Genomic DNA, 72,089 nt, shown 5'->3' with positions numbered 1-72,089 from the left:
CGTACGTCACTAAGTGTTCTGACAACTCCATCAAACATCTTAACTTTAATTGTTCCAACACCTGCGATTTTACACGAAGCATTATTTCCCATCAAAACAACACCTTCAAACACTATTTTGTAAGTTATAAACCAATCCCGATTGGGACTCATGTGGAAGGTGCAGCCTGAATCAAGTATCCACTCCTCGCTTACTTTAGAATCATTGATAGAAGTGACTAGAAGTTCACCATCGCTGTAGTCTTCTAAAACATCGCCTTCACCGAATTTTCGGTTGTTTTCCTTTGATTCATGACCTCCCTTTTAATCTTATTTTGTAGCTTGTAGCACTCAGATTTAATGTTCCCTTTTTTCTTGCAGAAGTTGCAAGTTTTACCTCTGTTTGAAGACCTTGATCTACCCTTAGATTTACCGCGAGGATTTCGTTCCTGTGTCCTTCTACGATCATCATCAGCATTCCGATCTTGTCTCCCAAGAACAATAAGACCCTCTTCTTGAGAGTCGGGTTTAACCACAAGATGCTTCATCTTATCATACGAGGTCAAAGAATCATAAACCTCATCAACTGTGAGAGACTCGCGGCTATATAAAATCATGTCTCTAAAGGTTGAATAAGACGGGGACAACGAACAAAATAGAATCAACCCTAGATCTTCCTTATCATACTGAACCTCCATGGCCTCCAAGTTTGAGAGAATTTCTTTAAACACTGTTAAGTGTTAGTGTACAGACGCACATTCCTCCAAACGATGAGCATAAAGACGTTGCTTCATATGCAACTTGCTTGTTAGAGTTTTCGACATACATAATTGTTCTAGCCTCTTCCATAATGCAGTGGCGGTCTTCTCTTTCATCACATCCTGCAAAATTTCGTTAGATAAATACAGATGTAATTGTGTTAACGCCTTTCGATCCTTACGCTTCTTCTCTTCATCTATTAATGTCGAAGGCATCTTATCTATCCCTAGCAGGGCATCTTCCAGATCCATCTGCGCAAGAACTGCTTGCATCTTAATCTGCTACAACACAAATCTGGTGTTGCGATCCAACAGCGAAATTTTATACTTTAAAGACGCCATTACCGTGATCGAGATAAACAACTCGAAAGCTCTGATACCAATTTGTGAAAATAATAAAAATAAAATAAAAATAAAATAAAGAACACACAAAGATTTTTACGTGGAAACCCTTTCGGGAAAAAAAACCACGGGCAGAGGAGAAGAAAATTCACTATGTCGAATTCAAATTATGTACAAGAGAATAGACTATGTCTATTTATGGGCTTGTAAAGCTATATTCTAGTAAGACTGAAACACCTTATTCTAATCAATTTCAAATAGATGGTATTTAATAAGATTTAAAAAACCTTATTCTAAAAATAAAATAAAAGAAGTGTAATTCTATATGGATTCTTCTTTTATTTTATTTTATCACTGTATTTTATTTAAATAAGGATTCGAGTCACTTAACTCTAATAGTTTGTAAATGTAAAACCGCTCAACTTAATTCAGTAACAAAACAAGTAAGAAATCAAAATAATAAATTCATCTCATATTCAAAGTATTTCGAAATAAAGACTTTCGCTTTTTATTTTAAATATTTGAAGTTGGTACGTTAAATACAGATAGATCATTTATTGCAAATTTTCTCTACTCTTATTTTCTCAATCGGCCCCCTCCTCTTTTATTCTTTCTTTTGTGCTCCTTAAGAACTAAAGAACTAAACAAGTGAATTTCTTTCTTATAATGTAATGATAACTTTTTTTGTCTTTTTTTGTCACTCATTTTTTATCAGCATAGATTTTTTCAGTTATTTATGGACTCTAGACTATCTATAGTTTCGATAACCCATGAAAAATTTCGACATATTTAATTATGATCTTAATATAAATAAGGTATTCTTTCGTCTCAAAATCTAAATAGAAATTTTTTTATTATTTGAAGTGGCAATGTACTTAAAAGTATAACCTAAATTTTAATAATAGAACTGCATTAGATTTTGGAAATTTATATCATTAATAAAATTAAGATTAGATAGAGATTTAAAATTTAAATACCAAATATTTAAATTAAAATAATATTTAAATATTATTAGCTTAAAACTTATTTAATTAAGAGAATAAAAAACTTAAATTCAACGTCATGATTTAATTATTAAATTAATTTATTTTCAATCTTTGCTTTAATAGTAAAAATGAGGTGTCGGGATGTCGAGTTTTTAGGTTTTAATCTTCTCTTGTGTAAATTATATTTGGGTTTTTCTCTAAATTATTTTAATTTTAATTTAGACAATTTAATTGTACTTAAAATTGTAAATAATTGTTTATTATCTTTTCAAAGTTTAATCTTTTTATTATTTCATTTACTAACATTTTATTAAATTATTATTTTTTATTATAATGGAAACTAATCCTATGTTTAGATAATTAAAAATAAAGGACAGGAGGGAAGAGAAGGAAGGGAAGTTTAAAGAAAAGCAAGAAATGTTTTTGTTTTTTTTATCACAAATATTTATTTATCGTTTAAATAGCTAAAATTAATAAAAGAAAGAAAAGGAAAGTAATTTTAACATTTTTATTTGGTTAAGATGTGAAAAGTAAAGTAAATAATTTGTTTAAATAAAACTTTCAATTAAAACCTATTCAAATAACATATAATAATTAAATTAAATTATAAATTATAAAATTAATGTTCTTCATAAAATAATAATTATAAGCGTTAAAAATATAAATCAACTTTTACAAACTTAAAAATAAAGAGTCCAAATAATTCAAAAATACAAAAATAATTTTGACAGTTTATTAATTTGATAAAAGATAATAAAATAAATTATTAAAATAAATCAAGGATAAAATGATATTTTAGAAATAAAAAAATTATCTTTTATTTCCTCTCACTTTTTCCCAACTCCTTTTTACAATTGTAATAATAAAGTTGGCACGTGTGAGATGAGCGTTGTCAACACGATCTATGTGGAGAACGGTACAGTGACGTGCCTGAGTGTTCCATGTGCGCCAAGGAAAAAGTCATGTCAATGACACACACGTGGCGGATTGGCAGAGGGAGGTTACCTTTTTTTCCTTGTCCGGATGACTGGCCCTGTAACTCTATCTTTTAACACTGTATATGGAAACTGGAAAATTGGTTGACTGGGTCATCATTGGCTGTCGGTTGTTTCAGAAATTTTCTGCGTAATCATTATTATATTTATATTTGGTATATTTATGAAAATAATTTATATTAAAATAATACTAAAATATATAATTTTAGAAACTTTAAAATAATAAACCATTCTTATTATTCAATATACTCTAAAAAATGTATAATATCAAAATAGAAAACAATTTTAATTGAAAAACTATACTAAGGATAAGTGTATAATAATATTTTAATATTAAAATTATACTTTATGATATGATTCTAATATAAATTATTTCCGAAATTTAAAATATATAAATACCTAAAGATTTTAAAATTGAAAAGATGGCTCTCACCAATTACAATTAAGAAGAGTAGAAAAAGTTCATACTGGGTTTTATTTTTAGGGTTTCATTTTATCTCTTTCACTGCCGCCAGCCGTTCTTCACTGCTATTAATCATTCTAGTTTTCGTTTGCCTTCCTCTTCAATTGTAGAGAACGCCTTCATAAAGAAAACTTGAATGATCCATCCACGGGAGAGACGATGCAAGGATTTATTAAGCTTTTCAGTGCCCACAGAAAATCTATAGATCGCTTTTTCTGGTAAAAAAAAACTCAGATTTAAGTTGTGCTTTACCGATTTTTAAATCACTGTGTGGGGTTTTGAGAGATTATGACGGTTTATGATTTTGATTATGCTTTTGCTGTACTTATTTTGACCTTCACAGAGAAAACCACTATTAAATGTTGTATTGTAAGAGTTGAAACTCATTCCATAAGTGGTGGTTGACCAAGCCCAATAAGCGACTGATAAAAAGGAAGATTGTTATTTGAAGGAAAGGTCCAACACTGTAATTAGAAGAACCCATACAACCCAATAATTGCTAATTGCTGTAATTGAGGGGATCATGTCAGACCGAAAATTAAGTCTAACCTATATTTAACAAGTCTAGTTGCATGATCACACTCCACTACACACTTTAACATTAATGGAGCAACAATAATATGTCCCATTTGGTAAGGTAAATTGCATTGCATGATCACGCTCCCTAACGTGCGCTGCATCAAGCAGGATCTGTTCATGCACTCACTATCAAGACTACAAGATGTGCTATCCCCACACTGATCATAGAGAGGCCACTAAAAGAGGGTGGGCGAAACTTAATTCTAAGACAGATGTTGGGGTGATCATTCATGATGAGAATGAAAGATGGATTATAAATTCCTAACTATCGTGGTATACCATATACTAGTGGCAGAGTTAGCATTTGTGTCATCTTGAAATTGATGATACGCAAGGCTTCCTTTGCTAATTTTTTTACTTTCAACTTTTGTTTCTGATTGTAAGGCTCTCCCATCAAGGTTGGAAAAGAATGTCACTTAAGTGCATGTTTAATGTAAAGAATAGATGTATGGATGTTCTTACTTTGTCTATCTCAGATACTATTGTTCAACACCATCTTTTGTTTGTGATGTGTCCCCTCCGAGTCTTTCCCCTCTTTTGACAACTGATGCTAACGGGAATATTTTATATCGTACGTGTTATCTATCTAATTTGTTCCTTTTGTACAAAAAGAAAAAACCATAACAATGAACAATTAGGTTAGATAACTCACGTATGATAGTATTTGAACCAGAATATATTTGAAGAGAACTCACATTATCAATATATACACATTATACAAGGGTTTTATTATTATTTCCTGCTATTTGTGGGTGGCCAAGTCCAATAAGCGACTATTCGTGGAAGCTGGTTATTTCAAGGAAATGTCCAGCAGTGTAGTTAAGAGGAACCCGTGCAACCCTTCAAGTTGAAGGGTTTTGCCTCCTTATAAGGGCCCCAACACTTGGGCTATACATGATATATCCGACCGAAAAGTAACCCGATCCCTGTCAAACAAGTCTGGTTGGATGTTAAGTTGATTGAGCAAAGTTAGAAAGTGGAGTAACAATAATTTCTCCCAGCAGTTGCTAACATAAATTTATTTACACCAGCATAGTCTTGCAGTAGACACCCGCGAACAGCCACTGGAGGGGCCTAAAATATGGTCAATTCCGCTGGATACGGGCCATACAGTCTGCGCAACTATTCCGATCACGACTTATATGTGAAACTTTAACTTGCCATGACTCGTTGCAAAGAGCATGAAGGTGTCTAATTTTAGGAAGCCTCAACTCAATCCAACCCATAATGTAAGAGCATTCAGATTATGGTTCCCTTTCAATAACCCTACATAGATATAGTGAAAAGGTTATTCGGAAGAAATAATAATGGATATAACGTACAAGAGAGCTACCTTATATCTTTAATTTTGTTTTCTCTAAAAATGAGCTGAGATATCAGATTCACTAACTTATATCTTTAATTTTGTTTTCTCTGAAAATGAGCTGAGATATCAGATTCACTACCTTGTATCTTTAATTTGCCTTGCTCCCCCATCCTCTGGACGCCGAATCCAATCCTTTTAAACCCTACAGTTTCCTGTTACCTTTTTTTGTCATAAATCATTTTTAAAATGTTATATAAATTTTTATAAAATTTTTGACGTGTTATCTCACTGTCATATTTGTATTACTACTGGTTTTTTCGTTATGACTTTTTAATGGAAATTTGATTTTAAGCCGAGGATAGTAAGAAAAGGGAATGAAGATGGATCTTTAAAAGGAATAGGGTACGGCAGGGAAATATCCAGATTCTTGGCATAGAAGCAATGCACTGAAAGCTTGAATAATCTTTGAGCACTTCTGCTGCTTCATAAACTCTCAAAATTTCCTGTCAGCTTTGCCATCATTCTTGCTTAAAGTTTTGCTTCAAAATGCAGACAATTATACCTTTTGTGTGTGTTCGTGTTTCAAATTAAAAATTAAATTTCCCATGACATATTAACAACCAGTTGGTAAGACATTTTCCAAGCTTCATTCATTGCCAATATTATTAGACTTTTCCCTTACCTTTATTTAACACAATGCAGTAATACAAACACAACTTACAAACCACTCTCTCCTTTGAGTTCTTTGCTCTGAATTTTTGGAGACTTCAATGGAAGAAATGAGATTCAATCAATCTACCCAAACGTGTTATTATGGGTGTCGGAAATGCTGCTTATTTCCAGGAATGAAGTCCACATGTATTCCGGTTGTTTTGTTTCTTCTAATGCTTCCTAATGCTGGTAAAGTTCCTGCTACAAAAAACAAAATTTCATGTTTGATCTATTTTTGCTACCACTGATTTCTAATTTTTAGTTGATGTTTTTAGATGCATATGATCCATTGGATCCAACTGGAAATATAACAATAAAATGGGATATTGTCTCTTGGACAGCAGATGGCTATGTGGTGGGTTTCTTTAACGTGTCAGCTTGTGATTTTCTTTATATTGACTTTTAGTAACAAATTGTGGAAGAAGACTTGCTTCTCGCCTATGTAACTTGGTTTTGAGTGATTATGCTGCTAGTTTCAAATAGGAGTATTGATCTTTGTGTTTATGCTACTGGGCTAAGGGGAGAGGCCTTGATCATGGTCTATATTGATCTTTGTGTTCTAATAGGCTGCAGTGACGATGAGCAACTTCCAAATGTATCGTAGCATCATGAACCCTGGATGGACCCTAGGGTGGCAATGGGCTAAGAAAGAAGTGATATGGTCCATGGTAGGGGCTCAAACTACTGAGCAAGGAGACTGTTCCAAGTTCAAAGGAAATGTACCTCACTGTAGTAAGAAAAATCCTATAGTGGTTGATTTGCTCCCTGGAGTTCCTTACAACCAGCAGTTCTCCAATTGTTTTAAGGCCGGCGTCATGTCTGCTTGGGGCCAAGATCCTACAGGTTCCGTCACAGCCTTTCAAGTGAGTGTCGGACTTGCAGGAACTTCGAATAAGACGGTTAAACTTCCCAAAAATTTCAATTTGCTCGGTCCAGGACTAGGCTACACTTGCGGACCTGCTAAAGTCGTGCCTTCTACAGTCTACCTCACACCTGATCGTAGGAGAAAAACTCAGGCATTGAGTAAGCATTCTTTCACCTGCAAATGCAACTCTCTACTGAATTCTCCACAGTCGTCTAAACTTTTTCCATTAACGCAGTGACATGGAATGTGACATGCACTTATTCACAATATCTCGCCTCAAGGAACCCGAGTTGTTGTGTTTCGTTCTCGTATTTCTATAACGAGACTATCACACCTTGCCCTGCTTGTGCTTGCGGATGCCAGAACAAAAACAACTGTGTTATGTAAGCCTCTCGCTGAATCTCTATATTCAAGTGTTTACATTATAAATTTGGACGATAATTTCATTCCTGGTGCTCAAAGCTCATTATGGCTCGATTTTGCAGGAGTGATTCAAAGCAGGCACATAGGAAAGGGATAAACACTCCAAGGAAAGACAATGCACCATTGCTGCAATGCACACATCATATGTGCCCTATTAGGGTGCATTGGCATGTTAAATTAAACTACAAGGACTACTGGCGTGTGAAGATCGCCATCACGAATTTTAATTACCGCATGAACTACACACAGTAAACACTTGTTGCACAGCATCCGAATCTCAACTCCGTCACCCAAGTCTTTAGTTTCGATTACAAGCCTCTGGTGCCCTATGAATCCATAAGTGAGTGCCTGAAACTCATTTCTATTTAATGAAACTCTTGCAGAACTAACCTGACAAAGCATTATCGGAACCCAGACTCATTAACACCTTGATCGATGCAGACGATACAGGCATGTTTTATGGCATGAAATTCTACAATGACCTATTAATGGAAGCAGGGCCTCAAGGAAATGTTCAGTCAGAGGTGCTCCTAGGGAAAAACAAGGATACATTTACCTTCAAGCAGGGGTGGGCATTTCCTCGGAAAGTCTACTTTAACGGCGATGAATGCTTGCTGCCACCTCCAGATACCTACCCTTTTCTACCAAACTCTGCCAAAATTAATTCGATTGCAGTATCGGCAATGATGTTATCACTCCTTATGTTATTTTGACCCTTTAGAGATCGCATGCAGAGAAGAAGATTCTAAGAAACTATTGCAACACATAAGAAGAGTGGTTTGTTTACCGTAGAGCTTTGTTGGGACGATTTCTAGAAGCTTACAGATCAAGTCCGGATGGGACAATTTGTTATAGTAGTTGGGAAAAAAATGTGAACTAAATGCAATTGCTTTTGAGCTGCATCAATGCATCACGGTGCATGTCTCAATTGGAACAAAACAAACAATATATCACTATAATTTCTCAGAGATGTTCCTGAATACAATGCTATAAACTTGTTCAAGGATATTCTACAAATAAATCGATCATGTGTATGATGTGAATGAAACATACAACAAAGCAGTTAACTCCAAAAAGAAATGGTGTAAATTACAAACCCCAACATATAAATAATACACCACATGCTATACGGACCAGAGATTGTGCACCTTGATCCACTCTTTAGCATGTTACATTGCCGCACCAAACTATTCCAACACCATTGAATCGATCATCAAAAGCTTCAGTGTGATAATATGAAATCAGATGCAAATTGCAGGATGTCGAACAAATAGCTTTAGCGGTTTCCGCAGACAGCATTCATCACATATTAGCCCATAAGAAAACACATGACGCCAAGATCATCATGACTGGCTGAAACATAGAGATAATTGGCTTCAAACCAGTATTCGGCAACCAAGGGTAGGCATCAGGAGGTGGCATGACACAGTTATCACCATTGAAATATATTCTCCGTGGAAAAGCCCATCCCTTTTCAAAAGTAAAAGTTGATGCATCTTTTCTGAATAATAGTTCTGACTGCACATTCCCAAGAGGACCAGCTTCGTTGAGGAAATCATTATAAAACTTAAGTCCCCATAACATGGCAGTATCATCTGCAAAAGAAAAGTTTATTATAGCTTCAGTTCATGGTCGAAAAGCATATATTAGCATATAACCGAAACAATGCACAGATTCTGGAAAACAAAATGCTGCTACAGCAAAGAAATAATTAATGGCAAACATAGACTTACTTAAGCCAGCATAAGGAGTTAATGGTTTGTAATTGAAGCTGAAAAGTTGTGTAAGATTGTCAAAGTTGGGGTGTTGCACAACTAGATTCCACTCACTGTAGTTCAATGCGTAATTGAAATTGGTGATCGTGATCTTCACACGCCAGTATTCCTTGTAGTTGAGCTTAACATGCCAGTGAATTCGAACTGGACACATATGGCTCGTACACTGAAGCAAAGGTGGTGCATTGGTAGATTTGCCCGGAACAGCTGAAGCTAAATGTGAAGACCTTTCGCTGGAAAGTGTCATCAACAAGAAATAAATACGACTGCAAAATGTAAAAGGACAACTAGAGGGAAGGACAGAAAATTGAGAAACTTACCTTACACAACTCCCAGATTCAGTTGAGTTATTCTGACAGCCACAAGCACATGTCGGGCAATTCACGATAGTGTTATTATAGAAGGAAGAGAGCGAGACGCAACATGTAGGAGTCTTTTGAGCCAGGAATTGGGAATATGTGCATGTAACATTCCATGTCACTGCAATTATTCGCAGATAAGATGAGACTTAAATTCTCATTCCTTCATGCTGACTTATTACTAACAAAAAATATCTTATCTCACTTATGTATCAAGCTTTAGTACTTTAGTTCGATACTTTTTTATGTACATTCATATCGAGAACATAACATCATATAAGTTTTAAAATTATCTCACAGCAGATATACAAGTGAAGCATGTATGTAAGCTTGTAGATATTACTAAAATGAGAGTCAGTAACGTGTTGCTCAATGAAAAATCTATAAAATATGCCAAAAAGGGGACATATCTGACTTAATTACTACAAGAGCAGAACATGAGCTTAGCAAGTAACTTACTCATAGCTTGAGTTATTCTCCTTTTATCAGCCGTTATGAATTTAGTGGGTTTCACAATCTTGGCAGGCCCACAAGTATATCCTGGACCTGGTGCTTTCAGGGTAAAGTTTCTAGGCACTCTCACAGTTTTGTTCGTCGTTCCTGCAGCGCCCACACTAACCTGAAATGAGCTTGCTGCATTGGCCGGGTCTTGAACCCATGAATTTAATACCCCCCCTTTGCAGCAATTTGCAATCTGCTGGTTATAAGGAGTTCCAGGCAATAAATCCACAACTGTGGGATCCTTTTTACAGCAATGAGGGACGTTTCCTTTGTATTTTGAACAATCCCCTTGTTCCGTGGTTTGGCCTCCCATCATGCTCCAGATTACTTCCTTTTTGGCCCATGTCCACCCCAATGTCCAACCAGGTGCCTGAATATGGCGATACTGTTGGAAATTGTACATTGTAACAACAGCCTGCCAAATTCACCAGGAGGATAAATAATATTATAAATCATAAGAAGTAAAAAACACCTTTTTAACTTCAAAATGAAAAATAATGGAACTGCAATGCTGAATTGGTAAAATTTCAGCCTAAGTTTTATAAGTTCTATATGTGTTGAATAAGAGTATATACTTTTAGTGTGCTTCCAAAAGAAAAGGGAAAACAAGAAACAGCGACATCGCCTCAATTGTTCCATACTTTAAAAGGCAGTTGTATACAAGACGCAAGTAAATATGTATGTATAAGTGATGTCTTTTGAAGAACTTTAAATTAGAGCAAACAGAGAAAAAGTAAAAAGAATGCTTTGATCTTTAAACTTCTGGTAGAAAGTAGATGCTCCTTTGAGTGTTGAAGTCATTAGTCTTTTGTATGTAAAAGAAAATGGACCCTCGGTAAAACTTACAACATAGCCATCTGGGGTCCAACTTATTACGTCCCATTTGATAGTGATATTTCCAGTTGGATCAAGCGCATCATAAGCTTCTGCAGAAACAACCAAGAAAAGATCTCAAAACTTTAAATTACAAGACACTTAAGGCATTGAATTTCAAACAAAAAACCATTGATAATTTAGGTCTGGAACTGGATCACAAATCCAAAATGAACATGAGAAAGATGAAGTTTGCAAATCAATAGCAGTTTGCCCTTTCAGCCTTGGCCTCGGTATAGACCTTTGGCCTGTCTAGCACTACTTAGTACTTAGTACTTGTCGCAATTTCTGGACACATATAGGATCCAAATGAGAAGTTAGATTCTGAAATGCTAATACAGCCTAATGGCATAGATGTTAAGCAGTTCCATGATTCCATTGGTACACCATAAAAGTGGGCACCCTTCTTTTTTTTGTGTGTGTATTAGAGTTATGATTTTAATGATGGAGACTTCAAATTTAAGCTTCAATAATTATCTCTTGTATTATGACACTAAATCTTAAAATCTTTGTTGGGTCAACTTTGCTCATCTCTATGTTCAGAAAAAAAAAACCAGCGTACAATTTTATCACACCTCACAGATCTCCATTCCTAAGTAGATTTTTTTCTCTTTTTCAGTTGGTAGAACCACATAAATCTTGTGTTCACATCTGTTTTAGTCCTTTCTTTCCTCTCTTCGTTACTAAAAAAAAAACCCAAATCGAGCAAGCTATTTTAGCAAGAATGAGGACAGTAAATGTTTAAAAAAAAAACGATCTTTCAGTCAGTATGCCTAGATTTTCCTCTTTGGGAAATTAAACAAATACCAAACTGATTAAAAGGAAAGAAAAAAAAAGTAGCTTATCCATTCACTGAGGAAGAAGGTTTTAAATTTAGACCAGAAGCCAAAATGAGATATAATTGAATTAAGGTTTCCAAATCCAATAAACACATTCTATAAAGAAACAAGAAAATCAAGTTTTGAAACTAATCTCAGCAACCCAATTTGCCTTTTTATATCAACAAAAGTCAGATTCCAAAACTAAAACAATGAAAAGACATTCAAGCTCCAACTATCTTGAAGTAAATAAAGAACCAGATTGAAGTAGAAGTGGAAACTTACCAGTAGAAGTGAAAGTAGAGCAGGAAAACAAGAAAAGAAGCAAAGCGGTGAAGCTAATGAGCTTGGAAATGGATCTACTTGCTGCAGAAAAGACAGTCTCCATAACTCGATCGTTTAAGAGATCTCTATCTTATGATGTGGTTAAGGTTAAGATGTGCAGAATAAAGAAAGAAAGATCCTTCTCACATCAAATGGAGAAGATAGAGGTCAGCTGTGGAGTTGCAAGTGAAGCTTATAAAAGCATTTTAGTACAGAGTCTGAGACAGAGAGGTACATGCTCCATCCATATGGGTGCAAGCTGTCGGTTATTACTCGTTCGTTAACCACATGCACACACTCAAATCACCATCCTGCCCCTTTCTTCACTTCAATTATTTCCCATATATTATTAAATTAAAAATTACATTTAAATAATGTAATTTACTCTCTTAACCTCCATTGTGTAATTGTCACGAAACAAAATGGGGGGCAGGGCAACACTGGAATGGAACGGCTGAACATTTAAATATGGAAATCGGAATAAAAGCAAGTTGGACATAAACTCATAAAAGATAACAAAAAATTAGATTATTAATTGCATTTAAAAATATTTAATATAATTATTATATATTATCATGGGGTTGGGGTTAATGGTAAATGCAGGTACTGTCGGTGCACAGAATTCAAATGACTTGTTAAGTAGTAAAAGCCAAAAGGACTAAAGGAGACGTTTCTGGGTGTTCTTTGTTTCGTTTTTCTCCAATTAGAATTTGTAATGTTGAATTGCCCCAGCACTCAACCACCAAACCTTAGCTATTTATTCCTAATTTTCTTATTATTTATTTAATAACAATTTTTGTGCCAATTATTTCTAATAATTTTACACCAAAATGTGGACCACTTTGGTATATAATTTTGCAATTAGGTAGAAATTATGTCATGGACAATGTGTCTCATTTCAATACAAGATATTTTGGCTTTGCCGACACTAGTTTTTAATTTTCTATTAGAATCTGGACTCACCAATAACTATTATTTTTAGGGTTTTTTTTCTCATATTAAATTATACTTTAAATCATTTGCTATTGATAACTATTAATGTTAAAAATTTTAGCTTTGGTCGCTAATTGTGGCGATTTAGTAAAAACTCGAAAATTGAAGTTTGATTTTTTAAAAAAAATGAGAGTCGCCACCGATCTTTTCTCCTAGGTATGATCGGACACCTAATAAATCATCTTTTTTTGGAAAGACATTTATTTTTTTAAAAAATGAGGGCCAAATTTAGGTCTACGTGAAAATCCAGAGAAAAATTAGGGTTCGAGAGTCGATTGCGCGCGAGGAAGGTATTAGCACCCTCGCGACGCCCAAAATTGGTATATTATAAACACGTGTTGTCTTGATTTTCAAAAACACAAGTTCAATATAAGATTTAATCGCGATCCGATTGAAAAGACAAGAATTTTCAATTTTTTTGATTTTTTGAGAAGGATATACCGTTTTAACACGAGTCGATTGATGTTCACCCAACATAGCGATGAAATCGACGACTTGGTGTTAAACCGATATGTTGCCTCATGCATTGAAATTAATTGGAAAACAAGAATAAGATTTTCGAAATAATGCAAAGCAAGTTGATATGAAATAAAAATAAACAAAAGATGTAAATGCATTGAAGCAAGTAACTGAATATGACAATAATATTATAAACGATAAAGATATAATGTAATACTAGAATTGAACATGAAATGAAAACAATGAATGTATATACATAATAATAATATTAAGAACACATACGTAAAATAATATATATATATACACGAATAAAATAGTGTAGAAGTGTATACTATAATTAAAGCATAACTTGCAATGTTAAAATATATACATAATATATACGTGAATAAAATGAACATTAAAAATGTACATACGTGACATATAGGAGACATGATAATAGTGAAAATCATGGGTATAATAATAAATATAAAGATATTCAAAAATAATACTATATGTGAAATGTGTATACAAGAATAATGAAATATATGTACATAAGGTCGTATAAAAATATATAACAATAATACTAAAGTGTATACATAATATGTATGAAAACATAATATAGTATTAGAAATATATACATGGGATAATATGGAAATATGTACATAGAGTAATATATACAAAAATATAACTAATAATATTTAAAATAATAATAGGATATTAAAATACTTAGTATATAATATTTAAAATATATACATAATACAAAAACATATATAACGTAATATTAAAATATAAATACAATACGTACAACTAAATAATAATAATAATAACTATTGATGGTACTTCACAAATATATACATATTAAAAATATACATAATGATATATAAAGTATAATATTAAAAATACATGTACATAATATATGAAAAAATATACACGTATAATACTAAAATATTTATGTAATGTATACATATGAGAATAAAAACACTAGTAATAATATTACATAAATATATACAAAATATATTAAGTACATATACACATGCATACATAATAAAATATACATTACTACATATAATAAATACAAAAAAAGTATGTAAAGATTATAATTAATAATAATAAATAACAGGAAATGAAACAAAATAAATTTGAAAATAAGGCAGTAAATTGACAAAAAAGATTAAATCGAACTTAAAACAATATTTTGGGGCGAAATTAGAAATAAAATAGCAGGAAAGGACTATCTTGAACACGCGTGGAAACACTAGGGGCCAAAAGCGCAATATTCCCTGTTGACAAAACACTGCGTAGCAAGGGGGGACTAAATTGAAATGCGCTAAAAATTATGGGGCCAAATTGCAACCATAGGAACTTAATTGCGAAATCTCAGAAAAGCGGAAGGGCCAAATGCGCAATTTGCCCTTCCGCTCAAAAACACGCGGATCTTGACCTAGAGCGGGTCGGGTCGGGTCGGGTCGACCCGACCCGGGGCCAAAACGACGTCGTTTTACTTAAAAAAGGGGACCAAAACGGTGCGTTTTCGTCCCCTATAAAAGATAAAAAAACTTAAAAAAAATCATTTGGAAAGGTAAAAAAAAAAAAAAAAAAAAAGAAGAGAGAAAAGGGGAGAAGGGTAGAGAATCCGGTGGGGAAGCCGGTCACCGGACCCTCACCGGCCGTCGTCCGTCGTCGGCGCCGACCACCGCGCACGGTGGCCGGATTTTCAAAAAAAGGTAAAATTTTTCCTTTTTTTTGTTGTTATTTATTTTATTATTTTATTATTTTATTATATTTTTAGTATATATATGTATAAAATAGGTCTAAGACCGAAACTAAAATGAAAAAAAGAAAAAAATAAGTTTTCTAGTTTTTTATTTTTGATATATTTGATTTTCTGACCTTGGTTGTGCGTCAAATGCTATTTTTGTATTATTATCTTTTGTATATTTTTTGAACTGCCGAGAGAGAGAGTTTACAAGTTTTTTATTTGGGTTCTTATAACCCTTTTGCACCTATTTTCTATTATATCTGTCTTGTCTTCTTTCTTGCTTGCAAGGTGGTTGAACGGTGCTGCAGAGTTGGTGGCCGGTGGGCTGACGTCGGTGGCGTGGTGTTAGAAGGTGGTTGCGGCGCAAGTGGGAAGGGGATATGTGGCTAAGGTTTCTGTTTTTGTTTTGATTTTGGGTTGATTGGGCTTAGGGTTAGGTATTAGGTTTGTTTTGTATTGGGCTAGTGGGTAAGGGTTGGTTTAGGTGGGCTAAGGTTTGAGTCTGGTTGTAAAGGTTTAATTGTAATGGGTTTGAGGGTTTAAATTATTAGGTTATGGGTTTGAAAATGTAAGTGGGCCAAATTGGCCTATAACAGCTGCCCCTCTTTGCTCATGGTCGTGCAACGGGAATAGAGCAAAGACAAAATGAAAGGCCAATTTTGCCCCGTCTTGCTGAGTCTTGACTTCTTTGGTGCTCTTCTTGTTTAGATAGTCTCCTTTCAGTCCACCGTATCTTGTAGCTTTGGTTCAATCCACTGCATCTTCTGATATACGCCTTGTAGCTTTGATATTCTCTAATGTAACTTCAATTGTATGAGATTTTGTGGCTTCGATCTGCTTCCATACAGCTTTATAAAGATAAGATCTACAGCTTCAATCTGCTCTTCTATCGTTTCAGTGAGATGAGATTTGTGATCTTCTCTTCTGCAACTCTAGAAAGGCAAGATTTGATATCTTCGATCAGCTCCACTGCAACTTCAGGGATGCAAAATCTGGTGTCTTCAATCAGCTCCAATCTTTATTCTTTACTCGGCATGTGATCTTGAGCTCAACTCATTTCTTGCAATATGAGTTGATTCTTTAAAAATAGATATTAAAAACAGAAACTGAAAATAACTCAGCATGTGAGCCGAGACTCAACTCACTTCTCGCAATATGAGTTGAGTTTTTGAAAAGTAAAAATTAAAAACAGAGTTTGAAAGACAGAATTTGAAAATACCTCGGCATGTGACCCGAGGCTCAACTCACCTCTCGCAATATGAGTTGATTTTTGAAAAATATAGATTGGAAAAAACAGAAATTGAAAATACCTCAGCGTGTCCTGAGGCTCAACTCACCTCTCGCAATATGAGTTGATTTTTGAAAACATGAATTAAAAAACAGAAATTGGAAATACCTCAGCATGTGAGCCGAGGCTCAACTCACTTCTCGCAATATGAGTTGATTTTTGAAAACAAAATTGAAAAATAGAAATTGAAGTTACCTCAGCGTGCCCTGAGGCTCAACTCACTTCTCGCAATATGAGTTGACTTTTTTCTTCTCCTTTTTTTTTTGGAAAAAAAATAAGTTGAAAGAACAGAAATTGAAAATACCTCAGCATGCGAGCCAAGGCTCAACTCACCTCTCTCAATATGAGTTGATTTTGGAAAAGTAAAAAATAAAAACATCAAAATACCAAAACCTGTCATTTGGTAGAATTCAGGTGTCTTTTTCTTTAATCCAGTATAACTATGATTCAAAATTTCTTGTTCTGCTGGAGTACTTGTGTATGCCATGCATGATGTTATCATGATATGCATGTGTTTATCTTAAATGCCTTTATGCCTACATGATTATGCTATGCGCCTTAGGCATGTTTGTCGTATGTCCTTTTTCGTCACGATTTTTTTATGATCTGTGTTCATTGCTTCGAATCTTGACTTTCTCTTCAGGCCCTGTACCCGTCCTCATGCTTCACAATAATCTGCGTTTCTCAGATATCACTCTTTTGCCTCTGGTTGAACTTTGTTCTTACTTTGAGACTCTTGTATTTGTCAAATTTTCATCCAGGTAATGCTTAACATTTTTTTTGGTTAGAGTATGTCATTTCACTATTTATCATGTAAATAAACACATAATGAGATGCATGAAAATGGTTAGGTAGGGGCAAAAGGCTACTTCACATTTTTTTATTTCAAATGTAGCAAACAAAGAAAGTTAATAGTAAAAAGTGTCATAAAGAGAAGAGGGGTTGTATTCAATGAATACAAATGCTCTAGATATTCAACGCATGAACTCTTTCACGTTCCTCAATCAGGAATCTTTTAGAGTATGGCTTCTTGCGTAGAAGATTTCAAGCTTTCAAAAAATGCTTCAAATACTATAGTCTTGCTGTTTGACCCACTATTCGACCGCCTTATTCTTTAAGCCCAGGTTTGCCTCATTAGAATGCCCTTTTGGGTTTTCATCCTAATCTTTTGTGTTAATCAAGACGCCCTTTTCGGGTTTTCACCTTGATCATCTTTTTTTTTTAAGATGCCCTTTCGGGTTTTCATCTTGATTTTCTTTTTTCAAGCATAATATTTCTTTACAGCATCTGAATTCATTGGATTAGGTAACTCCTTCCCATCCATCTCAGTGAGAATTAAAGTTCCGCCCGAGAATGCCTTTTTTACGACGTATGAACCTTACCAATTTGGTGCCCATTTTCTTCGAAAGTTTTTTTGTATTGGGAGAATCTTTCTCAGCACGAGTTCTCCTTTGTGGAATTCTCTTGGCCGTACTTTCTTGTCATGGGCTGCGATCATTCTCTTTTGGTACATCTGTCCGTGACAAATTGCCTTTAAACGTTTTTCCTCGATGAGGTTTAACTGGTCATATCGAGCTCGAACCCATTCTGCTTCCTCTAGTTTCGACTCTATTAAGACTCAAAGAGAGGGGATCTTGAATTCGATAGGTAACATAGCTTCCATTCCATAAACCAGAGAGAAAGGAGTTGCTCCCGTAGATGTTCGCACAGATGTGCGATATGCATACAAAGCAAATGGTAGCTTTTCGTGCCAGTCTTTATATGTATCGGTCATTTTCCCAATAATTTTCTTAATATTCTTGTTGGCCGCTTCAATAGCTCCGTTCATTTTCGGGCGATAGGGTGATGAATTATGATGCTTTATTTGAAATTGCCACACACTTCCTTCATCATCTTGTTGTTCAGATTCATGGCGTTATCTAAAATGATTCTTTCAGGCAAGCCATATCGACAAATGATTTCTTTTTTCAAAAACCTGCAAACTGCAGTCTTCGTCACATTGGCAAATGAAGCGGCTTCTATCCATTTTGTGAAGTAATCAATGACCACAAAAATGAATCGGTGTCCATTAGAAGCTTTTGGGGAAATTGGCCCTATAACATCCATGCCCCACATAGAAAAAGGCCACGGAGAGGTCATGACATGAAGATGCGAAGGGGCTACATGAATCTTATCGCCATAAATTTGACATTTGTGGCATTTTCTTGCAAAACTAATGCAGTCGCTTTCCATCGTCAACTAGTAATAACCGAGTCTCATAATCTTCTTGGCCATAGTGAAACCATTGGTATGTGTCCCGTAAACTCCTTCATGGGCATTTTCAAGTATTTTTCTAGCTTCAACAGCATCCACGCATCTCAAGAGCACTTGATCTTTTCCTCTTTTATATAGGATGTCCCCGTCAAGAACAAATCCCGTTGCCATTATTCTAATTGTTCTTTTATCGTTCTCATTTGCTTGCTCGGGATACCTTTGATTCTTGATGTATTCTAAGATATCATGGAACCATGGCTGCCCATCTGGCTCTTTCTCAATGCTAAAACAATATGCAGAGACTTCATATATGCTCATTTAGAGAGGTATTATTTTTGTTTCTCTGTTTGCTTTGAATATTGAAGACAAAGTGGCCAGGGCATCAGCCAATTGGTTTTCTTCTCGTGGGAAGTAATTAAAAGTTATTTCTTTGAATTCTTTGATCAGTCCTGCCACTAGATCGTTGTATTTAACTAATTTCAAATCCCTCACTTCCCAATCTCCACGGATTTGGTAAATCACCAATGCTGAGTCTTCGTATACCTCTAAAGTTTGTATGTTTCGTTCAATTGCTGCACGAAGTCCCATTATACAGGCCTCATATTCCGCTATGTTATTGGTACAGAAGAAATTCAGCCTGGCAGTGAACGGATAATGGTTCGCTTCTGGTGATACTAAGACTGCTCCAATCCCGTGCCCCAATGCATTCGACGCACCATCAAAGCTCATCTTCCATGATTTCTCTTTTGGTGACTCGCATTCTTTTCCTGTGATGCACATCAAGTCTTCATCCGGAAAATCAAATCTCAATAGCTCGTATTCCTCCGTTGTTCGAGCTGCTAAGAAATCTGCTACTGCACTTCCTTTTATCGACTTTTGACTCACATAGATGATGTCGTACTCCGATAGTAAGATCTGCCATCGTGCCATTTTTCCTGAGAGTGCAGGTGATTCCATCATGTACTTTATTGGATCTAGCTTTGAAATCAACCATGTCGTATGATACAACATATATTGCCAAAGTCTCCGAGCTACCCAAACTAGAGTGCAACAGTATTTTTCAATGGACGAATACTTTGCCTTGTGCTCATTGAACTTTTTGCTGAGGTAGTAGATCGCTTTTTATTTCTTTCCTGACTCGTCGTGTTGCCCCAATACGCAACCCATTGAATTTTCGGACACTGTCAGATACAAAATTAATGGTCTGCTTGGAATTGGCGGTACTAGTACCAAGGGATTAGACAAATACTGTTTTATCTTGTCAAAAGCCTCTTGGCATTCCTCGTTCCATTCTCTGGGGTTATATTTTCGGATGAGTTGAAAAATTGGGTCGCACTGGTTAATGAGTTGAGCAATGAACCGAGCGATGTAATTCACCTTCCTAAAAATCCTCTGACTTCCTTTTGCGTGCGCGGGGGTGGTAACTCTTGAATGGCTTTTATTTTATTTGGATCAACCTCGATACCTCTTTCACTAACAATAAAGCCTAGCAACTTTCCCGAGGTAACCCCAAACGTACATTTGGCCGGATTAAGCTTTAGCTGGAACTTTCTCAGTCTGTCGAACAACTTCTTCAGGTTCGCTACATGCTCTTCTTCCCCTCGGGACTTAGCAATCATATCGTCGACATAGACCTCTATTTCTTTATGCATCATGTCATGGAATAATGTTACCATAGCCCTCTGATATGTTGCCCTATCATTCTTTAATCCGAACAGCATTACCTTGTAGCAGAATGTTCCCCACATTGTTATGAAAGTAGTTTTCTCCATATCCTCAGGGGCCATCTTGATCTGATTATAACCCGAGAATCCATCCATGATAGAAAACAATGAATGCTTTGCTGTGTTATCCACCAACGTATCAATATGTGGCAAAGGAAAATTATCTTTAGGACTTACTCGATTCAGGTCACGATAATCCATGCACATTCGTACTTTGCCGTCTTTCTTTGGTACCGATACTATGTTAGCCACCCATTATGGATATTTGGATGCTTGTAGGAAACCAGCGTCAAATTGCTTCTTGACTTCCTCTTTTATTTTCAACAACATCTTGGGTCTCATCCGTCTTAACTTTTGTTGATTAGGTTTGCATTCTGGCTTTAATGGGAGCTTATGGACTACTACATTTTCATCCAATCCTGGCATGTCTTGATATGACCATATGAATACATCTTTGTACTCGTGAAGCAAAGCAATCAAATTATGCCTGGTGTCCTCTGAAATAGAGGTCCCAATTTTTAATTCTTGCTTCCTTCCTTCAGTTCCCAAATTTATTATTTCAACAGATTCTTGATGAGGCAAAATCTGTTTATCCTCTTGTTCCACCATTCTTAGCAAGTCAGGAGACGAGACATAGTCTTTAGCATTTTCTTCAACTTCAAATTCTCCTAAACAAACAGCCTTCTCAAAATCGATTTCAGGTCTCGTAACGGGTTTGTTCATGCTGTTGATATCTAAGCACCTGAAAGTTGAATGGAAAAGGAAACTATAGAGGGGCATCCAAGTATTGGAACCAACAAACGAAATGTTATGGAATGATATGAGGCAAATGTACAGATCAGCTATGAAATGAGAAAATGATTATGAAATTAGTGATAATGCGAAAGGTCGTGACAAAATACATCTTCATTGATGTTCATTTAAATGATAAAGAGCAAATCATAAGCTCTTACAAAAGAATCCCTACTATTACGTAGGGGCACACAAAAAGAACATTGTTAATATTGAGCATTACTTTGGAGAATATTTAGAAACTACAAGGAGCTCCACAGCAGTCCAATTGTTCAGAACAAATTTAGGAGGACAAGGGCGTATCATTGAAACATCCTTAATTGCATCACTTTATTTGTCAATAACATTTATACTGACATTCTGAAGACCCCTTTTAATAATTAGCAGTGTGCTTCGCAGATCGTCATGCTCGGGGTATATCATCCCTGCAGATGTAAATGTTTTTGATAAAGGAGGGTACGTTATGGGCTCCCATTCTATTTCTCGGCCCAAAGTTCTCGCAATCCTTCTCTCTTGATCCTTCTTCCACTGTTTTCTTCTTTGACGCACATCTGGTTGAAACCCAAACCGTATCGGGCCTTGTGGTGTACTGGCCTCAAAGCTCTAACTATTCCTTACTGAAATTTTCCAAAACCTTTCCTCGCTCGGGTTCCTCTCCCCACAGTCAGCTTGATACCCATCCTAGTATTTCTTGACAATTTTGGCATGAGAATTCTATTTCCTTCAGGGACGAATGTGGCATTGACAAATTCAAAGGATCGGAAGGAACATTCTATAGCATCTTTACTCGCTTCAATGTATGGTGCGTCGGTAGAAATAGATGCTACAATATCTTCTTCTCCCTCTACGGTGACCAAACAGCCATCCATGATAAATTTCACCTTTTGATGGAGGGATGATGGGATTGCTCTAGCAGAATGGATCCAAAGCCTTCCCAAGAGACAATTGTATGATGGTGTAATGTCCATGACTTGAAATTCAACATCGTATATGTAAGGACCCACTTTTAGAAGGATCTCAATCTTCTCCATGACTTTACGTATTGTTCCATCAAATGCCCCTACTGTGGAATGCAAGTCCTTAGATAGGGCAAATCCATCGGAATTCTGGAAAGTGTGGCCAAAGGCATGACGTTGAGTGCCGATCCATTGTCGATGAGCACGTTCGGTATTATATAGCCCTGACAACGGGTTGTGATATGCAATGCTTTCACTGAGCCTCTACCATTGGGCTATATTTCATCATCACTAAAAGAAATGAAATTATCCGCATTCAAGTTGTTCACCCACCTATCCAGTTTTTCAATGGATATATTGTTTGCCACATAAGCTTGATTTAACACTTTCAGCAGAGCGTTCTGGTGTGGTTCTGAATTCAACAGTAGATATAACACCGAGATTCGCGCTAGCTGCTTACTCAATTGTTCTACCACTTTGTACTCACTGTGCTTGATAAATTTTAAGAATTCCTGTGCTTCCTCCTCGTCCACAAGCTTTTTAGCTTCTTGTTCAGGCACAGTTTCATATTCATATTCGGTCACGTACATCGGTGCTTTTCCTTTCTGTTTCAAGTCACTGTTCTTCTTCACTAGTTCGACCTCTTTCAAATAACATCTTCCACTACGAGTAAAATGACCTACTTCCTTAGCGCTTCCAGTCATGGCTTTGGGTTTTTCATCTTCAGGTGTGACGATACTGACGTCATATTTCCATGGTATTGCTTTCTTGTCCTTGTAGGGGAAATGAGATGGTACCTCGATTATCACTTTTGGTTTCACCGGCTCCTTCTTCGCGTCATAATAAATTATTAACGGTCGGTCGGCGCTATACGGGAAACCTGAAGATTGATGGTCAGAGGCGCATATTTCTCCTCTATCGGCCTCTTCGCCTTTATAAAAAATCCCAATCTCCTTATTGTCCATCATATTTTGCAGTAATCTCTTGAATTCTTCGCAGGATTGAATGTCGTGCCCCTCAATACCATGGAATTTGCAAAAACTTTAATCTTTTGTATTCCTTCCCTCGAATACTCTGTTAAGATGACAGAGCGACCCCTTTTCAACTAGCACCTTCTAGATTTTCTGCAGAGGTGTTCTTATTTCAGAAACCCATCTTCTACTTTATCTTTTATCCTCCTCTCCCACTGTGCTCACATTTCTTTCAGCGTGGTTTGGGAATGGGTTCCCGGATGTACCACCAGTGCCATCAAATCGCAGAATACCCGCATCGATGAGTCCTTGAACTCTCCTCTTGAAGGCCAGACAGTTTTTCGTAGAGTGCCCCTGGTTCCCGGCATGGTATGCACAACTAGCATTTGGATCGTACCATTTCGGGTATGGAGGTTTAAGGGGTGCCATGTAATGGGGAGATATTAATTACTTCTCTAGGAGTTTTGGGTGCAGTTCCCCATACGACACAGGAATAAGGGTGAATTGCGGTCTCTCGGGATTGGGCCTTGTTGGTCTTGGTTCATTTCTAGGTTGGCTTTGAGAGGGTAGAGTGTTTTGTGGGAATGTAGTGACAGGCCTTTGGTTGTTCATGGCATATACAGGGTAGGAAGGAGGTGATGCTTGGTAGTAAAGGGTCTGAGGAGGATAATAGAAATTCGGAGGAGGATAATTTTGAGGTCGGGGTGGGTTTGTATATGGATTAGGGGTATAACGGCTTCCCACTCCCACCATATGGGCTTCTGGTTCTTTCTTCTTCATGGGTGCTACCCTTCTTGAACTTTATTGACCTTCCATTCTACCGCTCTTGACGGCATTCTCTATAAGCTTACCGGATATTACAATATCCACAAAATCCTTCGTGGCACTTCCCACTAGTTTGTCATAAAACGGCGGCTTTAAAGTGTTGATAAAGAGAACAGTTATCTCCGTTTTTGTTAGTGGGGGTTCCACTTAGACTGAGACGTCCCTCCATCTCTGCGCATACTGTCTGAAAGTTTCCGATGGCTTTTTCTCCATCATTTCCAAAGTCATCCGATCTGGCACCATATCCGATACATGCTTGTACTGCTGACAGAATGCTGATGCCAAGTCCTTCCAATATCGGATCTTTTCCCTACTAAGCTGGTTATACCACCGAAGAGCCGATCCTACTAGACTATCTTGAAAGCAATGTATGAGTAGCTTATCTTTGTTCACATAGCTGGTCATCTTCCGGCAGAACATGATGAGATGCGCTTTTGGGCATCTTGTCCCATTATACTTTTCAAAATCAGGCACATTGAACTTCGGAGGCAACACCAGATCGGGCATTAAATTGAGCTCTTTGGCACTCAACGCAGAGAAGGCTTCAGTATCTTCTATCGCTTTGAGCCTTTTTTTCAAACTCCTATACTTATCCTGAACATCATGGTCATCCATTTTCAACCTGGCTATTTCTGCTGGATCGTCCAAATCTGGAACGAGTGGATCAACAGGACTAGACCCGGGTTTGATACGAATACTCCCTGCCCCAAATTAGCAGGTGGTACAGGTCGCTGCTCCAAGCCTGTAGGTTCTCCTTGAGGGCGTTCTCTTTGCATTACATGTGCGTAAGGTGGAGTGAATCTTGGGGGATAGAGCGGATCTTGATCGTGATTAGCCCTTGACTGTGGTTCCATAACGTCAGGGTTCATAGGTCCCTTCCCTTTTACTAGAGCTGACATTATTTCCATCATCTTAGCCATTTTGTCCCTTTGTTCGAACGATTCTTCTTTAGATCTTACCATTAAGCCTCTCGTCTCTTGCTGCGACTTGGCCAACTGCTCTTGTAATTCCCTCTGAACTCTTTTCATTCTTTCAATTCTTTTATTGAATTCAGCCTCCATTGCCCTAGCTTGTCGACGCGTTCTATACGAATGATGTGGTTCCAGTCTCGTGGTATTACAACTGCGAATTGTATGTTTTAACCTCAGCGAACGATTATGGGATATGCAATGAATGAATGAATGAATGAATGCATAAATGTCAAATGAATGTTAGTCATGAAAGAAATGCAAGAAGTTGGTGTTGATTTCAAGATAACCCCTATTTAGGTATTTCATTCATCAAAAGAGTTCATTACAAAACATTTTGCCATTTTCGATTCAGCTATTACACAAACTTCCTAGCTATATCACCATATTTCTTAACTCGTGCTAAGAATTCTGATATGTTCGATCTTCAACTTGGAAGGAATTGGCAAATAAGAATTTCAGCTTCTTCTGATAGTTGTACCACGTGCATGGCTACCCCACGAATTTCATTTATCAAAAAGCTAAGTTGCATTTCTTTTTCTTGGAGGCCCTCTTCGTAAGCATGAATGTCTCTATCATATTGACTATTATTTTCTTCCAAAGCCTTCAAGTGAGTATCTACCTGCTGTTGACAATCTTGCAGCATATCTTCTAACTCTCGTATCATCTCTTTTAGTTCTTGACGTTTAGATCGACTAGTCATTACCTCAGCAGACACAGCTTCATATTCGGCGTTCTTCTTCCTTAGTTCTATCATAGCCCGCGCAGCTTTTTCCTCCTCTTTCTTCGCTTTTCCTTTCCAAAATTCCATCCCACCTTTAATGTTGCTTATTTCTTCTTTCCATTCTGCCGACGACTTGCCCAGCCCACTATTTTTTATTGTGCCTCTTAAATTTTTATTTTCCAGATGGAGGTCTCTTAAGTCATTTCTTACGACTTTAGCCTCTTTTTGCACTTTCTCAGTTCTGGATCTTTCAATCTGAACATCGATCTTCAATTGGTAGTTTTCTTCCTGAAGAGCACTAAGGTCCCGAGACATCTTGGCCTTTTCTCGTTCAAATTCTTGTCTTGCCATTTTTGGCTCAGACGACATTTCCTCTGAGAAAGGATTCTGGACGGTATAGTTCGTTGACGAGATTTGCTGACTATTCACCCGTTGCTTTCTCCATATGTCGTAATCTTGGGTGAGGGTATCAGCATATAGGGCTAATTCCATGAGATGAATTTTCTTCCAAGACTTTGCAATGTCTCGGATCCTCTTCATATACCCTTCACCCGCGAAAACGAACTCGGACTGTACTAATCCTCCAGTTGTGGGTATGAATTATCGCGAAGAAAATTACCTTTGGACTAATAGCGGAGCATATCCAACTCCTCCCCATAACCCGAGTAGTGGTACCCAATCTTGATTTCCAACCTTGTATAACAGAACCGAAAGGCGAATCCATGGTGCTCTTCAGGTTACATCTTCAGCTCGAAGGTTCTGAAAAACTGAAACCCAATGCTCTTCGGTGACATCCTTTGGCCATTCTCTCTCAAGATAGGCTTCCAACGGGGCGAAAGTTTTTGAAAACATGTGGTATGGTGTGCGCTCTACTTTCCAGAAATGGCTTAAAATCCAGACATTGAGTAATTGAGCGCATCCGAATAAACATCCCTTCCCCACTTTCCTACAATTATTTAAGGATCTGAAGGTCTCGGCTAAGGTAGTTGGGACAGGGTTGATTCCTTGCTTTAATCTTTCAAAGAAATCCACCACCGCAACTTCTATGTACCCAAAAACTTTCAGGAAGATGATCAAACCGTAAATGGCCAAAGCGAATAGATTTACCCTTTTTAACATGTCAGGATGGTTCAGAAACAATTCTCGTAGGGAAGACCATGGAATGCAAATGGTTTCATTTTTCTTCTTTATCTGTTTTTCAGCCCATGCGTCAGTCATGTCTGTCAATCTCACTAACTTTTTCTTGAAGGTCATCGGCTTAGGCTCCTTCACGTATACTTTATAGAATTGCACATTTTTAACACGAAGCAAAGCAACATACTCCTCTATAGTCGGAGTCATATCCTCTAGATTGAAGGTAAAATATTGGTAAGCCGAATCCTAAAATTTTACCATGGCTTGGATCAATCGTTCGCCTACGTTGACAGCAATCAAATTGGCTATGTCTCCATATCTCTTGGTGAAGATACCCCTAGTGTCTGAGTCCCACTGATTCCAAACCCGAACCAAATCTTCAAGGTTATTCTGGCGTACATTCACAGTTACGTACTCGGGCAGATTAGCAATACATCCCTCCACTAGACTATCCCCTTTTTCCTTCTGAGTTTTTAGAGACCAGTCCCGAACCACGGCATTCTTCTCGGTTGTTTGTATAATTAACTCTTCCATTAGAAACCCGTTTTTTGGCAACCAAATCTCTAGTCAACACCTTCCTAATATGATGCCTAAAATGCATGATGTAAAATAAGAATGAAAACAAACAAACTTGGTTAGTAACCACAACAATTATAAATTGAGAAACAAATTAAGTTACCCGATTCAGTTTTTTTGCATAAACAGTGTAAATGTAAAGAAAATGAGAGACAAGAGGCGTTTCTCCCGTGTACTTACTTTGGTGACCATTAACGGACAGAGGTTCGGCATGGCTCTAGTTAGGTGGCTCGTACAGTTCACTATATGCGGTTTCGGTTTTAGATAGGTACTCGAATTGTCCGTACTGTTATCTACTAAGATTAGTACAAAGCCTTGGTTGTAGCCCATCACAGGCTCACGAGTTCAATTCGAGGGATTACATTTACTCATGCCTATGCGGAGGGACAAGTTAACTCACGAAAGCATAAGTCATATGTAACCCGAAAGTATTCACTAGCCTGTGTGGAGGGACGAGTTAACTCACGAAGGCGTAGCGTTTACTTTCACTTAGACGGATGGAGCCCGGACATAGAGCTCATGTTATACAAGAATGCACGTGCACGGTGTATGGGGAGAAACTCACAAACCTTTACGTTTTATTTAAAAACTAAACCAAAACTAAAACCATAAAAATTTAAAGCTTTAAAACAACCAAACAAAACAAGTTAGAAGAATATATACAACACGATGCAAATGCATGATTTTTAAAAAACACAATTTTAGGATCACGACTAAATATTAATTTGAACAAGGAATTTTGAAAATTTTGACAACACGCGTCTAATTCGACTCGACTCTCAAAAATGCGTCCCCAGTGGAGTCGCCAGCTATAGCAACGTAAAAATTTTAGCTTTGGTAGCTAATTGTGGCAATTTAGTGAAAACTCGAAAACTGAAGTTTGATTTTTTTAAAAAAAAGGGGAGTGACCACCGATCTTTTCTCCTAGGTATGATCGGACACCTAATAAATCATCTTTTTTTGGAAATACATTTATTTTTTTTTAAATGAGGGCCAATTTTAGGTCTACGTGAAAATCCAGAGAAAAATTAGGGTTCGGGAGTCGGTTACGCGCGAGGAAGGTATTAGCACCCTCGCGACGCCCAAAATTGGTATCTTATAAACACGTGTTGTCTTGATTTTCAAAAACACAAGTTCAATATAAGATTTAATCGCGATCCGATTGAAAAGACAAGAATTTTCAATTTTTTTGATTTTTTGAGAAGGATATACCGTTTTAACACGAGTCGATTGATGTTCACCCAACATAGCGATGAAATCGACGACTTGGTGTTAAACCGATATGTTGTCTCATGCATTGAAATTAATTGGAAAACAAGAATAAGATTTTCGAAATAATGCAAAGCAAGTTGATATGAAATAAAAATAAACAAAAGACAGAAATGCATTGAAGCAAATAACGAATATGACAATAATATTATAAACGATAAAGATATAATGTAGTACTAGAATTGAACATGAAATGAAAACAATGAATGTATATACATAATAATAATATTAAGAACACATACGTAAAATAATATGGAAATATGTACATAGGGTAATATATACAAAATATAACTAATAATATTTAAAATAATAATAGGATATTAAAAATACTTAGTATATAATATTTAAAATATATACATAATACAAAAACATATATAACGTAATATTAAAATATAAATACAATACGTACATTTTAAAACTAAATAATAATAATAATAACTATTGATGATACTTCACAAATATATACATATTAAAAATATACATAATGATATATAAAGTATAATATTAAAACACATGTACATAATATATGAAAAAATATACACGTATAATACTAAAATATTTATGAAATGTATACATATGAGAATTAAAAACACTAGTAATAATATTACATAAATATATACAAAATATATTAAGTACATATACACATGCATACATAATAAAATATACATTACTACATATAATAAATACAAAAAAAAGTATGTAAAGATTATAATTAATAATAATAAATAACAGGAAATGAAACAAAATAAATTTGAAAATAAGGCAGTAAATTGACAAAAAAGGCTAAATCGAACTTAAAACAACATTTTGGGGTGAAATTAGAAATAAAATAGTAGGAAAGGACTATTTTGAACACGCGTGGAAAAAATGGGGGCCAAAAGCGCAATATTCCCTGTTGACAAAACGCTGCGTAGCACGGGGGGACTAAATTGAAAAGCGCTAAAAACTATGGGGCCAAATTGCAAAACCATAGGAACTTAATTGCGAAATCTCAGAAAAGTGGAAGGGCCAAATGAGTAATTTGCCCTTCCGTTCAAAAACATGCGGATCCTGACCTGGAGCGGGTCGGGTCGACCCGACCCGGGGCCAAAACGACGTCGTTTTAATTAAAAAGGGGGACCAAAACGGTGCGTTTTGGTCCCGTATAAAAGATAAAAAAACTTAAAAAAATCATTTGGAAAGGTAAAAAAGAAAAAAAAAAGAAGAGAGAAAAGAGGAGAAGGGGAGAGAATCCGGTGGGGAAGCCGGTCACCGGACCCTCACCGGCCGTCGTCCGTCTTCGGCTCCGGCCATTGCGCACGGTGGCTGGATTTTCAAAAAAAGGTAAAATTTTTCCTTTTTTTTTGTTGTTATTTATTTTATTATTTTATTATATTTTTAGAATATATATGTATAAAATAGGCCTAAGATCGAAACTAAAATGAAAAAAAGAAAAAAAAATCACCTTAAGTTTTCTAGTTTTTGATTTTTGATATCTTTGATTTTCTGACCTTGGTTGTGCATCAAATGCTATTTTTGTATTATTATCTTTTGTGTATTTTTTGAACTGCCGAGAGAGAGAGTTTACAAGTTTTTTATTTGGGTTTTTATAACCCTTTTGCACCTATTTTCTATTATATCTGTCTTGTCTTCTTTCTTGTTTGCAGGGTGGTTGAACGGTGCTGCAGAGTTGGTGGCTGGTGGGCTGACGTCGGTGGCGTGGTGTCAGAAGGTGGTTGCGGCGCAAGTGGGAAGGGGATAGGTGGCTAGGGTTTCTGTTTTTGTTTTGATTTTGGGTTGATTGGGCTTAGGGTTAGGTATTGGGTTTGTTTTGTATTGGGCTAGTGGGTAAGGGTTGGTTTAGGTGGGCTAAGGTTTGAGTCTGGTTGTAAAGGTTTAATTGTAATGGGTTTGAGGGTTTAAATTATTGGGTTATGGGTTTGAAAATGTAAGTGGGCCAAATTGGCCTATAACATAATGAACGTAGATAGTGATAGTAAAACGGTCACAAAGCAATAAAAAAATATATACATATTTTTAGTGAAAATCCTTTTAAAAAATAAATACGGGCAAAGGAAGAGAAATTTACTAATGTAAAAAAATAAATTATACAAGAGGAGTTTCGACTACATTTATTTAAGGGTTGAAAAACTTTATTCTAATCAAAGCTAAATAAAATAAGAATAGTTCTATACGGATTCAACTTATGATGTATGGTCCATATCGCAGAGGTGTAGTTTTGTGCTTAATGGCTATCTATGGCGGGCTACGACCCCACAGATCCACTTATTTTGTCGCTGTATATATTTCTTCAACAAGTGACAAGATTCAGGTCATATAATCTCTAACAATTTTCTTCTTTTAGTTTAATCACAAAATATGTCTAAATTATACTTTTTAAGCTGGTATCTAAATATTTTTTTGTCACCCAAATTATACTCCATTATCCAAAGTAATACTTAAATTATATATTTTTCCAAGTTGGCACATAAACTTTTTTTTTTGTCACAAATGGTGTCTCTTAGCCAAATTACTCCTGTCATTAAAAAAATTTAGCTAATCATTTTATGACATGTGATAATTTTTTACCTAAAAAATCCAAAAAAAGTTAAATATTATTTCCTTATAGAAAAAAGTATAAACATATTCAACTCTTTTGTTCACACTCAAGAACTCTGGTAACAAAAAATTCAAAACTCTTTGAAAAATTCATTCGAATCCTATTTTGACGAACCTAAATTCCAACAACTTTTTTTCCGTTTTAAGTCTCAATTTAGATTTATTTCTCATCCCAATTTAAAACTTAAGAATTTTCTTTTCTTAAAAGTAACTCTCTTTGTTCTTTTTATATAATTTGTATAAAATAGTTAATGTTAGATGAACTTTTGTAATAAGAAACTCAAATAAAATATTAAATACAAATATTTGGAAGAAGTTGAGAAGAAAAAAATGGTTGCAAAGAAAATTTGTCAAATGCTTAAAAATGCATTAAGAAAAGAAGAAAGAATCATTAGGAGGAGAATAAAATATGAAAATTTTTAATTTAATTAAAATTAGTTTTATATAATTTAATTTAATTCTATTTTAAAAAATAATTTTAATTAAAAAATATAATGTATCACAAAATAATTTGTTAAAATTTTTTCTAATCAATAAATAACTTGGATGACATAATATAATTTAGATGCGACTTTGAATAATGGAATATAATTATATTATTCATAATTTTTGTGTTTAATCATAATTTTGATGTCACTAGTATTTTTAGTACTAATAAATTTTTATATATTAATAAAAATTAAAATATTAAAAAATAAAACAAATATTTTAAAATTAATCAATAATATTTTCTTATAATTTTGGTACTTCGATATACTTTCAAATTTATGTTTTGATATTTGTTATAAAAATATTATTGTCGCATACTATGAAATTTTGTTAGGAGGACAAACCAATATTTGATATTTTAAAAATATTATTGTTGCATGCTAGAAAACTTTTTATATGTAAGGATAAATTTATAAATATTTAATTTAATCGCTTAGAATTTTCCCTGAAGGGTATTTATTATATTATGTGTTTTTTTTGTTATTTTAGGATTATTATATTAGGATTTTCCTTTAATTTGAGGGAGTATGAAATAGTGGTTTGTTTTATTTATGTAATTTTCAATATTTATTTATTTATCCTTATATATAATTAAATTTATTTAGTATGTAAAAATAGTATTTTATATCAAAATTGATTTTTCATATCAAAATTTAATTTTGAAAGCATATAAAAAATATAAGGTGTATCAAACAAAAAAAGAATAATTTTGAAACTCATGGTTAGCATATGGAGTAGCTTTAAAATTTATTGTCCAGCATCTGCCTTCTTAATAAGCCTACAAACGCAGAGGATTTGTCACTGGACTTACTCGAACGAATACCTTCAAATAAATAAAAAAAACATTTATTAGGCCAAAACTTAATTTTGAAAGCATACCAAAACCTATCAAGGTATACCAAAAATTATAAAAAATTACTAATAATTATAAGGGAGTACAAAAAATTATAAAAAAAAAACCTTTCTTTTATTTTTTTACCAAATTACTCAATACTCTATTTATTATTAAAGGGAGCTTATGGGAAGCTCACTGTAGCGAGCTTTCCTTATCATTTCTCTAAAATATGAGTAGGCTGTAAGAATAGTGGCTTAATTATATATTTGACTTTATTTTTATCATTTAATTATTAATTTTTTAGATATAATCATTTAATTTTGAAAAATTAAATATTTCAATTACTTCTTTGTCATTGAGTGGCGAAAAGTTTACATGAACTTTTTTCATTAGTATAATAATAAATTTAACCCTTTAATTATTATGTATTTTATAGATTTGATCATAAATCTAAAAATTGAACAAATTTTATAAATAAACAACTAGAACCTCTCTTAGTGATTGGGTGAGACATGTAAGAGGTGGCAGAGGGCAATGTTAGGGAAGTAGATGGTGCATTGCACTAAGGGGATAGACCAAAATATATATTGATGATGCCTGTGATAATAATTTGAATGCTACAATAGCAGGTGGAGTCATACAGAACAGTCGAGAAAACTGGGTAGTTGGCTTTGGGTGAAATATCTCAATGCCCCAAGCAAAGCTTCAGGCAATACTTGATGGATTGGAAGTTACTTGGCAAAGGGATTTAGGAAGATGATTTTAGAAAGTGATAGTGTGCAAGCAATTATGGGGTATCTTAATTAGGAGCATACATTACGTGTTATTATGAGAAGGCAGGCATACACCAATGGAGCATAATTAGGTTGTTGATTTTATAGCTAAATTTTCAAAGAAAACATTCAGGCTTTATGAGAAGCTCGGTTATTGGGAGCTGGTCGTTTCTCTTGAATCGTGTCTTTGGGTTTGTGGGTTACTCTGTTTGGTTTGCTTGGTTTTTTGATGTAGGAAAAAGCTTAATTTAGATAATTGATTATAAAGCAGCCTTTAAAATAGCTCAATACATGAAAATATATTACTAAATTTTTTTAAGCTTGAGTTTTGATGGTTTTGTATTGGATCTGTATTTTAGGACAAAATAACAATATTGTAATCGAAATTAGTTAAATTCAAACAAGTTTATTTAATTTTATTAACGCCTTTTTCATCAGATTTTGTGTCCACCGTATTCATTTGGAATGCCAGTGGAATAAATCTGCATAATAGACTCATTACAAAAGAACCAATTTCAACATTAAAACAGATGCAAAATCATATCCAGGTTTGCCACAAATAATTAATAGAAGTAGATTGCGGTGATAAATCAAATAACACTTATTACATAAAAACTTTTATATATCTTTTATATTTTTATGAAATTTTGGATTTATTATAGTTTTTTAAAAAAATTATGTATTTTTTTATTTTTAGAGTAAACTTTAAAAGTTGATTTTACTATATATAATCTTGCGATGGACAACCAAAAACACAATTTTAAGAGAGTAAGTAACCATTTCATATTTAAGTTTACCCAACTAAAACTAGATAGAACTTCCAAGCTGCAAATTGACAAAAACCAATGTGATCCAAATGGTGATGGGACGCATACGGTGGGTGACAAAAGGGTTGAGGGGTGTGTTGCTAGAGTGAGAAAGAGTACAACTGATAAAATTTATTGAGTTTATTATATTAAACATTTAAGATGGAATGTGTAATTATTGGAAAAATAAATTTATTATTAGGCAAATAATATCATCCTTTTTATTACTGTGACTAAAATATTTAACTGATTAAATAAAATAATAATAATTAAAACAAATATTTTACCCTTAAAATATTAATTCAAGATTACGCAAAGCATCTTTTTTTCTCTTTTGTTAACCACAAGCCTTTCCCTTTTTGTATGGTTTTGATGAAGTATTGGGTCTAAAATTCACGTACTACGTCTATTTGAAACAAAATTATTAATACCGTGGGGAGCCCTCCAAAATAATACAAGAAAATCTAAAATTTGATACTCCCAAACTGGAGTAACATTCATTCAATGAATCAAAAGGTAAAATTTAAGAAAAGCCCTCCCATCACATGCTTGAAAGCTACCACATGTTAGCACCTTTGCATGTGATTTTTATCTGTATAAAAATACACACTAAACAAAAGCGATCCAATTGTTATTTGTCCTTTAATTATGGAATCTCAAACACTTTTATCTGGATTTGTTTATTAACAATAAACACTAGAAGAATGGCAAAGCGGTTGGATTAGACCTCCCATCTCTCTTCCCACCCTTACCACTTTGGGTCAAAGTGCAAATTCCAAACACCCTCTAACCTTTTTTTCCTCCAAAGGAACTCCGACCAACAAGACCTCTCCCCCCATTTCACTCAGCCTGCATCCTGATTCATTGTGATTGACAGCTCTGTTCGATTCTGGAAGGGAAATCCTGAGCACATGGGAAGATCTGTACAACTTAATTCATCTGACTTGGCAAAGCCTACCTATGAATCAGTTCATACCAGCATGTATACATACCAATATCAGAACAAGAACACACTATACACCCAAAGGTGCTGACGTCTCTGGTTTGGCACTTACCTGCTTCAAAATGGTCAAGCCACATAACCTCATACACCCTGAAACATGGATGCCACTGCAGCTTTTAGTGCCGTAGCGAGTTTTCATTTCTTGAATTCAAACATTTCCATCAAATTACAGCATTGAAATCTCATGGTTAGCGGAAACTAGGGTACTCTGTAGATATCACAGTACTTGAAACCTAAACGAGTTCAGAGACCAAATTCAACCGGCCTTTACTTAAGATGAGTTTTCAGGCCTCGAGGAAACAGACCAACCAGTATACCCGTTAGCTAAATGGACCATATGCTCGAGTCAAGCTGAGTTACCAGACACACGAGCCAAAAGAGAGGTTGGATTATTGCCAACTATACAGAATATCAAATATAAATGAAAGATACTGCATTCTGAGTCATATTTTAAAAACTATATTTGTCTAAATTTCCCTATCTTGCCCCTCCAACATTTATTGACTTAAGCATCATTGGTGCACCTCAGAATATCAACTCCGGTTCCCCGCTAGTAGCTAGTTTTCTACCTTTTACAGGCTCGGCCACCAAAAGACCCCCAAAAAGGGGTATAAAGTCAGTAGTTTACTGAGAAGCTGGTAAGCTACTGCCTTGGCAAGAAATAGGAGGCTGAAAGACCTAAAACGGTAAGGAAGCTTAGCCGTCCACATTATGATATTGCCCATTTCGTTTCTTTCACTTAATATCTATATAACTCTTTATCTCCAAACATAGGCAAATTCCTACATTTTTAATGCAAACACGGAACTAGAATATGCTATCTTTATTATATGATAAATCAACACTTCCAACATTGTGTACCAGTTTATCAACAGAATAGCAAAAGCAGGCACAGATTTTGCTTATAAATTCTGCAATCTAAGCACTCAGAATAACCATAACACTAACATGGAACCTCTAAGAAAGGCCAAACTCAAACCTATTTCAAATATAAACCAGAAGAAGACAAATAAAATAGATCCTAGGTATCGACACTTGCAATTGACCATTATGACTTAGCTGGCAATACATCATAACCAAGGGGTGACACAGCCTATAGGAAGGCAATTTTTTGGTTTAATTTTCATTGCCTGGTACACTGACGAGGGACAGGGTTGCACGGTCACCTTGCAGTAAATTTAGAAAATAGCAATGTCCTAAGATCAAAGTCACATATATTTTGCATCTGCAATGTTTGACCAACTATTCTATTTGAAGGATTCTTGAAAACTAAAAATGCATGTCACAACTCAAGACCTAAACCATCAATCCTCCTGTTGTAAGGTCTTAGATTGAGTAAGATGAATTACTCGGAACAATTTTTATTTCTAATGTTGCCAATATTAGAGTAAAAACAAGAACTGAAATTTTACAACATAAATCATAAAAAGACAAATGACCAAAGATCAGAAAAGAACCTCAAATTCCAATTGACATTGTCATTTCACTTAAATTTTCAGTAAGGAAAAAAATAAGTTTAGGCACTGCGCATCCTTCCTTTACTCTTCTTTACAAAACTCAGTCGAATTTGCTTGAGCCGTCTCCTCTTCCTAGCCATTTTCTCAGAAAAAGTCTCCCTCTTCTTCTTCTTCTTCACAGCTTTAGTTTTCTTCATATATCTTGGATCAACACGATACGGCCTAGGTTCCACTGGCACCCCATTTTTCAGAGCTTCATTGTAGAGTGCATTGGCTCGATCTAGCCGATTATGAGCACACCATTTCCCCATTAACAAATTATAAGTCTTAATGCCAGGTTTACACCCATCAGCCTTCATTTTCTTAAAAACACTCATTGCATGCTCAACCCTTTCAATCCCACACAAAATCTTCAGAAATCCATAATATTCTTTCTTGCCAAGCTGATCACCAAATCCAGCAGATTTCATCCCGTCCATCATCTCATCTCCTTCTCCTATTCTAGCAGCCTGATACAAACTACGAATCATAATCAAATAACTCTCTGCATTCGGATAACACCCCCATTCCCCCATCCTAAAAAACAACTTCACTGCATCCTCAGTTTTCCTAATCTTACAAAGATTATTCAACAACAAGTTAAAAGTCTCCACATTTCTTGGAACCCCATTAAAATCCATATCAAGCAGAACTTTCTCAGCTTCCGAATGAAGTCGAAATGGATCTTTTTCCCTACAAAGCTTACAAATACAATCAAGCATTGCATTATACGCCATTGTACCGATCTCAAAACCTCCCCTATACATTTCCCCAGCTAATCTTCTGGCTTCTTCAAGCTTCCCATTAACACACCAACCTTTGATCAACAAGTCACATATCATCTCATCCGGAAATATCTCGTTGGCTGAGTCTTTCACCAATTTCTCAGCATAACTCGCGTAGCCATTTTCACACAATTTCTCCACTACTAACTTCAGTGATTCTTTATTTCTTTTGAAACCATAATCCTTCTCCATTCTCTCGAAGAACCCCAGAACTTGAGTTGGCCTGCCAGCATGAGCCAGCCTATCAATGGAGGAGTTAAGAGTTTTAGGCCCGGCAACAGACTTGTGATTGACAAGGAGATCGTGGGCAGCTTTGAAATCTTTTCTTCGACCGAAATAATCGATGAAAAACGAAAGCGTTTCATCGGTGTGGTTAAAATCGGGGTCCGATAAAACCCAATCGTTAAACCCTAAAACGGTTCGGCCAGCTTCAGGGGAGAGATTGAGGGTCTGGGAGATTAACAAAGGGGTTGGTTTGATGTGAGAAAAGTGAAGCTGGAGTCTAGGGGTGATAGTGAGAGGGTCTAAAGAAGGGTCCTTGAGGAGTTCAGCCGAAAGAGATAAAGCAACCGGATCTGGGGTTTGAGGGTTAGGGTTCTGGGTGGAAAAGGGTTTAGAGATCACAAATGGCAATTTGGGGAAATGGGTGGGCGTAAATTGAGGTTTCGGAGAAAGCAAAGCATGGGGTTGAAAGGGAGAAGGCGAAGAGACGCAACGGTGAAGCAGCCGACGGAGTTGCAGAGACGTTAATGGCGGCATTTTATTTTCAAAGAGAATGAAAATGGGTTGTAGAGAAGAGAGTGGAAGGAAGTCAGTGATGAGAAAAATAAATTAAGTCTTCATTTAGGAAAAATGGCGAAAAACCCTAGAACTGGAGAAGCCAAACCCCTAATCTACAGTGTTAAAATGGACCCTGCAAGAAAGCCAGATTCTACATAGTTGGGCTTCTTTGTTGACTAGTACTTCGGACTCATTTGGGCTTTGGGATCTTTTTAGAATAAATTAATTTTAAAATAATGATTTCAACCAAATGCATGTTGAAATAGAGAATGAGTTACAAAACTGTGATTTTATATTATTTTTATTCTTTTATATTATTTTTATTCTTTTTTAATAGGAGAATAGTAAATAAGAATTTTTCTCTTAATTTTTAGCTTTTTTTTCCTGAAACAATTTAAATTCAACTAAAAAAGCGGAAAATCAGGAAGAAAATTTTGATTATTCTATTGAAAAGGGAGAATACAATTCCTTCTTGTTGATATATTGTTAATAGGAATTTTTAAATAAAACAATTGGTTTGAAACAAGAAAGTAGCAACACCACTACAGACTATTGCGCCCTATATCCCTAGCTAATATCGCCCAAAACCTTCGTATAGGATTCTCGAACTGCTGAAGGGCAGCAGCTTTCTTGTGAAACGCCTTGGCCATAAAGTCCACAACCATGTTGCATCGGCACCTCCCATTGCAATTCCAATAAACCTTGAATGTGTCGCATCGAGTTGTTGGCAATGATACCAACGAATCCAGTTGTTGGCAATGATACCAACGAATCCATCTGTTATTACCTGTGTAGCTTCCAAATTATCATTCTCCAAGATCACCTAACAGTACCCTTTACCCTATGCTACCCGCAAGCCATCAATCTCCTGAAACTTTTCCCATAGCACAGAGATCTATCCAATGCTTCGATTGAACCCAGATAGCCAATTCCCATAAGAGTTCCGAATCAACCCTTTACAACAATTGTGCTTGAAGCAACGTCTATAGCAATATCGGTGTTTACCTTGACTCAACCACTGAACGGCATACAATAACCGGCCCCGCTCACTTTTCCACCATCGGGTTTAACTTTTACCATGACCACCCCATGAGACATGGCCTCTGCCCAACAGTGCCTGGCAACCATAGACTTTGACTTGCTTTCATTCTAAAAAATATACCTATTTAGCCTCTCTCAAATCTACCCTGCTAATATTCCAGTGCGAGCCACTTCACTAATATTCTCCTTTATCTAAGCAGCCAGCAGCTTGGTAAAGAACATGTCGAGTTGATCGATTAAATAACTAACGCCAAATCGCCCTAACAGGCTCGCAGTGGCGAACGGCATGCAAACCAACTTAGTAGACTGTTGGTTAGGCTACAATATGGATTCTCCCTCGCAACTCTTATGGATTCACTAATATTCATCAACACCGATGATGACGCTTCTCATTAGTAAGGATTCTCTGTCGCAACACTAACCATATAAACTAACGCACTCGTTGCGGCACAGCCAATTTCCAAACCCGCTTCCAAATCAATCTTTCCTTTTCCTAGCTGTTACTGTTGCGCAGAAGCGTGTAAAAGAGTAAAATTATTGTACTGAAAAATTACACTAAGTTCAATTCCCAAAAAAGAGGTGGATCACGAGGATAACTTAAGTACCAGGTCTTTCCTAGCCAGAATATCCCTCTATCGTAATTAAATAGCACAATAAATCACTATAATCACACTCACAAAAATATGCAAAAATAAACAATAAAGAACACCAGAATTTTAACGAGGTTCAGCAAATTTTGCCTACATCCTCGGGCACTACCAAATATATTTCACTCTAAAATACAAGTAAAAATTTACAAATAGGGAGAGATAACAATGTTTTAAGTAGAGAATAACAAATATGGGATGAAGAAAATGAGAAATGGTTAGGCCTATTTATAGTTGAGGTTCAGGGATCAACTTGTAAAATCCCTATACAATGAGGGACCAAAATTGCAATTATCCCATGCCAAATTTCAAACCAAATTTCGGTGCCATAAATACTCTTATTTTCGGTTCCAACTTTCTGACATCCATATCTTTGACTTTTCAAAGTATGGATATTTTCCAATAATCTCCACCTTGAAGATTTGATTAGAATAGTCTTATCTTTACACAATTCTTTCTACCTTTGACAACAATACTTAATAGTGTCTTCTTCAACTGTTAAACTTGCAGGATATTGATCAAGTTCAAACAATATTCGAACGTGGTTGCTGTTACCACTTTGGTCATATCTGCGGGATTATCTGCTGTCTTGATCTTCTGAAGATAAACTTTCCCCTTATTAATAATTTCCCACACAAAATGGAATCGTACGTCGATATGCTTTGTACATGCATGATAGACTTGATTCTTTGCTAAATGAATAGCACTTTGACTATCACAATACACGTTAATATGCTCCTGAACCAATCCCAAGGTTTTAACCATACCTTGTAACCAAATAGCTTCCTTTACGACCTCTATACATGCCATGCATTAAACACGTGGTTGACAACGAATCAGTAGATCGTAGTGTAGACTTCCAACTTATTGGTCTTTCAACAAATGTAAACACATAACCAGTGGTTAATCTTCGTTTGTCCAAATCACCGGCATAGTTAGAATCAACGTACCCAATAACACTTTTACCAAGTGTATTATCCTGCTTGAATAGTAATCTGACATCCACGGTCTTCTGAAGATACCGTAGAATCCATTTCACAGCTTGCCAACGTCTTTTTCCAAGATTATGCATATACCTACTTACCAGAGGCGAAGCCAGAAAATTTTTTTAGGGGGGCCGGATGAAATTTTAATTTTTTATAGTTTATATCTTTATAATTTGTAAAGGATTAAATCAAATTTTTATAATTTTAGGGGGGACAAAGTGCAATTTTACCTTTACTAAAAAAAATTTCAAATTTTTCCAGCCCCCTAGCTTCGCCTCTACTGCTTACTATACTAACTGCCTGTAAAATGTCGGGTCTTGTACACACCATTGCATACATCAAGCTACCCACTGCATTAGAATACAGAACTTGCAACATGTATTCTTGTTCCGTATTGGTTGAAGGAGATAGTTGTGCAGAAAGCTTGAAATGAGAAGCCAACAGGGTACTTACAGATTTTGTCTACTCGTTCATGCCAAACTGCTGTATTACCTTCTTCAAATACTGCTTCTGAGACAAGCTATCTGAGACAAGCTAACTCTGCCATGAGCTTTATCTCTACATATTTCTATGCCAAGAATCTTCTTAGCTTCACCTAGATCTTTTATCTTAAACTCAAAATTAAGTTAAGTCTTCAATCTCTCAATTCCAACTTTGCTCTTAGATGCTATCAGCATATCATCAACATATAAGAGCAAGTATATGAAAGTTCCTACTTGTAGCTTCTAAAAATACATGTAATGATCAAATTTACTTTTTGTGTACCTTTTTCCTTTCATGAACTGATCAAATCGCTTGTACCACTGCCTCAGAGATTGCTTTAATCCATAAAGCAACTTTGTCAGTTTGCAAACCCAATTTTCTTTACCAACAACCTTGAATCTATCTGGCTGAGTCATATAGATTTCCTTTTCTAAATCACCATGTAAAAACGCGGTCTTCACATTAAGCTGAACTAGTTCAATATCATATTGAGCAACCAAGGTTAGTAAAATCCGAATAGACAAATGCTTCACAACTACAGAAAACACTTCATTGTAGTCTATTCATTCTTTCTGAGCGTAACCCTTTGCTGCCAATCTAGCCTTGTATCAAATTTTATTTTTACCAAGAAATCATTCTTTCTTTGCATATACTCATTTGCATCCAATTGCCTTCTTTCCCTTGGGTAGTGTCACCAACTCCCAAGTCCTATTTTTATGAAGAGACTGCATTTATTCATTCATGGCTTGCTACCACTTTACACCATTAGGGTTACTTATTGCTTCTGTATAAGTAGACGGAATATCATCATCTGCAATTGGAAGTGCATAGGCCACCATATCATCAAAGCGAGCAGGCTTACGAACCTCTCTTCTTGGCTTCCTATAAGCAATTGAATCTTATTGCTGTAGAGGTTCTTGGGTCGAAATTTCTTCATATTTGTCTCTTCAATATTAGCTGGATCATCATTAACCTTTTCAAGCTTCACCTGCTGCAAAATACTACTGGTTTTACCATCCTTTTGTGCATCCTTGTACTTTAACATGGTTGATTCATCAAAAGTCACATCTTTGCTAAAGACAATCTTCCTTGTATCGGGACATCAAAGACGGTATCCTTTTACTCCACCAGTTATACCCAAGAATAATGCTTTCCTTGCTCTTGGGTCTAACTTAGATTCTTTTACGTGATAATATGCAGTGGAACCAAAAACATGTAAAGAATCATAATTAGTAGCAGATTTACCAGTCCACATCTCCATAGGAGTTTTTCCATTTATTGTAGCTAATGGCAAATGGTTAATTAGATGGCACGCATATGTAACTGCCTTAGCCTAAAATTCCTTGCCCAATCTAATATTGGACAACATATATCGAACTTTCTCCAGTATAATCCAATTCATACGTTTTGCCACCCCATTCTACTGTGGCGTATCTCAAACAGTGATGTGTCACACAATGCCCTCATCTTGCATACTTGTAGAAATAGATCATTTTTGTACTCAGTACCATTGTCTGATCGAAGTCGTTTGACCTTTCGACCAGTCTGAGTTTCCATCATTTTTTTCCATTTTAGAAATTCATCCAATACTTCACTTTTTCTTTTCATTAGATACGCCCATACTTTTCTTGAATAATCATCAACAAAAGTAACAAAATAGTACTTACCTCCCAAAGAAGCCACTTTGGTAGGTCCTCACACATCACTGTGAACGTAGTTCAGGATTCCTTTCATATTGTAAATTGCTGAACCAAATTTTACCCTCGTCTGCTTGCCCAGAACACAATGTTCACAGAATTCCAATTGGCAAGAATTTGCACCTTTCAACAAGCCTTGCTTTGCCAAAGTCTGCAAAGCTTTTTCATTAACATGTCCCAATCGCATATGCCATAACCTGGTAGCCTCTGAATCTGCATGTTTCGCAGAAACTGTTGATGTTGATCTAATAACTGTACTTCCATTTAAAAAGTACAAGTTATTTCTTCTTGTACCTTTCATCACCGTTAATTCTCCGGCTACTACCTTTAATAATCCATCTCTCAAAGTGATTGTGAGCCCTTTAGATTCTAGCGCCCCTAATGAGATGAGATTTTTCTTCAAGCTAGGTACGTAGCGAACATCTGTTAAGACTTGGATTGAGCCGTCGTGATTCCTCAATTGGATTGTACCCACTCACATTGTCTTACAAGCACTATCATTGCCCATAAGAACAACTTCACATTTTAGTTCTTTAAGACTAGAAAACCAGTCATGAGTAGGACACATATGGTAAGTACATCCCAAATCCAAAATCCACTCATCCGTAGGACATGCCATTGTCATGCCAACCAAGCTAAAGCCGAACTTCTCATCATGCTTCGCTACACATGCATTAGAAATAGCCTTGCCCTTTTGTAACTTAGGACAATTCTTTTTCCAATGCCCTTTCTCAAGACAAAAGGCACATTCATCTTTGGCGGGTCTCCCTTTGGACTTTCCCCTTCTATCAGGTTTGCTCTGCGTGAACGACCTCTTACTGTTAAGACTTCTGCAGTTGTATCTCTATGATCTCTTTTATCTTTCTTTCGAGTCTCAGATCTATACAACGCACTACACACTGCATCAAATGTGATCATGTCCTTCCCATGAAGCAATGTGGTGGTAAGATGATCATATTCATCAGGAAGAGAATTCAACAACAATAATGCATTGTCTTCATCTTCAAATTTCTCATCCAAATTTAGCAAGTCTGCTAAAATTTTATTGAATGAGTTCACATGGTCATTCATCGACATACCGGGAGCATACGTGAATTGAAAAAGTTTCTTTTTCATAGAAAGCCTATTTTCAAGACTTTTCGTTAGAAACTTTTCTTCTAGTGTATCCCATAACTTCTTCACTGATGTCTCCCTCATGTCAGAGTACTTCTGCTCTTTGGCCAAACATAGACGTATTGTACCACACTCCTGTCTATTAATCTTGGCCCACTCCTTGTCATCCATCTTGTCAGGTTTTTCTTCAAGGGCTATATCCAGCTCTTGCTGACATAAGACATCCAGGATCTCACATTGCCACATACCAAAGTTATTGGTACCATCAAATTTCTCTACTTCAAATTTTGCATTAGTCACAGTAGTCCTTGCTGATGGCGATGCCTCTACCATTTTTCTCCTCAATCCTAACTACTGTATACGTGAACAGTGCCGTGTACATGAATAGTACCGTAAACGATCGTATTCTCCAAGTACGAATCTAGCTCTGATACCAATTGTTACGCAGAAGCGTGTAAAAGAGTAAAATTATTGTACTAAAAAATCACACTAAGTTCAATTCCCAGGAAAGAGAGGTGGATCACGAGGATCACTTAAGTACCAGGTCTTCCTAGCCAGAATATCCCTCTATCGTAATTTAATAGCACAATAAATCACTACAATCACACTCACAAAAAATATGCAAAAATAAACAATAAAGAACACCAGAATTTTAACGAGGTTCAGCAAATTTTGCCTACGTCCTTGGGCACTACCAAATATATTTCACTCCAAAATACAAGTAAAAATTTACAAATAGGGAGAGAGAACAATGCTTTAAGTAGAGAATAACAAATATGGGATGAAGAAAATGAGAAATGGTTAGGCCTATTTATAGTTGAGGTTCAAGGATCAACTTGTAAAATCCCTATACAATTAGGGACCAAAATTGCAACTATCCCATGCTAAAATTCAAACCAAATTTCAATGCCATAAATACTTTTATTCTCAGTTCTAACTTTTGACATCCATATCTTTGACTTTTGAAAGTATGGATATTTGCCAATAGTTACTAGCAAAGTCGTGATACAAGTGAGGTAAGGAGAACTGCCCTAATAGGGAACTACCCCAACTAACTGCATCTCGTCCAAGTACATCAGATGGAACCGAACAGCCTTCTGTGCGATCAACTATGTTTCGCCCCAAAGTTGGCAAGAGCATATCTATCTGCCACTTAGCATTTGCGCCCACCATGTTCGCAATCGTAATATCTTTCACCCCACTAACTTGACCTTCAACATAATTAAAAAGTGGATCAATATTAACGATCCATCTATCCAACCAAAATCAGCAAGTGCAACCATTACCACCAAATGACATTGATGTGCACCTTCTTCTTCACTCATGAAAGTGATTGCCAAACATTAGACTGCCTCGGTCTATCAATTTTCGTGGGAACCAAGTAAAAAAATTAATAGTTCTTTCGTAACAATCGAACCCAAAGTACCTCAATTATCAAAATAAAGCCATACTTGACATTCATAAAAATTCCACATTTAGATAAATTTATAAATTTGATAAATTTTAAACAAAGATTAGAGAGGGATTGATGTAGTTTTTCCAAAACTACTGTACATAAAATCTTTTGCTTTTTGAGACGAAAAATTGATTATTCTAAACAATTTAAAGCATTTGGCAAAAAAGAAAAGAAAAGAAAATTAAAGCAACGATCAATGAAAGCACAAGTTGGTAAGCAGATTGTGATAGAAATAGATGAACAATTTTTGGGTTTTTTACTAAAAAAGTATAAAAAAATTAAAAAATTTGAAAATAATACAGCAAAAAAAGTAATTACGAAAATGGTATGTCAGGATGGTCAGCCAATCTGACAAAGTGCACTTCCTACGACAAACGATGAATCTGATAAAAAAAAAACTGAAAAAGAAAAAAAAAAAGGGACATGTTGGTGCCAGAGGCGGCACCAGTGTTGCCTCTGGCAGAGGCGGCACCGGTGTCAGCTCCTTTTGGTGCCGATTTGACCCCTCATGCAGAGGGGTTTTAGTTTTTTGTTTGGGGGACCATAATATATGGTCCCCAAGCTTCATTTTCGGCAAAGAAGAAGAAGAAAAAGAGAGAAGAAGGAAAGAAGAGAAGAAAGAAAGAAGAGAAGAAAAAGAAAGAAAAAGAAGGAGAGGAGGAGAAGGAGGTAATGGTGAGAGAAGAAAAAAGAAAAAGAAAAGAGAAGGAGAAGAAGAAGAGGGAAGGAAAAAGATGGAAAGAAAAAGGTAATTTTTTTATAAATTTGAGTAATTAATGTTAGTTTAATAACGTTTTAGATTTAAATCGATATAATTTTTATTTTATTTCTTTGTAAGGTGTTATTTGGTTAAGAAGAGATATTAAGGTATGTTCAGTATTTATTTTATATTTTCATTGAAGTATTAAGCATTTATGTGTAAAGAATATTTTTGTTATTATTTTATGTAATTTATTTGTTAAGTGTGTGTTTTAGGTTGTTTAAAAGATTTTTAAATTTATTTGACTTATTATAGAATTATTTTTATTTTTTATTTTTTATGTGATCGGGTTTTAAACTTTTTACAAAAATAGTAAAAAATTAAAAATTAAAAATATATTAATGAAAAAATAAAATACGAGAAGAAATAAAATACAAAAAAACTTTATTGGGGAAAGTGGTGGTGACGAGTTTTTGTTAAAATAATATAAAAAATAAAATATGAAAATAGTATAATTAAAAAATAAAATCCGAAAATAAAAAATACGAACAAGGTGCCAAAGTCAGTTACTTATTAAATTAATATAAAAAAACTTAAATAATACATTTGAAAGATTTTATGCTAAAATAAAATACCAAAATAATATATTTTAAAAATAATATCTGAAAACAATATGAATAAAGTGCTAAAATCAAGGTTATTTATTAAAAAATATAAAAACACTTAAATAATACATTTGAAGCATTATGTACTAAAATAATATAAAGAAATAAAATACGAAAATAATATATTTTAAAAATAATATCTGAAAATAAAAAATTACGAAGAAAGTATCAAAATCAAGGTTATTTAGTAAAAACCCTTAATATATAGAAACAGTTAATTAATACATTTGAATTTTTTTGCTAAAATAATATAAAAAATAAAATAAGAAAATAATATATTTTAAAAAATAATATCTGAAAAAATACGAATAAAGTGCTAAAATCAGGGATATTTATTGAAAAATATAAAAATACTTAAATAATACATTTGAAACATTATGTACTAAAATAATATGAAGAAATAAAATAGGAAAATAATATATTTTTAAAAATAAGATACTGAAAAAATCCAAATAAAGTGCTAAAATCAGGTTATTTATTAAAAAATATTAAAAATATTTAAATAATACATTTAAAACATTATGTACTAAAATAAGGGTTTTAAAATAAAATAATATGAAAGTAATATATTTTAAAAATAAGATACGAAAATAAAAATACGAAAAAGTGTCAAAATCGGTGTTATTTATTAAATTAATATAAAAAATACTTAAATAATACATTTAAAACATTTTTGCTAAAATAATATAAAAAATAATATCTGAAAATATTTCACTTATTATCATTTTAAAATAATAATAATATTTGTATTTAAATTGGATATATTTAATTTTTAATGTAGTATAGCAAAAGAAAATGTTGTCGAAAAAATTGTTTGCTATTTTTTATAAGTTATTCTAATAAATATTTAAAATCTATCAAACAATAAAATTAATAACCGAAATTTATTTTGAAATTGCAAAGCGTCGTAATGGCTTCATTGATCAATAAGGAACTTTCTCACATATGTGACACGATTAATAATACTGATAATATATTGTTATTTGTTACGCAAGGGTTCCATTAAAAAAGATCTACGTAATTTAAGAAAATAAATTATGTTATTATAACTATTTTTGTAATTTAACCTTTATCGGGACTCGTACCGCATATTAAGGCGGGGTGAATAGTGTAGGATATTCCCGGATGCACGATCGATGTCCGATTTAGAGCTAGTTGGATTCGGATCAATGACATTGACCGGACGTTCGATTTGCGGTACAATTTAATATCCGCATTGGTCGGCGTTGGTGACCGGAGACCACACTTTTATTTACCGTGTGGGAGTGCAGATTACTCGGAGGATGTTGCATTGCGTTTGGGCTCCCAATCGACGGGGATGCCGTCCACGGGCGTAAGTCGCGATAATGAGAGCATTGCACTTTGTTCTGACCTACTAGGAGCCTCGCCCGGCGATCTTGAGTCTACTTTTGGAGTTGAAATTTACATGGCTAAAAGCCAATTTTCAACATTTATCGAGATAATGCCACCGAAGAAGAGTTGGTGTGCGCAGCTCGAGCATACATTATGCATATCATAGGGGGTGTATTGATGCCCAATTCAAACAACAACAAGGTTCATATCCAGTATTTACCTCTGTTAACTTATCTGCGTAGTGTTCGCTCCTATAGTTGGGGTTCCGCAGTTCTGGCAATGTTGTATCGTGAGCTTTGTCGGACGACAAAGCCTAATGCTGTAGACATGGGCGGATGCCTTATATTGTTGCAATCATGGGCTCTTTATCGGATACCATTCTTGGCATCGGTTAGTCACCAACCATACGTATATCCGCTAGTTAACTGGTGATAAAATTTAACTTGTTAGTAATTGGCAATTTCTTTATAATGATACTATTCTAATGAAACTATATTTACTTGAAATTTGTTTTTGTAGATGGAGTATTTATCCGGTATCGGAGGTCGATACCTTTCTCCGATATATCGTCGATGATTGAACAACATGGGGAAGGGTAAGCTATTCAAATATTCGTGACATGTAATTGATTTGTATATCTTACTCCAACCGTGTTAAATTTTAATCATGGTATTAATCGTGCGGTTTATATGGATGCCATACCGTAGACCGAAATTGCGGCTATTATACCCTAAATGCGCCTCGTTGATTCTCTGTTGTGGTGCACAAACGCATCAATTATCAATTTCAATGTAGTCGAGTGGTACCACGGAGATCGAGTACTCTGACGGTTTGGTTGCATCGGTACATCCGGATTCGCCAATGGTGGGGAGGAGGTTCACAGTAAGAACAAGAGAGGAGACATGGACGGCATTGGGGTTTACGACCGGAGATATATTACGGTGTGGGAGAGTCGGATGGCTCAAGACCTCGAGATGGATATGTCTTCGATTTGCGCCCATCGTTAGAGTACATACAATGGTACTTTAGTATGGGAAGCCATATTTACTTGGTGGGCGATCGACTATAGTCCCCCCACGCGTCGGCGATCTGGGGCATATCTGAGCGATGGCGATATAGAGCCGATCCACGCCGGATGCCGAGCATGACCCAGGCCGAGCTCGAGGTACAACCGGAGGCCGAGTCCGAGCGATCGCATTCACATTCGTCGATACTTCTTATCATCCGGATTTGGCAGGCAATGACTATTTCCCAGGCTCGTCATCGCATTCACATTCGGCTGATACTTCTTATCATCCGGATTTTGCGGGCAATGACAATTTCTCGGGCTCATCGGGAAGCGGATACCATTACAGATTTGATATGTTTGAGTCATACACACCGCAGAATAGCACCTCTCCCGGCACATATCCACCGCATTATAGCACTGCCCCCGGCCCGTATCCACTGCAGTACTCCACTCCTACTGGGTTGTATCCACCGCAGCATGGCACTCCTCCCGGCTCAAGTTCATCGATTCCATTCGAGCCATATGATTTTTCTTCTATGTATCAGACACCCTCACTTGCGACTGAAGAGGATGTTGGTCGTCGCGATCACCCACAACGTGAACGTCGACCTCCTCAGAAATATACCCCTAGGACCACACCATTGAACCATCAATTTTAGGGGTTTCTTCGGTTTTGATATTAAAAAGTTTGTATTTTTTGTATATATTTAATTAGAATAATTGAAACTTTTAAACTTGGAACAAAATTTGACCATAACGTAAATTAGATTAATTTGGACATTTTTGAACATTAAAACACTAAAACTTGAATCAAACTTAGTCTTGTAATATAAATTGGAACAAACTTTAAATACATTACAACAGTAATCTAATTTGAACATTAATTAAATTAGAACATACTATTACCGGTATATATAGAGATTTCATGGGCGTATGAAATAGATGATACATATGTAGTTATATATGCAAGTTGAGTAAATGTAAACTAATTGGCTAAATAAAAAATTCTAAAAATTTTATTGTAAAAATATATGTGAGCTTAGTTTCTAGAAAAATTAACGGATCTTAATTTGGAGTTCCGTAGCTCCAGATATAAATAAATTCGTAACTACAACTCCAAAAAATAGCTTGATAGATTTTTAACAAATAGAGGAATATTTACAATATAATTTTGAGAAAAATATGGTATTGATTGGCTAAACCAAAAATTCTGAAAATTTTATGGATAGAAGATATATGAGTCTATTTTCAAGGAAAATTAACGGAACTTGATTTGGAGTTTCAGTAGCTCGATTATAAATGATTTAGTGACTGTTGCTCGGGAAGACACTTGCAGTGAAATTATGATTATGTGGTAAACATTGACAAAAATTTGTTAATGAGTTGCTTATTGTTTTCTTATAAGCTTACTATGATCTGTAGGTGTGGTTGGCGAATATTGTAAGGGTTAATCGTAGTTCGTATTTGAATAGTTAGATTAATGTGTTAGTAATCCAATTGTAGGCGCGTGTGTGGATCTCAAAGCATATCGTCATAAGCAATGTGTGCAACTAACACCCTCTTTCTTAGTCCGGATCGGCAAAAGTCGAAAAGCGAAATGCCAAAACCGGTATCTTGTAGATTTGTGAGTGTGCGAATGCTCGTAAGGTAAATCGATTAATGTTTTTGGTAAGCTGCAAAATTTGATTTGCAAAGTGCATGATTTACGTGCCTCGATATTTTGGGCTTAATTGGTCAAAATTGGAATGATGGGCCAACGGGCCCAATTCGGTAAGAACCCTCGGTACATGATTCTGTTAGTACATGAAAAGTAGGAATACGTATGAAAAACCCTAAAATAGATAAATTACTGAAATACCTTTAAAAATAGAAAATTTACAGTTTTACCCCTAGGAGATAAATTATCGAAATACCCTTAGGGTTAAATTGACTTAAATGCATGTTTGATTGTTGTTATTTCTCGCATGCCATGTTGATATTATCGATGCATGGGATTGGGATATTGACGAGGAATCTTGAAAGTGGCTTGTCCACATCTTGGATCTTTGCCTCAATTCTTTGTTAAGCTGAGCAAGCAAGGTCAGAGCTGTGGAGTGTTAAATTTGGGTGGGTTGAGCTATTCCCACATGGAGTGTATGGCTGAATGCGGGTGGAGTGTAGTGGTTGGTGGATTGAGTAGTCTCCCCAAATGGGCTTGCATATGTTTCTTGATGTTGCATGTATTTTGAAATGGGCCTATGGGCCATCTTATTATCTAAATAAGGGCTAAGGCCCGGTTTATTATAATCTGAAAAGGGCTCGCCCAGTACCACTATTACCCAAATGGGCTTGCATATGTTTCTTGATGTTGCATGTATTTTGAAATGGGCCTATGGGCCATCTTGTTATCTGAATAAGGGCTAAGGCCCGTTTATTATAATCTGAAAGGGCTCGCCCAGATACCACTATTACACGAATGGGCTTAGGCCCAATAAACTGAGTGACTTGGGCTTTGAATGGGTTTTCCTTACACTCGAGTTTCCCAAACTCACCCCTTTTATTTTCATCCACGCAGAAATCCCCAACCATAGTGGGCTTGGAGCGTGAGGGAATTCGGAATGGCCACCGTTCGAAAGTTTGATTTTCTTCTGGTGAACTGGACATCCTTTTAATTACGTTTGAGGTTTTGGGCTTTTAAATATAATAAGGCCGCTTAATTATTTTTGATGGTTTTAATATGTATTACTAAGATAGGTAATACTTATTTTAACTGTTAAAATTAGATAGCTTTAGGGCGCGTTTTCAAAAACAACAATTGATTTCAAAATAACACGACAACAAGCAAAGCTTCCGCAATGAAAGTATTTTCCAAAATTAATCACTTTTCCTAAAAATGACTTAATCAAATTGGTTTCCTAGAAATATCCATGACGTTAAGGTGTGGCAATGGCGGTATGCATGTCTAGGATTGGATCCGAAGGAGCTTGGTACTTAGCGATCAGATGGACTCACCACCTCTTTTCCGGTTTCCTACGGTGCATGCCTTCCTTTCACTTTAACCCTTAATGAATTAATCTTTTGAACATCAAGTACGATTTTCTGGACTTAGAATGAAAATTTTTTTTTTTTACGTTTTGATGTGGCATGCCGGATCCGGCCATAACTTCTGGGCCGGGTTTGGGGTGCTACATTTAGTGGTATCAGAGCCAGGCTTACAACAACTCGGCTGTGGAATGGGTTTACAAAATTTAGATTTTCGAAAATAAAAATTTTATAAAGATTGCGAAAAACGCGGTTTTCAAAATTTAGATCTTTAGAAGGTGGCATTCCGAATCTCCGGCTCAAGTCTGTAAATATTACTCTGAACTCTTCTGAATATTTTTCTGACTTATCTGTCTGTACTGAAATCCTGCTAGGATACTTTAGATAAGATGATACTAAAACCATAGGAAAATCTAATAAGAGACTGAAACTGTAGCTAGACTTGATTCTGCGAAAACAAACTCGAACTCTCATGCGATTCATAAAACATCTGTAATAAACACCGGAATATTAATTGATGCATAAAAATTTGTAATCAAGATAATACGATATGAGTACAAGAGGCCGTGGACGGAGTCGAGGAAGTGCTCGAGCGAGATCTTCGTCTTCGAGACATATGCTGGCGGTGGATGCACCGGTACCACCGACAACAGAGGTAGAGTCTCATGACTGCTGTGCCGAGGATGATGCCCTGTCACAGGTAATGCTTCGTGTTCTGAAAAGGGTTGCCTGAGCAAGTTTAGGCAACGAAATTCGGGGATCTATTTCTGAATGACTTCGGGACTAACGGAACAGAGATCTTTAAGGGCGTGTCTGGTATAGGCCCGAATGTGGCAGAATATTGGTTAGAGACCACAGAACGAATTATCGAAGACTTGAACTGCTCTGAGGAGATTGTGAGTGGGGTATCTGTACTAAGTCCCTTGGGTCACTCAATTAGGGTAGACAAGCTGTATAGGAATGTACCCTTAGAAACTCAAGGTAAGATTTTCCCTGGAGATCTGATGGAGTTACCGTTCGGAGAGTTTGATCTCATTTTGGGAATGGATTGGCTTGTTAAGCATAAAGCGACCCTAGATTGTGCTGCTAAACGAATGGTGTTAAGGACTACAAAGGATAAGGAGGTTATGGTGATAGGTGAGAGAAGGGATTATTTGTCCAATGTGGTGTCAGCATTAAAAGCCGAAAAGTGGATTTAGAAAGGTTGTGAGGCCTAATTGGTATTTGTAAGTCAGTCAGAAGAGGAGGGATTGACAGCGGATAAGGTTAGGACCGTAAAGGAGTTCCAAGATGTTTTTCCGGAGGAGCTTCCAGGATTGCCTCCGAACCAAGAAGTTGAGTTTGGAATAGATTTGTTGCACGAACGCGCTTTGTGTCCATCGTACCGTATAGGATGGCACCGAAGGAGTTAGTGGAGTTAAAGGCTCAAATTTAAGAGTTGTTGGATAGGGGCTTCATTAGGCCAAGCTTGTCTCCATGGGGAGCACCAGTGCTATTCATGAAAAAGAAGGATGGTACGATGCGGATGTGCATTGATTATCGCCAGTTGAACAAACTGACGATTAAGAATAAGTATCCACTGTCAAGGATTGACGATCTATTCGACCAGCTTAGAAGAGCTTCTGTATTTTCCAAGATCGACCTTCGATCTGGATATCATCAGTTAAGGGTCAAGGAGGCAGATATCCAAAAGACGACATTCGAGGACTCGGTATGGTCATTACGAGTTTCGGTTATGCCATTTGGACTAACGAACGCTCTGCAGCGTTTATGGATCTGATGAATCATGTGTTCCAACCATTTTAGATCAATTCGTAGTCGTCTTTATTGACGATATCCGTATATTCGAAACTAAAACAAAACATAATGTGCATCTCCGTATAGTCTTTGTAAGTATTAAGGAGAAGGAACTCTTTGTGAAGTTCAGCAAGTGTGAATTTTGGTTGAGGAGGTAACTTTCTTAGGACATGTGGTCTCTGCTGAGGGATTAAAGTGGACCCTCGGAAAATTGAAGCGATTTTGAAATGGAAGCCGCCTAGGTCGAGGTGTAAATACGGAGTTTCCTAGGGTGGCGAGGATACTCTGAAGGTTTGTAGAAGGTTTTTACGTGATGGCGGCACCTCGACAAAACTCATAAGGAAATGAGTACCGTTTGTATGGGTGAGAAGCAGAGGAAGCTTTTGAGAAGTTGAAAAAGTTCGATTGAAGCACTGTGTTGATTCAGTAGAGTCCGGAAAGGATTTTAGTGTGTACAGTGGACGCATCACACGTGGGTTTGGGTGCGTGTTAATGCAAGAGGTAAGGTGGTTGCATATGCATCACGAAGCTTAAGCCTCATGAGGGAACTATCCGACTCATGATTTAGAGTTGGCGGCGATGATATTTGCACTTAAGATTTGGAGACATTACTTGTACGGAGAAAGGTGTATTATATACACCGACCACAAGAGTCTTAAGTATTTGTTGACTCGAAGGAGCTGAACCTTAGGCAAATGAGATGGATTGAGTTGCTTAAAGATTATGATTGTTCGATCGAGTATCACCCAAGCGAGGCTAATGTGGTAGCCGATGCTCTAAGTTGTAGAGTCATGTCGATCCGAGAGCAATGTTTGCTCGTCTCGAGTCTCAGTATGATGATGGAAGTCTGTTGGCTGAGTTGCAAGCGAGGCCAACTTGGGTGGATCAGATTAAGGAAAAAAAGTTGAATGATGAGTCTTTGGTCGCTCGTTTTCAACAAGTTAAGGAAGGGGAAACTTCTGAGTTTGGGAGCCAGAAGAGACGATGCAACAGCAATACCCTCATCTGTTTGGATTAGGAAAATTTCGAGGACGAAATTTCTTTAAGGAGGGTAGAGTTATAACGCCCAATTTTCGTGAATCTGTGAATGTTGGCATAGGTTTAATTATGTTAGTGGGCCTCTAGAAAGCCCAAGCTTAAGATAGAACCCGGTAATTTTAGTTAATTTTTGTTCCATAAGAAAAAGGGGGTGAAATTATGAAATAGGACCTATGTGAAAATGTTTGAAAATGCTATAGGCTAAATTGAAGTGACCAAATAAATAGGAGTGCAAAATAGGAGGATTTGCATGACAAACCTCCCATTTACATGAAGTGGCCAGCCATCATGTTGTTATAGACAAAATGTACACTTGATATCCATAATTTATGGTACAAATTGATACAAATTGATAATAGGTTAGGTAAATGTTCCTTGATAATAGGTTAGGTAAATGTTTCATGATAATGGGTTAGGTAAATGTTTCATGATAATAGGTTAGGTAAATGTTTCATGATAATGGGTTAGGTAAATGTTTCATGATAATGGGTTAGGTAAATATTTCATGATAAGAATTTCATGTCTTTTGTATTAAAGAATTAAATGGATGAAATATGAAGTTTTATTAAAAGAAAAGGGTGAAAAGAACAAAGTTTTGTCCATCTTTGTTCATCATAGCTGAAAGTTAGAGAAGAGAAAGGAGAGGAGAAAGCTCTTGAGTATTCGGTCATTAAGAGGAGGAAAATTGAAGGTAAGTTCTTGGTACCTTGCTTCTATTTTGAGGTTCACGAGTTCTTCTTGATTCTACCTTAACTCTTGAAGTATATTTTGATTTTTAGTTGTGTTGTGAGCATTTGGTCATGAATTAAAATGAAGGAAATGGTTGTTGTTTCATGTTCTTTTGATGAAAAATGGAAGATAGGTGAAGTTGAGCCAAACAAATGAGCATGCGTGTGCCTTAGATGTTAAAGGGAAAAATCAGCTAACATGTTGTGTGTTAAAATGATGAAATGGAGATTATACTTAAGTAAAATCATAGATATGTGATGATTGGTTGGTGATATACATGTTTAAATAACAAGCATGCAAGATAGGTGTATGAAGGAGTGATTTGGTAATAAATCTGCTTGGGACAGCAGCAGTAACGTGACTTTGGAAAATCACCATAAATTGTGGGAGATGAATTAGAAGCTGAATAAATTATGTAATTAAAGCTTATTGAGTCTAGTTTCTAATGAAATAAACAAGAACATATTTTGAATTCTGTACAATGAGAAATTTGATTCGTAATGAAGAGTGGTCAGATTAGTCAAACAGTGAAACATGGGAAACTTTGAGAAAAATCTGGTATTGATTGGCTAAACCAAAAATTCTGAAAATTTTATGGATAGAAGATATATGAGTCTATTTTCAAGGAAAATTAACGGAACTTGATATGGAGTTTCGTAGCTCCAGTTATAAATGATTTAGTGACTGTTGCTCAGGAAGACAGCTTGCAGTGAAATTATGATTATGTGGTAAACATTGACAAAAATTTGTTAATGAGTTGCTTATTGTTTTCTTATAAGCTTACTATGATCTGTAGGTGTGGTTGGCCGAATATTGTAAGGGTTAATCGTAGTTCGTATTTGAATAGTTAGATTAATGTGTTAGTAATCCAATTGTAGGCGTTCGTGTGTGGATCTCTCAAGATATCGTCGCAAATGTGTGTAACTAACACCTCTTTCTTAGTCTGGATCGGCAAAAGTCGAAAAGCCGAAATGCCGAAAACCGGTATTTTGTAGATTTGTGAGTGTGCGAATGCTCGTAAGGTAAATCGATTAATGTTTTTGGTAAGCTGCAAAATTTGGACTGCAAAGTGCATGATTTCTGTGCCCTCGATATTTTTGGGCTTAATTGGTCAAAATTGGAATGATGGGCCAACGGGCCCAATTCGGTAAGAACCCTCGGTATGTGATTCTATTAGTACATAAAAAGTAGGAATATGTATGAAAAACCCTAAAATAGATAAATTACTGAAATACCTTTAAAATGGAAAATTTACGTTTTACCCCTAGGAGATAAATTATCGAAATACCCCTGGGTTAAATTGACTTAAATGCATGTTTGATTGTTGTTATTTATTGCATGCCATGTTGTTATTATCGATGCATGGGATTGGGATATTGACGAGGAAGTCTTGAAAGTGGCTTGTCCACATCTTGGAGGCTTTGCCTCAATTTATCGATAATCGAGCAAAGCAAGGTCGCAGCTGTGGAGTGTTAAATTTGGGTGGGTTGAGCTATTCCCACATGGAGTGTATGGCTGGTACGGTGGAGTGTAGTGGTTGGTGGGTTGAGTAGTCTCCCAAATGGGCTTGCATATGTTTCTTGATGTTGCATGTATTTTGAAATGGGCCTATGGGCCATCTGTTATCTGAATAAGGGCTAAGGCCCGTTTATTATGTCTGAAAAGGCTCGCCCAAGACCACTGTTACCCAAATGGGCTTGCATATGTTTATTGATGTTGCATGTATTTTGAAATGGGCCTATGGGCCATATCATTATCTGAATAAGGGCTAAGGCCCGGTTTATTGTAATCTGAAAGGGCTCGGCCCAGTACCACTATTACACGAATGGGCTTAGGCCCAATAGGCTTGAGTGACTTGGGCTTTGAATGGGTTTTCCTTACACATCGAGTTTCCCCAAACTCACCCTTTTATTTTCATCCACGCAGAAATCCCCAACCATAGTGGGCTTGGAGTCGTGAGGGAATTCGAGTGGCCACCCGCTCGAAAGTTTGATTTTCTTCGGTGAATGGACATCCTTTTAATTACGTTTGAGGTTTTGGGCTTTTAAATATAATAAGGCCGCTTAATTATTTTTGATGGTTTTAATATGTATTACTAAGATAGGTAATACTTATTTTAACTGTTGAAATTGGATAGCTTTAGGTAGCGTTTTCAAAAACAACAATTGATTTCAAAATAACACGACAACAAGCAAAGCTTCCGAATGAAAGTATTTTCCAAAATTAATCACTTTTCCTAAAAATGACTTAATCAAATCGGTTTCCTAGAAATATCCATGACGTTAAGGTGTGGCAATGGCGGTATGCATGTCTAGGATTGGATCCGAAGGAGCTTGGTACTTAGCGATCCGATGGACTCACCACCTCTTTTCCGGTTTCCTACCGGTGCATGACTTCCTTTCACTTTAACCCTTAATGAATTAATCTTTTGAACATCAAGTACGATTTTTCGGACTTAGAATGGAATTTTTTTTTACGTTTGATGTGGCATGCGGATCCCGCCATAACTTCTGGGCCCGGTTTGGGGTGCTACAATACAGCGTTGACCCCCTCAACTAAGTTTGTGGTCATTTGACCATAACGAAAGCACTTGTCAAAACTTTGAGCCCATTGCCACGGCTCCATAGTACCCAACCACTGTCGGAAAGATGTATTTGTTTGACCCTCCATGTCACTCTCAAGTCGAGTCATTCTTTGGCGAAAAATGTGTGGCTCTAGCTCGTACACTGTATATGTATTAAGAATAGATAAGTTACAGTATTGCCCTAAAAACTTATATTGAAAGGATAAGGCAATCGTTTACCTATTTTCACAAATTGTCTTTTCCATCGCATTTTATAATCTCTAATGAAGTTAGGCGCAATGTGACGAGATGCACGAGAACGGATCTCCATGGTACACCGGAACGTCTAATGGCGGCAATTAATCCTTTCCCTCTATCAGAGATAATACAAATATTATCGTTGCTAATAACATACCTCCGCAGGTTGGTAAGGAAGAATTCCCACGATTCTATGTTCTCCTTATCTACAATGGCAAATGCTATCGGGAGCACGTTCCTATTGCCGTCTTAAGCAACCGCAATAAGTAAAATCTGTGTATATTTTCCATATAGCCAGGTCCCATCCACTTGCACAAATGGCTTGCAGTGGGGAAATGCGCGCACACATGGATCAAACGTCCAGAACATCCGATGGAAAATTCGTTTTCCCAACTGTAGTTGGTCATCCGGGCTGTAATAAGGTCGCGTCTGTAACTCAATGACGGTCCTTGGTACGTACTCCCGCATAGCGGCTATCCATCCCTGTAACTCGTTATACGACGCATCGAAATCCCCATACAATTGCTCCATTGCCATCTGTTTTGCTATCCATGCCTTCGATATGACACTCGACATCGAATCGTGCTTGTATTTCGACAATCGGTTCAAACTTTAATGGTCGGCATATCCTTCACCATTGGCATGATACACGTACAGATAGTTTTAGAATCAAGTTTTCGATGATCTTCTGTCATACGTGTTGATGTGCATGTGTGAGGCCCAACAAATTTGCGTATCTCCCACATCTGCGATTTTTGAATAAATGCAGCTCGTACCCGCCAATTGCAGCCTTCCCCCGACTTCCAACACTCTCCAATATATAATGTCGGTTTAGACACTGCAACTTTATAATCTACTGATATATTCATGCTATACCGCTTAATAGCAAATACGCACTCTTCTTTACTTTCGAATCTTTGGCCAACGAATAACTCCTCAGGATCAGAATTTACGGCCAGTCGGTGAGCAGGAAGTATTTCAGGGTACTCTGGAAACTCGGCTACATGCGCCGCGTCGGGGTCTATGAGCGACATGTGTGGCCCAGGATTATTGTGAATCACAACAGGTCGCATCTGGTTCTTGACCGAAGACGCGTTAATGTTTCCATCGTCATTCACGTCATCATCATCAATATTATCGGGGACATCATCCACATCGGGATCACTATCACTATCGACTTTTTGATAACAAGGATCACTACTATCGTAACCATCATCACCAACCACATCCATATCGGGTGTAACATTAAGATCGATATCGATCCCACCTATAGTCGATTCACTATCAACGTACGATATTAGAGCCACCATGCACGGTTCTTGAGCTCTATGTTCTTCACCATATGCAGTGAGATTTTCATTTTCCTCCATACCGGCTAACTCAGCAAATAAGTGAATCGGTGCATTTTTGTCACTCCCATTCCCACAGTAAAGAGCGATCATTGTCTCCACGTCTTCGTCGTCTACAAGTTCTATTTCAGTGAATTTGATTGGATCTGTCGAAACTGGAAACTTGTAGAAAAGTTTCGAGATTCTTCTCCCACAACGTCTAACAATTTTTACGTTAATTCTTCCCTTCATATCATCCAACGAGACATTTCTATTAAATCTCATTGCTATTTGTTGCCGACATTCAAATATACATCCAACGGTTGTTGTCAAGATAATTCTATCGAAATAAACGCATACGAAAAACTGATTATCCATCTTCAATGCTCAATCTGTTAAAAAATAAATAAACTTTCTCAAAATAATTTCGAACACCAAATAAACTACTTAAATAAAAAATTTAATTACTCAATATGCAATTTTTGTCATTCATAAGCTCATAGTTTTTCAGTTCTCATTTTATACATAAACAACATTTATCTTTACATTTAACCATTTAAAATCAACCTAAAACGAGTTTTTTACCCTAATAATATAAAAAATAAAATACCAAAATAGGTTGTTTGAAAGATTAAGTGCCAAATGTGCCAAAAATGATACTTAATCTTTCAAACAACTTATTTCGCTATTTTATTTTATTTTTAAATAATATGGGTAAAAAATCTACCTAAAACACATATAAGAAAATAATATATTCTTTACATAACATAAATAGACTTTTTAGGTTTTTTTACAATAATAATAACTAACAATAATTATAGCTTTTACTAACAATAATAACAATAATAATAATATTTTTTACTAACAATATTAATAACGACAACAAAAATAATAAAATCAACAATAATAATAACAGTAAAAACACATTAACAATATAAAATTCATTATTTAAAAAAATTATACCTTCTTTTTTCCTTCTCCTTCTTTTCTTCCTTCTCTTCTCCTTTCTTTCCTTTTATTTTCTTCTCCTTGTCTTTGAATCTTGTCACGGGGTTCTTTGGTTCTGGTTGGTTTTATAGCGCTTAGGTGCCGCCTCTGCCAGAGGCAACACTGGTGCCGCCTCTGGCACCCACATGTCCAATATATATTTTTTTTTTCGTTTTCAGCTTTTTTTTTCTTTTTCAGTTTTTTTTTTACTGTGCGGGTATTGTTTGTCAGGGTGGTGCCGCCTGTCAGATTGGCGTGACCACCCTGACATACCATTTTCGTAATTACTTTTTTTACTGTATTATTCTCGAATTTTTTAAATTTTTTTATACTTTTTTAGTAAAAAACCCACAATTTTTGCAGTGTTCCATCACTTGTCAGCCGCCTATTTGTTCCTTTTTATCGATAAACAAATTATAAATATCTCATCTTTGTAGGGTACTTTTCCCTAAATCTTTATAATAGAACTCTTAAGAAATCATATTGAAAACTGAAATGTGGCTTTATTTATTTTTGTCTTCCAACTCTACAAGGCATGTATGAACCAAAATCGAGTTTTTTTACTGAAATAAATTAAAAAAAAATTATATACTAAAATAGGTTGTCAGTTAGATTATTTATTAAAATAGGTTATTTTTTATCCGCAGTGTCGATAAAGGGACTCTTTTTTATATTAAAATATATATTTTTATTTTTAAATAAAATATTATTTTTTTATTTTCGGATCAGTATGACTCATGTATAGATATGAATACAAGTTGCGCCTATATCAGAGGCGTAACTAGTTGAGCCTTTCTTAGAGACGCAAATGGTAGGGCCCACAAAAGCTTCTGTTACTTAATTTTTCCCTTATATATATACTGCGAAAATTGCCAATAAAAAAATCAAATAAAATTACATTATATAAAAATTACATTAAAAAATACAAAACACTTAGAAACATTAATATTTGTGGGTGTTAAATAATTTATAATTTAATCTTAAATTCACGGATACTAAACTAAACACAACATTGATATTTGTGGGTGTTAAATTTTTAATTAAAATTTTAAATAATTTTAATAAAAGCATTTGTCAATATCTTAAATCATACTTAGAACTACTTGTTATTGTAGATATAAATATCCATATCCCATTTTTTCACACAACCAAAACTCTACTCCCATTCGCTCAAAATATTTCTTAATTATAAATTTTGAGAAACGCTTTTAATTAATACTATTAATGTATTATTATCAATTTTTAATTTTTTAAGTTGTTGTTAAGTATTGGTACGTTAATACTTAATTTATATTCTTCAATATTTCTACAATCATTTTTTTATAAAAATAATTTTAAACTATATAAATTTATGAAAAGAGTCTGTTATGATTAAACTTGGACAAATTTATATCCAAATTGACATAAAAAATATGAAATGAGTCTGCAGTAGCAGCAGCAGATAGCATGTGGGGGGTTGTTTGTGCACTGTGCAAAACAGTACCATTTGCGCCTACCTGTCAGGCACGATTAGTTGCTCCTATCTGACAGACACGACCCATTCTCATATATTTTTTACCTACATTTTGACCCATTGACCGTATTTTTACATGTATATAAATTTAAATATTTTTAATAAAAATAAAAATATTTTATTTTTAAAAAATTATATTTTAATATAAAAAAGAGTCCCACCTATCAGATAGACATGGATGAAAAAAACGATCTATTTTGATAAATAATTCTACTCGCAATCTATTTTAGTATATAATTTTTTTTTTAAAAATTTATTTCAGTAAAAAACCCACCAAAATCTGTGTCCATTTCCTTCTCTTTAATGGACCCACCAAATATTAGCACACGTGTCCACAATCTCTATTTCGAGAGTTTTATTATTTGTTTGCATGAACTCCTCCCAAGTCCAAATCCACTCTCAAGTCTCAAAATCCCCCAAACCCAACCTTTCTTTCTCTTCAAAGATTGCAACTTTCCTTCACTTTCCCACTCAAAATCTTCATTTTCCCCAGCAAAATAATAGAAGAAATAAAAATGAGATGGGAAAAGGTCCCGCTTTATCAACAAGAAGTTGGAGGTTTCGGAGAAGCATGTTCAGGGCCAGGCAAAAGATGGGGACATACATGTAATTCTATTAAAGGAGGCAGATTTCTCTATGTTTTTGGTGGTTATGGCCAGGATAACTGCCAAACCAATCGAGTTCATGTCTTTGACGCTGGTGGGCTCCTTTTTGAACTCTGGTTTTCTTTTCCATTCTTGTTTCATCTTTACGTGATAATTTGAGGTTTACATTGTGGCTTTTATTTGATATTTAAGATACAATGGATGTGTTATATATGTTTTCTTAATCGATTATTTTTGGTGGATATGTTGCTGAAGTTTACATTTTATGGGTTTTATTGGGTTTAATCGTGTTATAAAATACATTTCTTTTCTCCGAGGGTTGGTGGTGTAGCGTTAATCCCTTTATTTGTGCTTGGGTTAGCAAATAATGCTAGTATAAACTTTTCTTGCTTTTTGTTTGGTTAAAGGAATTTACGTTTATTATGGTTCATGTTTTTGGAACCATTTTCCCCATATAAGATGTCATTTCTTGTTTTTCCATACTTGTTAATTGCACGTATCACTCTTTACATTCTTGGGTTGTTTAGCATAAATGATCTGAGGAGTTCATTTGAGATCTTTTAACCCCTCTTATATTCCCATATTGAAAAGTGACTTTTGATACTTGTTAATTGCTTGTAGCACTCTTTTTGTACTTGGGCTGTTTAGCATTTATGATCAATAAAGTTCAGTAGAGATTCTTTAATCACTCTTTTATGTTTCATTGCAAACTTTTGCAGTCTTGGGGTTTAAGACTTGTTTGCTTGAATCACTCTTTTTTTGTACTTGGGTTGTTTAGCATTTATGATATAGGGCTTCATTCACAATTCCTTAATCACTTTAAAATATTCCCATAATTGCAATATTTTTTCAGCTAAGCAAACATGGAGCCAACCTGTAATGAAGGGCACACCGCCTTCTGCAAGAGACAGCCATAGTTGTACCACTATTGGTGACAATCTATTTGTTTTTGGTGGTACTGATGGTGTGAAACCTCTCAAGGATCTACATATATTAGAAACCTGTGAGTTATTTTGGATTTCTTTGATTCACCTTTCATTACCCTTTATCTGCGTTTGCTTTTCTTTAAAGTAAATTCTATGAAAACTCATAATCCTACTTTAGAATCAATGATAGAAATCAACATAAATTTCCCCCCTTTTAAAGTTTTTTTATAAGAACTAATGTATTTTGGAGATTGTCTTGAAACTTGGTTTTATGGTGCTCATATAATTTGTAAAAGACAGATAACTTATAGGGAACTGTAATAATTTGTAAAAGACAGATAACTTATAGGGAACTGTACTTTCGGTTATACAAAGTGAATGGAGAGAAGTGGGCCCTGCGGAGCAATTTACTGGAAAATATTAGATGGCAATTAGAGCATTGCAGGAAGTTATTTTTTATTTCAAGGCTAAGCCATTATCATTTGCTATAAAGATTTTGCATGGAAACAACATTGCACATTTATTGGTTCTGGTTTATTTAATAAATTTTCTGCCTAAAGTCAGCAGTTGATAATTAGTGCTAGAGAATGCAGAACTTCATTACATGTTTATGTTGCAGGCACAAACACATGGATTTGTCCAAGTGTAAGAGGTGAAGGGCCAGAGGAACGTGAGGGTCACGGTGCAGCTGTTGTTGGCAAACGACTCTTCATATTTGGTGGCTGTGGGAAATCTTCTGATAACAATGATGAAGTATATTACAACAATCTTTATATTTTAAATACAGGTGAACATCATGACAATAATTGTTACATCATGACCTTTTTTTGTGTATGGTTATATTACATGTTTTTGATATCTTTGACTTTTAGAGACCTTTGTCTGGAAACTTGCGGCAATATCAGGAAACCCCCCATCTGCCCGCGATAGCCATACTTGCTCATCTTGGAAGAATAAAATTATTGTAATTGGCGGCGAAGATCCGCATGATTACTATTTGTCTGATGTCCATATCTTTGATGCAGGTATCAATTTAAAAAAAAAAAAAAGTAAACAGAGTTTCACACATTTATGTGTTCTCTTCTATGGTTACATGTCTACGGTTTTCTTAGTTTACTCGGGATATTTGACTTACTGTACTACTTATATGTATGAAACAGTTAATAGCTTGCTGATATATGAATCTAAGTTTAATGTGCTGCTTTTAATGTTGTTTTTGGAATTGTTTTATTTGTATTAGATACTCTTGCATGGAAAGAGTTGAATACCTTAGGCCAGATATTGCCACCCCGTGCTGGTCACTCCTCTGTTGCTTTCGGCAAGAACTTATTTGTTTTTGGGGGATTTTCTGATGCTCAAAATCTTTATGATGATCTCTACATGCTTGATGTTGGTATGTATTACATGATTGTTTATCATGTTATCATCATCTTCAATTGAACTTATTATTTCTTGATATCTACATGGATTAGTTTCTGTTTTGGAAACCTAAGAAATGACATTAATAGACTCATTGCGCTTCCAGGTGTTCTTGACTAATCCCTAATTTAGAACTTATCACTATGTTCTTGGCTACCTTAGTATGGTAAACATTCAGTTTCTGCAAGTTGTTTCTTTACTTACCTTTGAGTCTTAAGAAGAAACATTAAAGAGTCAAGTACTTAGTGTTCTTTTGCCATTCCTTTACATGGGAATCAAGAGACTTCTTATGTGTTTTCTTACAATGTGTGTTCTTCAGGGTTTTTTTTGGCGGCTTGAAAGGGTTATGGCTGATAAGACAACATTACTTACAAGTTTGGTTTGGTCAATTTATGTTTTCTATCATCGATGCAGAAACTGGCTTGTGGACCAAGGTGATTACTACGGGTGATGGCCCTTCAGCTAGATTTTCTGTTTCCGGGGATTGTTTGGATCCCCTAAAGAGCGGTGTTCTTATATTCATTGGTGGCTGCAATAAGACTCTCGAGGCACTGGATGACATGTATTACTTATACACAGGTTTAATCTTTGTATTCTGTTTACCTATAATTAAAAATAGCAATGGCTTGGCTGCTTTTCACATGTGGTTTGGTCCCCAGAATTCCATAAATCTTTTAGTCAACCACTTCTGCTGATTTTCTAATAGCAATTAATTTGACTTTCAGGACTTGTTATAAAGGATGAAAGGAAGTTAGAGAAATTATCCTTGAGAAAGCAGTTGAAGTTAAAGTGCCAACAAGAAAATCTTAGTAATCTTGTACGTGATAAAGCTTTTGTTAGTATTGAAGCTGACAATGATCTGCACCACCAACCCATATCTTTGTTTAGCTGTGGCCAAGCAAGTAAGGACGGTTTCATGAACTTAAACTATATGCCACTCTTCTTCAATTTATTTTCTTTAATGGTATAGGTTGCTTGTTTCTAATGTTTTGTGCTATACTATGTATGACAGTGAAATGTTCTTGGCGGCCTAACTTAACTACAGTCTCAATGGACAAATGTTATTTTTAAGCGAGAACAGAGACAAATAGAATGTTTCTATTTTACACGGACTTGGGTGTGAGTTGGAACCAGACTGATATAACCAATTTAGAAATACGGAAATGTTCTTTTAGGGGGTGTTCCTGGATATGCGTCAGACATGAGTACTTTAAGAAAATTGAAGAGCCAGAGCAATATGGAACTGTTCCCTCATTAGTATGAGTTAAATTTTGGAAAAAGTATCGTTATATAGTACTTATATTACCATCCAATTCTGCAGGTAGAGATAGTTTTCCATCAAACGAAGTTCTACTTCAGGGGAAGAAGATATTTCACGCTAATGTTACAGAGAGCTTCCCGCATGGATATACCATCGAGACTATTATAGATGGGACGCAACTTCGAGGAATACTGTTTTCAAACAAACCCAACTCTGTCGGTGTAGCCAATTATAATCTCTGTAGGTAGGAAATTCTTACTTCATCCTCCCTCCTTTAACCAACATTGGATATGGTAGCAACATTTTTTTATATGGTTCTGGTTTGTCTACCAGCATCCTTCGCTTTGTAAGTAACTTCTCGGATACTTTTGGTTTGTCTTAATACTGTGTACTCATTTCAGAAAAAGGACTTCTTTGGAAAGTGGGGATTCTGTATTTGGTGATTGCAATAGCAATAGTAAATCAAAATCTTCAAGAAGCATGATGCAGGATTATGGAGATTGTAAGCAAGGTGATGTTCATGAGAAGGATTGTTCATTGCATGAGGCGGAAGCTCCTGCTCCGAGTTCAAGGAATCCTGCATCTTATGATCTATCAATCTGCAAGGTTCATGAAAATCCCTGAATTTCTTTGTCAAAAATTGGATTATTATGCAATTTACTACCAGCACATTGCTACTTGTCAACCCAGTTTGGTTACTGGAAGTAGAGAATTATTGAATCAGTGGACTATGCTAACACTTATCTTGCTTAGGCAGTAAGGCTCTATGTTGGACTTAGTGTTGAGTATCAGATATGGCTGTGTATGTTTGATTTTTTTTTCCCTAAGTTTTTCTATATATTTGGAGGATAGTACCTCCATACCCATTTCCAAATATGTGTTCGACATAGTTGTTTAGGGAAAATGAAGAATCAGAGTAATGTAGGTTAGGCCTTTGAACAGTCATTGCAATATATGCCCTTGTGGCATAATTGAAGAATGTTAAGCTTCACTTTTAGTTACAATAGCCATTCATTATTTGTTTCGATAGTCTGTTGGTATCAAAATGAGTTGTTGATTGGTATATGTCATCATATAACAAGTTTGTGCTGTTTGTTTTTCTCACAGGACCTTGCAAAGCAAGAATCATCCGTAGCTCATCTCAACTTAACTGATGATAACGCCAACGATACACCAAACTCTGGCAGTGAAGTTCTGAAATGCATTGGATCTGTGGGGACAGATTTCTCCGTTGCCTTATCTCCAAGAAAGGTACAAATGATAGAATAATCATTTTCTTTTCTACCAATCTTAGTATCTTCTGGACATGAAAAAGGTGAAAATCACTTTCTTCTTGCTTTTCTACATCCATCGTTATTTACAGCTCACTGCTGCTGGATCTTAACTTTGCATTTTAAATCATAGCTTTAAGATTGGATTATTCAAAGCGTATTTTACTCTGACTTTGTTGAGTGTAGTATGTGTTCAACACTGTTACTTAAAGCCAAAAAAAGAAAAATAGTCAGAGCAACATAGTTTAAAGATGTTAGTTTATGATAAATAAATGTTTTTATCTTAAGAGAGATAAATAAACTGCATGCAACTTATTAGAATTCATTATATTTAATCTTCTGATGACAAATTTTTCTTAATATTTTGGCAGATGAGTAGAGAGCAAACACCTTGGAGTGCAACAAACCCAAAATATCATTACAAACAGTGAATTAATCTTTAGACACCCCCCTCTGGAAGCCATATATGCATTTATTGCCTCAACTTGGCCACAGATATGCATATGGCTCAATCTATTCAGGTTGCATACTAACTGGTGATCAGTGGCCCATTAATTCCCTTCTGTTATGCTTTGTAACAAGGAATACCCCCGTTTTATACGAATTCTTACATGCATGAAACTAGTTTTGTTTAGAAGTGTTAATAGGAGGATGATTTACTGGCTTAAAACCGAGCTTGTTTTGCAACGAGGAAAAGTAAGGTTGCAGAGGAAGACTGCATTACACCACCCGCGGATTGTTTTTGGATTTAGTTATGAAGAAATCTTGCTGTTCTGTTTGCAATGTACGGAGCAGAGAATGTTGGCAGTATTTTGATGTATACATTGCAAAGCCTTGGGGAAAATTTTGACACATTTTTGAGAATTTTCAACAGCGCATCATGAAGAATATCAAGTTTAAGCATGGATATTTTGAAGTCTTTTGATGTGATTAAATTTTTTTTTTTATTTTCGAAGGACGTTTACATTAATATCATCCCCATTTATTCCATTTCATATTAAGATATTAAAAATTCACAAGTTATTGGATGTTTGTTTAAGAGAAAACTGGTCATTATTTTATATACAAGATAGAGAAATCACATATACAAATGAGTGAGGAACTTGTTTTTAGTACAAAATTGTTGTAATTAAATTGTTCATGTTATTTCATTTGTGTGGAAGCTTTTAAGTGGGAAAATTGGGAGAGTGATTTAGATTAAGGATGTAATTTGGTGAATGAGTTTGAATTTAAATCAGGTTTTTGTTTTTGTGTTCAATTTTTATTCTATAACCATTAGTACGTTAATCTAAGTACACGTATCTGAATTACAAAATTAATGAATTCTCAATATATATTTTTCTTAATTAAAAAACAATGTTTATTTTCTATGATTACTACAAATTCTCCATGTGTTCATATGAGTTTTTCTTTTGTAATGTTTTTCCATTAAATTTAGCATAAACTTTTGGTTAACCTATTAAATTCATTAATACCCTCTTACATTAATTTCGGAGTTTTTATTATTTTGGTTTTGTATTTTATTTTTTTCTTTAAAATAAAGAATTAGGTAAAATTTATAATATAATTTTGGCTCTTTAAATAGGTTTATATTGGTTCTTAATTTTTTTTTTTTTATCTATATTGATCCTTGAACTTAAAGATCATTATTCATTAAAGCTCATTCTGTTAATGACCGTAAAAGAAAAAAGAGGATAATGTAACTTTTGACCCTTGAACTTTGGTAAGTAAGTCTACATTGGCTCTTGATCTTAACAACTAGGTTTAGACACCTTTATTTTTTTTTTAGTTCATTTTAAACTTGACAATTAGGTCTATTTTGATCCTTGAACTTGAAAAATATAAAAGTTTGATGATGTGACACTCTAAGTTTGAAAAATAAAATTTTTTAGATGATGTGGTACGATCTCAAAGTGTATATTCAACATTTTAATAATAGAAACATATGGTTGAACAAGTTAGACCACCAGTTTGATTGGTTTGACCATTGGACCAACAATAATTAAATAAGTAATTAAAAATTAAATATAAAATTAAATAGATTTGATGATTTTTTAATTAATTAATTAATTAATTATTATTGGTCTGACAATCAAATGGATTGAACCGGCGGTCTAACCTGTTCAACTATCAGTTTGGTCTATTAAAACATCGAATATGACACTTAGAGATTGTACCACATCATCATTTTTTTTCAAGTGATGATGTGGCACAATCTCAAAATATTATATCATCAAACTTTTCAATTTTTCAATTTCAGGGATAAAAATGGATTTAGTTGTAAGTTCAAAATGGACCAAAAAAGTACAAGTACCAAAGTGAATCTAGCTGTCAAGTTCATGAGCTAATGTGGGCCTACTTTCCAAGCTTAGGGGCCAAAAGTTACATTACACACTTTTATCCACGGTCATTAACAGAATGGACTTAAACGAATAACGATTTTCAAGTTTAGAGGTCAAAATGGATTAAAAAAAAAGTTTAGAGACCAATGTGAACCTACTTACCAAGTTCAGAGGCTAAAATTTACATTATCTCTAAATTATTCTAGGCTGGATAGATGAAACCTACTGCCAGTTTCCTTGTTAATAAACCTCTTAATTTCTTTGAACTAAATTATAGAGTAAAAATTTGAAAATAAAAATATCTTCTAAATTTTTATGTTCTTTCTACATTTGAAATTTAATCTCAGTATTTTTTTTTCAAAATTTTAATTCCTTAACTTTTCAGACTTAAAAATTTTGGTTTGGTAGTTAACATCATTAAAATTTTTCTATTAAATTCGCTAGTGTGACATATCAAAACTAAAATTCATTACTTAATTTGTAGCCTTGTAAGAATGACATTGTAATAGACTTAAATTTAACATAAAATTTTAAAGTGTTGGCAATTGTTAAAAATTACGTCAATATTTTAATAAAAAAATTTATACTAACTAATGACATTAAAAAAGTTAAAAGTACCAAATTATGTAAAAAAATTAAGTGTAGAGATTAAATTTCAAATTTGAGTATAGTATAGGCTTAGGGTTTAGGGATTAAAATTGAAAATTGACCATTATTATATAATCTCGAAAAAGGGTAAAATGCTTGTATTTAGACATGTATACATCAACATTTTGATTATAATAAAGTATTTAGGTTAACAATGACATATAAAAGTTGAGGTATCAAATTATGTCAAAATTAAAGTATAAAGATTGAATTTTAAATTTGAACATAATATAAGAACCGAAATTAAAATTTGGCTATTATTATATAATCTCAAAAAAAAGTAAAAATGTTGTATATTTAGACACATGTATTTCAACATTTTAATCAAGATAAAATATTTAGAGTAACTATGACAATAAAAAAATTGAAGTACTAAATTATGTAAAAAAATTAAATTCAAAATTTAAACAAATTAAAACTAAAATTGAATTTTTCTCATAAAATCTATAAAAAGAAAAAAGCTTTGTTTCATTGTTTGGATAGGTCATGTTGGACATATAAAAATTAAATTTGAAAATTGAGTATATTATAAGAATTAAAATTGAAATTGTACCATTATTATAAAACTTAAAAAGAAAAAATTGTTTCATTATTTCGACAGATGTCATAAAAGGTGTGCTTAATACATATATTTTTATTTTAAATTACTACAGTTAATTTTTATGAATGGATCCCACAACTTCAAGAATATAGTGAATACTCTTAATTAAAATATTGAAATTTTTGGACGTTGGAAGTTATAGATATATGATTAATATTTTCATACATGAAAATTCAAAATTTCCTTTAATTTTAAATTCTTAACAATATTACTGATGACATGATCACAAATTACATTAATCATGTCAATAATTATTAACAATCAAATTGATGAATATTAATTTTTTATTAACGAAAAAGATGAATTGATTTTAATAATTGAATAAGTTAATAGCCAGATTA

General features: G+C 35.2%; 3 protein-coding genes, 1 long non-coding RNA gene and 1 pseudogene across 4 annotated transcripts; 2 read left to right on the top strand and 3 right to left on the bottom strand.

Annotated features, from left to right (window-relative positions):
- Nucleotides 1-6,177: 6,177 nt before the first annotated feature.
- LOC108454390 (COBRA-like protein 4) lies at nt 6,178-8,571 on the top strand (annotated as a pseudogene).
- LOC108454399 (protein COBRA-like) lies at nt 8,335-12,400 on the bottom strand. Its single transcript, XM_017752851.2, has 6 exons — nt 12,018-12,400; nt 10,888-10,967; nt 10,000-10,456; nt 9,502-9,661; nt 9,140-9,414; nt 8,335-9,001 (listed from the first exon to the last, which is right to left on the bottom strand). Exons 1-6 carry the CDS (start codon nt 12,118-12,120, stop codon nt 8,709-8,711), a joined length of 1,368 nt encoding a protein of 455 aa, XP_017608340.1. The 5' UTR covers nt 12,121-12,400; the 3' UTR covers nt 8,335-8,708.
- A 22,277-nt stretch (nt 12,401-34,677) lies between these two features.
- Nucleotides 34,678-35,469, bottom strand: LOC128285607 (uncharacterized). Its single transcript, XR_008276105.1, has 2 exons — nt 35,220-35,469; nt 34,678-35,148 (listed from the first exon to the last, which is right to left on the bottom strand). It is a non-coding gene; the product is annotated as an uncharacterized LOC128285607 (long non-coding RNA).
- Nucleotides 35,470-36,588: 1,119 nt separating this feature from the next.
- Nucleotides 36,589-38,429, bottom strand: LOC108458615 (pentatricopeptide repeat-containing protein PNM1, mitochondrial). Its single transcript, XM_017758027.2, has one exon. The coding sequence runs from the start codon at nt 38,268-38,270 to the stop codon at nt 36,747-36,749; it is 1,524 nt and encodes a 507-aa protein (XP_017613516.1). The 5' UTR covers nt 38,271-38,429; the 3' UTR covers nt 36,589-36,746.
- A 24,582-nt stretch (nt 38,430-63,011) lies between these two features.
- Nucleotides 63,012-69,336, top strand: LOC108468320 (uncharacterized). The gene is made up of 11 exons (XM_017769212.2): nt 63,012-63,374; nt 64,134-64,283; nt 64,826-64,993; nt 65,079-65,231; nt 65,447-65,599; nt 66,040-66,204; nt 66,351-66,527; nt 66,947-67,130; nt 67,288-67,492; nt 67,994-68,137; nt 68,529-69,336. Exons 1-11 carry the CDS (start codon nt 63,191-63,193, stop codon nt 68,586-68,588), a joined length of 1,743 nt encoding a protein of 580 aa, XP_017624701.1. The 5' UTR covers nt 63,012-63,190; the 3' UTR covers nt 68,589-69,336.
- Nucleotides 69,337-72,089: the final 2,753 nt, after the last annotated feature.

Source organism: Gossypium arboreum, chromosome 12 (assembly GCF_025698485.1).
Source record: "Gossypium arboreum isolate Shixiya-1 chromosome 12, ASM2569848v2, whole genome shotgun sequence".
Classification (NCBI taxonomy): domain Eukaryota; kingdom Viridiplantae; phylum Streptophyta; class Magnoliopsida; order Malvales; family Malvaceae; genus Gossypium; species Gossypium arboreum.
The sequence above is the reverse complement of the archived record's forward strand: the minus strand, read 5'-3'. Positions and strand labels throughout refer to the sequence as shown.

What these genes read in the sequence shown, in the direction of transcription:
- LOC108468320 (XM_017769212.2), top strand. Translation starts at nt 63,191, where the DNA reads ATGAGATGGGAAAAGGTCCCGCTTTATCAACAAGAAGTTGGAGGTTTC. An exon ending in TCTACATATATTAGAAACCT is followed by an intron (nt 64,284 to 64,825) that starts GTGAGTTATTTT and finishes TTTATGTTGCAG; the next exon opens with GCACAAACACATGGATTTGT. An exon ending in ATGATCTATCAATCTGCAAG is followed by an intron (nt 67,493 to 67,993) that starts GTTCATGAAAAT and finishes TTTTTCTCACAG; the next exon opens with GACCTTGCAAAGCAAGAATC.
- LOC108458615 (XM_017758027.2), bottom strand. Translation starts at nt 38,270, where the DNA reads ATGCCGCCATTAACGTCTCTGCAACTCCGTCGGCTGCTTCACCGTTGC.
- LOC108454399 (XM_017752851.2), bottom strand. Translation starts at nt 12,120, where the DNA reads ATGGAGACTGTCTTTTCTGCAGCAAGTAGATCCATTTCCAAGCTCATT. An exon ending in CTCTACTTTCACTTCTACTG is followed by an intron (nt 10,968 to 12,017) that starts GTAAGTTTCCAC and finishes TTGTTTCTGCAG; the next exon opens with AAGCTTATGATGCGCTTGAT. An exon ending in GAGAATAACTCAAGCTATGA is followed by an intron (nt 9,662 to 9,999) that starts GTAAGTTACTTG and finishes GAATAATTGCAG; the next exon opens with TGACATGGAATGTTACATGC.